Source organism: Microcaecilia unicolor, chromosome 3, assembly GCF_901765095.1.
Source record: "Microcaecilia unicolor chromosome 3, aMicUni1.1, whole genome shotgun sequence".
NCBI classification, from domain to species: Eukaryota; Metazoa; Chordata; class Amphibia; order Gymnophiona; family Siphonopidae; genus Microcaecilia; species Microcaecilia unicolor.
In genome coordinates this window covers 242,366,680-242,438,768 of record NC_044033.1, presented here as the reverse complement: position 1 = coordinate 242,438,768, position 72,089 = coordinate 242,366,680, and the positions used below count along the sequence as shown (strand labels likewise).

General features: G+C 43.3%; 1 protein-coding gene across 1 annotated transcript; it reads left to right on the top strand.

Moving 5' to 3' along the window:
• Nucleotides 1-29,857: 29,857 nt before the first annotated feature.
• LOC115464524 (vomeronasal type-2 receptor 26-like) lies at nucleotides 29,858-66,421 on the top strand. Its single transcript, XM_030194888.1, has 5 exons — nucleotides 29,858-30,118; nucleotides 44,934-45,722; nucleotides 50,896-51,123; nucleotides 55,860-55,986; nucleotides 65,520-66,421. The coding sequence occupies exons 1-5, from the start codon at nucleotides 29,960-29,962 to the stop codon at nucleotides 66,419-66,421; spliced, it is 2,205 nt and encodes a 734-aa protein (XP_030050748.1). The 5' UTR covers nucleotides 29,858-29,959.
• Nucleotides 66,422-72,089: the final 5,668 nt, after the last annotated feature.

Genomic DNA, 72,089 nt, shown 5'->3' with positions numbered 1-72,089 from the left:
CATTTAGTCACTCTTCTCTGTAAATTTTCTAATAATGCTATGTAGCCACAAGAATATGATACAATACTTGTTCTTGAAAGGGGTTTGGCTCATAAGATTTAATTTTCTATAAAATAACATAGACATTCATGCATATTCTGCAACAGATGTTATTTCTGAGATAATAAGACAATATTTTTCATTCTCAGACATGGATTCCTGTATAACATGCCCAGAGGACCAATGGCCTAATCAGAAGAAAGATGCCTGCATCCCAAAAGTAATAACCTTCCTATCTTATGAAGAGCCTTTAGGAATAACTTTGACTTTCATTATAATGTTCTTCTTTCTCATCACTGCTGTTATTCTGGGAATCTTTATTTACTACCGAGAAACCCCCATAGTGAAAGCTAATAACCGAGACCTCAGTTACATTCTCCTCATCTCACTCATGCTCTGTTTCCTCTGTACTTTGATTTTTATTGGCCATCCTAAAAAGATGACTTGTATTCTCCGACAGATTGTCTTTGGGATCACTTTTTCCATTTCACTCTCCTCTGTATTGGCAAAAACCATCACAGTGGTCATGGCTTTCCAAGTCATCAAACCTGGGAACAAGCTCCGGAAATGGATGGGTTCCAGGTTCTCAAACTGTATAGTCCTTTCCTGTTCCCTTCTTCAGATTCTTCTCTGTCTCATCTGGTTGTGTACTGCTCCCCCATTCCCATATCTTAATATGAGATCAGAAACTGGAACAATACTAATTGAATGTAAGGAAGGGTCATTATTTGCTTTTTACTTTGTTCTGGGATATCTAGGATTTTTGGCTGGTATCAGCTTCATCCTAGCATTCCTAGCAAGAAATCTGCCTGACAGTTTCAATGAGGCCAAGTACATCACCTTCAGCATGCTGGTGTTCTGCAGTGTCTGGGTCTCCTTCATCCCAACATATCTAAGCACCAAGGGTAAGTACATGGTGTCGGTGGAGATATTTGCTATCCTGGCTTCCAGTGCTGGACTTCTGGGCTGTATCTTTCTCCCTAAGAGCTACATTATTCTGCTGAGGCCTGAAAGGAACAGAAAAAAAATTCTAACTAAAACTTGAAATGATTAAAATGGAGTAATTTATTATTGTTATCATTTGTTGGGCAAGTCCAAAATCAATGATATGTGTTTTTGCTAGAGACTGCATGATTGATCAAGACTATCAACATTTTATTATAGCTAAAATACGATGTTATACATAATGTGAACATAAAATTTAAGTAAATATAATGGTCAATAACAATTTTGTTAGTGATGTATTATTATTGGATTAAACTTCATATATGTGTGAATAGCTTTTAAGGGTCTTTCTCTATCCATCAAATCATTGGGAAACAGTAGTAACACTTGGAGGCTACTTATGAAGCTGCGTTAGCAATTAACATAAAAATTAATATGTTCAACAGTTAGGGGTCTTTAATTAAGGCACAGTAGGCCTAATGTGCTTACAGTACACTAAAAGGGCTCTATCGAGCGACACATTGATGTGTCCCATGGTCGTTCTTCAATCAAATGTGATACAAAAAAACAGAAGAAACCAGTCTTCACAAAAAAAACAACAGAAAACAAAACAGTGATGACTCACAAAAACGCAAATAAAAGTAAAAATAAAAATAAAATGGCCCAAAAATGGAAATAATAAAATTATCAAAATATAAAAATAATCACAGAATATGTATTAAAAAATATAAATACATTAAATAGACGACACTTTGGTTATAAAAATTAAAAATCAACTTTATTAGCCAAAAAATAGCAGGAAGAAAGGGACTCGACACAGCTGTGTTTCGGCCATATAGGCCTGCGTCAGGAGTCTATACAAATAAAAACACATAGATTATATACAATTTATAAACAACATAAAACAATAACAAAATATAAAGAGACAATATAAACATCTAAAACATTGCACTAACAAAGGGTATGTTACAGACAGTGGTCATTATCAAATCAATACAACATCAAAATCAGAAAACACATATTGGCTTAAATAAACCTCTTGCATATCACAAAAGACAATATTTCTAGATGAGTACATAATATAGGAATACTAGATCAAAATCTAGACAAACAATGTTTGAATCTTATTCTATTGCCTATACACAGAATGGTATATATTTATCTCTAAAATGATCAAACACTATGGATAATCTTTAATGCGCAAATAAATCAATTCAAAACTAATAGATATGCAGTCATAATACGGGGATTTTCAAAGTAGTGGTTAGTGTTGGGCGGGACTGAGGGGGAGGGTGATGAAGTGTGAAGGTGATCAGGTGATGATCTGAGAGAGGAAAAGCAGATGCGCAGAAATTGGAGGGTGAGCAGGTAGAGTATGTATTTTTTCAGTAGTGCACGCTAACCCCATACAAAAAATATTTTTTATTTTTGGCATGGGAGGCCTGTCTAGGGGGTGGACAATCACGTGTGCCCATGCAAATCTATTAGCTGGCATGTGTAAGTGCTCCTGGTAGTATAGTCACGTGCTATTGGGGAAACTAATGGATTGCCATTAATAAACCCACACACTAATTTTGACAATATCATCTAGTAAGTGGATTGCCTCACCATGTTGTAAAGCATGGCCCCTTTTATGTAAATAGTGCACAGTTAGCTCTGGATTTTGATTGCTTAAGAATGGCATTAAAATTCAGTAAAGGACAGGAGTCAGGTGAAGTGACCATAAGATAGAATTTTCAAAGTTTTTTCCACAAATAAAACATGATTTTACATGCCGAAATTGGGCTTTCCACAATGCTCAACGGCGTTCATATATACTCCTAAATATATGTACATATTAGGCAAGAAGGGCGACAATTCATAAGGTAGAGTTGGGCAGACAGTTAATTTACAAATATGGCACTGGCTATGGTGTCTAATTGAAATGTGTTCCAAAAAGAATCATTGTTCATAGGTACTTAGGGACCCATGACCCTTATTGCCTGAGGACCTAGATCTCTGTAATTCCACTCCTGCTTCAGAAGATCTATACTCTCAAAGTTGTATAAAGGGCTTACGTTCGTTGAGTATTCTGGCAATTTTGTCTAAGGACCTTGAAAATCAAACTTGGTGTTTTTAAATTTGGCCCTATAGGGTACTGGAAACCAGTGTAGTTTTTGCAGGAAGGGTGTGCTATGATCACACCGCTTGCATCCCTCTGCCATACTGCTTCATTCAGAATTAGTTGTAGCTGGTGCAAACTCTTTTTGATTTGACATTATCATGGCATAGACCACAGTAGCTGACTCATCTTTTTGATATATGGAAATAGATGTTTTTAGCTGCCCCAGATGATGGAAGCAGCTTTTAAAGGTTGCTTGAATTTACAAGATCAAAGCAAGAGATGAATCTAGAATTAGCCCAAGATTCTTAACCTGTGATTATAGGGGAAGTTCGTACTTCCCAAATGGTGTTTTGAAGTCAGATACTTCTCTGCTTGTTTTAGGAACCAACTGAATCTCTATTTTACTTGGGTTCAGACAGAGTTTGTTGTTGTTTTTTGTTTGTTTGTTTTTTACAGTTACTGATGTGCTGTTAGATAGGCAGTCAGTTTACTCAAAGTAGGTCTGGTTCGATGGGTATGAGTGGCTGCACATCATCAGCATAGATGTAGAATTTTGTATCCATCAACTAAAGCAGGTCACCTAGAGCCATCAGGTAGGTATTAAATAAAATAGATGACAGTGTGGATCTCTCTGGTACCCTCATGGTTCAGTGCCCAAGGTCTTTCTCTATCCATCAAATCATTGGGAAACAGTAGTAACACTTGGAGGCTACTTATGAAGCTGCGTTAGCAATTAACATAAAAATTAATATGTTCAACAGTTAGGGGTCTTTAATTAAGGCACAGTAGGCCTAATGTGCTTACAGTACACTAAAAGGGCTCTATCGAGCGACACATTGATGTGTCCCATGGTCGTTCTTCAATCAAATGTGATACAAAAAAACAGAAGAAACCAGTCTTCACAAAAAAAACAACAGAAAACAAAACAGTGATGACTCACAAAAACACAAATAAAAGTAAAAATAAAAATAAAATGGCCCAAAAATGGAAATAATAAAATTATCAAAATATAAAAATAATCACAGAATATGTATTAAAAAATATAAATACATTAAATAGACGACACTTTGGTTATAAAAATTAAAAATCAACTTTATTAGCCAAAAAATAGCAGGAAGAAAGGGACTCGACACAGCTGTGTTTCGGCCATATAGGCCTGCGTCAGGAGTCTATACAAATAAAAACACATAGATTATATAAAATTTATAAACAACATAAAACAATAACAAAATATAAAGAGACAATATAAACATCTAAAACATTGCACTAACAAAGGGTATGTTACAGACAGTGGTCATTATCAAATCAATACAACATCAAAATCAGAAAACACATATTGGCTTAAATAAACCTCTTGCATATCACAAAAGACAATATTTCTAGATGAGTACATAATATAGGAATACTAGATCAAAATCTAGACAAACAATGTTTGAATCTTATTCTATTGCCTATACACAGAATGGTATATATTTATCTCTAAAATGATCAAACACTATGGATAATCTTTAATGCGCAAATAAATCAATTTATTGATTGTTGCAGAGCAGAACAAATTGTTGTCCATCTGATGGGTAAGATTCAAACCTATTTCCTTCTGCATCACTTCTCCCCTTATCCCTCTTCAAGCGACTTTGATTCTATGCAATTCAGATCCCCTATCTTATTGTATTTCTTAGTTCCATGTAAGCCACATTGAAACAGCACTGGTTGGGAAATGTGGAATAGAAATGCTGTAAATAGATAAGTAAATAAATGAAAATGCTGTGGCACTGATACCTATTTCTATCAACCATGTAAGTATGATATGATGGTCCACGTGTTGAAGGCTGCTGAGAAATCTCCAATTGTGATTTCTGTGGAAACTGTCAACACATATTAAAAGGGGTAACTGTGTCAGGTGGAACAAAATTAACAGAGACAGGTGGCACCAAATAGACTAACCAATTCATTGAGGCAAATCTCAATTCCAAACCCCTGTCTGAAGCCAGATTAAAATGGATCCAACCATTTAGCCAGTTGTTGAGTTGAAGGTAGACTGTTCTATAAGTGTTGCCAGGAAAGGGACGTTAAACACTGGTCAGTACTGTAGTTTTGCAGCTTGTCCTTGTCAGTTGGGGGCACACTATAGCCCTTTTAGTGCTGTTGGCAGCTGCCCTTACACAACAGTAGAGTTAACAATTGTTGCCCCTTCAAAGAGGTCTCTGTTTCCAGCTGTACTATCCTTGCTGGGCAAGGGTGAAGGGGTCAGAATGGGCTGTAAGCCACTTAAGATTGTTTTGAAATCCTCCTCTGTTATCTGGTTGAATGAATCCCAGATAACTTTACACAGTGGGGACAAGGATGTGTCCTCGTTTTTAGTTGTTGGGAAGCTTGGTGACATAGAGGGGCATAATCGACCAGAAACGCCTATCTCCATGGGCGTTAATCTCCGAGAACGGGTCCGTGAAGGGGCGGAGTGAACCGTATTTTTTTTAAAAAAATAGACGCCCATGCTTTATTCGCCAAGGTGTGAGCTGGGCGTTTTTGCTTTTCACCGATAATGGAAAATGAAATCGCCCAGCTCAAAAACGAATAAATGCAAGGCATTTGTTCGTGGGAGGGGCCAGGATTCATAGTGCACTGGTCCCCCTCACATGCCAGGACACCAACCGGGCACCCTAGGGGGCACTTTTACAAAAACAAAAAAAAAGGTAAACGAGCTCCCAGGTGCATAGCACCCTTCCCTTGGGTGTTGAGCCCCCCAAATCCCCCTCAAAACCCACTGCCCACAAGTCTACACCAGTACTATAGCCCTAAGCGGTGAAGGGGGGCACCTACATGTGGGTACAGGGGGTTTGGGGGGGTTGGACGACTAGTAGCATTAAGCAGCACAATTGTAACAGGTAGGGGGGGGATGGGCCTGGGTCCACCTGCCTGACGTCCACTGCACCCCCTAACAACTGTTCCAGGGACCTGCATACTGCTGCTTGGGAGGAGGGTATGACATTTGAGGGTGAAAGTAAAAAGTTGTGAAACATCATTTGTTGTGGTGGGAGGGGGTTAGTGACCACTGGGGGAGTCAGGGGAGGTCATCCCCGACTCCCTCTGGGGGTCATCTGGTCATTTAGGGCACTTTTTGGGGCCTTATTCGTCAAAAAAACAGGGTCCAGGAAAAGTGCCCTAAATTCTAGCTACAAACGCATCCATTATCGGCGAAGGGCGCCCATCTCTGTTCGGGTGATAACCACGCCCCAGTTCCGCCTTCACCACGCCTCCGACACTCCCCCGTCAACTTTGTCCGCATCCGCGACGGAGTGCAGTTGAAAGCGTCCAAAGTTCGGCTTTCGATTATGCCGCTTTATTTGTTTTTGTGAGAAGAACGCCCATCTCCCGATTTAGGTCGGAACTTGGGCGTTATTCTCGTTCGATTATAAGCTGGATAGTAACATAGTAGATGACGGCAGAAAAAGACCTGCACGGTCCATCCAGTCTGCCCAACAAGATAACATACATAGTAACATAGTAGATGATGGCAGAAAAAGACCTGCATGGTCCATCCAGTCTGCCCAACAAGATAAACTCATATGTGTATACCTTACCTTGATTTGTACCTGCCTTTTTCAGGGCACAGACCGTACAAGTCTGCCCAGCAGTATTTCCCGCCTCCCAACCACCAGTCTCGCCTCCCATCACCGGCTCTGGCACAGACCGTATAAGTCTGCCCTCCACTATCCTCGCCTCCCAACCACCAACCTCTCTTCCCCCACCTGGTGGAACTTTTAATTTTGCTGGCAAAATCATTGCTGGTCAGTTGTGATTAGGAAGGCCAGTTATGTTATGTGGGATTGCAGTAGATCATTTACTGTTTTGAATAGCACTTGGTTGAATTTGCAGCCTCTTTAATACATTAAGAAAAATAAGTATGCCCACCACTATCCTCGCCTCCCAACCACCAACCCCTCTTCCCCCCACCGGCTCCGCCACCCAATTTCAGGAGCTTAGCCAAAATTGGGTGGCGGAGCCGGTGGGGGGAAGAGGGGTTGGTGGTTGGGAGGCGAGGATAGTGGTGGGCAGACTTATACAGTCTGTGCCAGAGCCAGTGGTGGGAGGCGGGACTGGTGGTGGGGAGGCGGGGAATAGTGCTGGGCAGACTTATACGGTCTGTGCCAGAGCCGGTGGTGGGAGGCGGGGCTGGTGGTTGGGAGGAGGGGATAGTGCTGGGCAGACTTATACGGTCTGTGCCCTGAAAAAGACAGGTACAAATCAAGGTAAGGTATACACATATGAGTTTATCTTGTTGGGCAGACTGGATGGACCATGCAGGTCTTTTTCTGCCGTCATCATCTACTATGTATAAGGGGGGAGATTGATATGCAGAAGTATGATTTGGATAGTAGTGGCTCCTACCTGGATCACTTCTGCTCACAAGGTCTAACCTGGATTTTCAGTGATACTTACCTGGAGAGTGCTGCTGAAAATCCAGGGAGACCACTCCAGCACTCTCCAGGCTATGCCATTATGGCTCAGAAGTGGAGTTTGGGTGATTTCAAGAGTTATATCTGCACTGCCGAATTTGGTGGTGATACCTGGATAGTTACCCAGTGAACTTAGGACAGCAAAAGTGAACTGTCAGTGAATCAAGAATGAGATATTCAATGCTGGTAGCTGGATATAGTCTGGCACTGAATATCTGATTCTAAATCAGTCTATGGCAGCCATAATTATTTAAAAAAATGGCAGCCACTGCAGGCTGAATATTGACTGGATTGTTTCTTGGCTACTGTTAAGGCCTGGTGGTACATTGCAATGCACTTCCAACAGTAAAGTCTGTCTTCCTTCTGGCAAGATTTTTGCCATTGCCTTTAGAGATTACATTCTACCTGTAGTTCTGGGGTGGGGGGGGGGGGCAAGGGGGGTGTTTGTATGTATGGAATAGGACCATCCTATGTATGGCCATTTTTTCTAAGGTCATCTCCAAAAGTGCATTCCAGATTGTTTATTTTCTGCGTTTGCTGCTTGAGCCATTAACTTTGCCTGGGACTTTCTTTTCCACTCTCTTTTTGTTAGTCTTCCTTCCATTTTTGTCTTTTATCCCTCATAAGAATATAAGACTAGCCATACTGTGTCAGACCAATGGTCCATCCAGACCAGTATCCTGATTCCAACAGTGAGCAATCCAGGTCACAAGTACCTGGCAGAAAACCAATTAGTAGCAATATTCCATGCTAACAATCTCGGGGTAAGCAGTGGCTTCCCCCATGTCCATCTCAATAATAGTCTATGGACTTTTCCTCCAGGAACATGCCCCAAACTTTTTAAAACCCAGATATGCTGGGTTTAAAAGTATTTCAATGTAATTTTATTGAGTGTTCCCTGGTCTTTGTACTTTTTGAAAGATTGAAAAATCGATTCACTTTTACCCGTTCTACTTAATACATCAAGGATGGGAGTTAGTGAAAATCTTTTGCCATGTGGGATTTCCCTGGGAAGTTATTACCGATAGGGGAAGTAATTTTATATTGAGCACTATGAAACAAGTAAGGGATGAATTTGGGATTAGACATGTGAAAATCTCTGCCTATCACCCACAAACTAATGGGTTAGTGGAATGATTTAATAAAACCCTAAAGGATATGTTACACCGGGGATTGGGAGATCAAGGGAATGACTGGGTTCAGCTATTATCTTTCGTATTGTATGCTGCGAGGGAGCAGATACAAGCTTCTCTAGGGGTCTAAAGGAGAAAATAATGAGAAGAATTCCATCCCATGAATGTCATATACTATTTGGATGGACTTAAGGAGAAGTTATGCCAAATAACCAAGTAGCGAGTGACAACTTGAAGCAATATCATAAGAAAGAAAAAACATTTTATGATGCTGGGTCTCAAAGTAGCACATTAAAAGAGGGAGACTTATTATTGGTATTAATATCCTCCTCTCCCCACAAATTACTGGCCCAATGGAAGGGTCTCATGACAGTGAAGCACCAAATGGGCCCCTTTTCATATGAAGTTCAGAATAAGAAGGGGAAAAGGCAGACTTTACTCGTAAATCTATGAAAACCATTGAAGGAAAGGGAGGTATGGATTACCCTTTGTATGGAAGACCAGGAGGATGACTGGGGACTGCAAGTGAATGATCTCAGGAAAGTAGAGAGCGTAGACATGGGAAAGGAATTAACAGCACGGCAAAGACAGGAGGCTAGGGTATACCCATATATTAGAGCATGAAATTATTATTCCTCCAAAAAGAGTTATAAAACAACCCCCCTATCAGCTACCTGAGGCAAAAAGGAAGGAAATATAAGAGCAAATAAAAGAAATGTTAGAGTTAGGAGGTATAGAGCCCACCAAGAGCCCCTGGTCAAGCCCTATAGTACTTATCCCCAAGCCTGACGGAACACAGCACTTTTGCATAGATTTTCATCAGGTTAATGCCATCTCACAATTTGATGACTATCCTATGCCTCAAATTGATAAACTGTTAGAACAGCTAGTGTCACAGCTGTCAAGGAATGGTGAGCTCTTGGACCAAAGCTGGAGCTTTGGCAAACAAATCACCTGGGCTGGCACAGGCAGGAATCAGAACAGACTGGACGAGGATAAACAAACAGACTCAACAAGGCAGGACAGAGGTAACTAAACACAATGGACAGAAAAAGGACTGGATCCAGACGAGGCAAGGAAAACAAGGCAAAGGACCAGAAATGGAACCCAGACAGGACAAGGCAAGTCTCAGAACTGGATTAAAACTGGGACTGAGACCCAGGTAATACAAGGCTAGGCAAGACACGGAACTAGATTAAAACTGGGTCCAGAAAAGGGCAAGACAAGGACAAGGCAAGGACTGGATCTGGATAGGACTAGACTGAGTGATATAAGACAAAGCACCACTAGACAGGCAAGACAGGGTAGGAGCAAGGCAACAAGAATAAGAGAAGCAAGACAATAAACAAGGCAGGAACAGGATTCTTGAACAGATTTGGCTGGAACAGGATTCTTGACCAGGTTTGACTGGAACAGGATTCTGGAACGGGCTTGGCTTGGCTGGAACATGATTCTCCAACAGGCTTGGCTGGAACAAGATTCTGGAATGGACTTGGCTTGGCTGGAACAGGATTCTGGAACAAACTTGGCTTGGCTTGATTGGGACAGGATTCTGGAACAGACTTGGCTTAGCTTGACTGGGACAGGATTCCGGAACAGACTTGGCTTGGCTTAGCTGGAACAGGATTCTGGAACAGGCTTGGCTTGACTGGGACAAGATTCTGGAACAGACTTGGTTTGGCATAGCTGGGACAGGATTCTGGAACAGACTTGGCTTGGCATAGCTGGGACAGGATTCTGGATCAGGCTTGGCTTGGCTGGGACAGGATTCTGGATCAAACTTGGCTTGGCTGGGACAGGATTCTGGAACAGACTTGGCTTGGCATAGCTGGGACAGGATTCTGGAACAGAGTTGGATTGGCTTAGCTGTGACAGGATTCTGGATCAGGCTTGGCTGGGACAGGATTCTGGATCAGACTTGGCTTGGCTGGGATAGGATTCTGGAACAGACTTGGTTTGGCTGGAAGAGGGTTCTGGAACAGACTTGGCTTGGCTTGACTGGAACAGGATTCTGGAACAAACTTGGCTGGAATAGGATTCTGGAACATCCTTGGCTTGACTGGAACAGGATTCTGGAATGGACCTGGCTTGGCTGGAACAGGATTCTGAAAGGGACTTGGCTTGGCAGGGAACAAGAGCAGAACTAGCTCAAACACACAGCAGGAGCAGAACCTGGTTCAAACACACAGCAGGAACAGAACTTGGCAGAAACAGAGCTCACAAGAGCCAGGAAGCAAACATAGCAGACAAAGGATTAAGCAGACTAAGGGAAAAGATGCTTCTAATACACAAGTCAGCAAAGGGAAAGTGCTCAAAAGAGCCAGGTCACAAACACAGCACACCAAGGGTTAAAACAGGCTACAAGGAAGACAAACAAACAAACAAACAAACAAACAAAGAAGCAATGTGCTTACCAGCACCCACAGCTGGGAAGGGAAAGGCCAGGCAGACTGAGAGGCAGCAGACACAGCTGCATACCAGTGAAATAATCAGGGACGATGCTGGCTTCTACAGACTCTCAGAATAAACAGACAAGAACTACACAAGCCCAGAAACAGTACAAGCAGAGCTTGAAACCAAAGCTAACTAAAATGTAGTCCATACAGGTACAAAAAAAGAACCACACACAAAGGAAACAGAACAGGGCATACAGAAAGCAGGAACAGAGCTTGGCTTAAACATAGAGCTTAACTGTAGCAAGAGTCACAAGCAGGGCTAGACTAAAAGCAGGAGCCAAGAGTAGAGTCAAACTGATACAGACACCAAGAGCAGGGTGTGGCTCTAGAGCCAGGCTTTCAGGAAAAAGGTTCAAAAGCAAAACTCACAGAAACAAAGCAAAGCATTGAAATACAAGACTCATAGAAACACAGAACAGACCTTCAGGAGCAAGACTCTCAGGAACAAAGCTAAACAGGGATATGATCTAAACAGGTAACACAAAGACAAGATTAAGAGACCTCTTACAAAGGCAAAGCATGAGAGTTCCCAGGTGCTTAATAAAGGACTTGCTGCTGATGTCACCACAAGGCTTGAATAAACTATAGTGAGGCTTGGATTGCAGGCACATCAGAGTGAGGCTTGGATTGCAAGCACACCAAAGCGAAGCTTGGATTGCAGGCACACTAGGCAGCAGATGCATCAATGCAGGGACAAGGAAGTCTAGAAAAGTCACAGAGCCAGATCACTGGAAAAAGGTGAGTCTGGATGTAGGGGCACGGCCACAACCATGACAGCTAGGTACGGGCAGTTATCTGTCCACCTTAGATCTGACCAACAGATATTGGTAGATCCCTTTAACAGAGCAATCAAAGGCTAAAACTGCTTTTAGTACCCCTGGGGGTCTGTACCAATTCACTTGTACGCCTTTTGGACTCCATGGTTCTGCATCAATGTGCCAACAGTTAGTTAATGTAATTCTACGGAATCACCAAGTGTATCCAGCTACTTACATGGATAATATCGTAATCTTTAGTAAATCATGGAAGGATCATGTCCAACACCTTAGGTGGGTTTCAGAAGCTTTGGGAAAAGCCGGCCTAACTGTCAACCCAAAGAAATGCTCGATAGGACAGACCGAAGTTAAATACCTAGGGTACCTAATAGGGAAAGGTAGGATCAGACCATTGATTAATAAAGTAAAAAGTATCCAAAATTATTTTGAGACCATAAACTAAGAAACAATTACATAGGTCTAGTAGTATACTATCATAGATTTATCCCCAAATTTGCAGATAAATTAGCAGCCCTAACGGACGTGTTAAAGAGGAATCAGCCTAAGCAATTATCATGGGGCCTGTTGAAATAAAAGCATTTCAGCTCCTTCAGATCAGTCTTTGCCATGAGCCAATTCTCCAAGGGATAGATTTCTCTAGACAATTAATTTTGCAGACAGATGCCTCTGAATGTGGCCTAGGTACTGCCCTATCTGAGAACCTTAATGGGGAGGAGCACCCGGTATTATACTTAAGCAGGAAATTACTACCTCATGAGCATAATAAATATGCCACAATTGAAATGGAATCCCTGGCTATTCCATGGGTAGGGGAAGCTTTATGATATTATTTGACAGGAAGGTCTTTCCTGCTCATAACCGATCATGCCCCGTTAAGGTGGTAAGGGCAGATGAAGAATTCCAACCCCAGGCTAACTAGGTGGTATATAGCTCCCCAAGCTTACAATTATAAAACACAACATCGAGCAGGCAAGGAACACCATAATGCGGATACCCTCTCCTGAGCAGTGGAGGATGACCCTATCAGGGAGAAAATGGCTGATAACATAAGGGGTGGGTATGTAAGAGGGAAACTGGAGCAAAAGGAGAAACCTCCCTAGGCCCATCCCCTTTCCCTCTTATTTCAAGTGAAAAAGGTCAGCAAAGTGAAATGAAGGGTTCTTCCAGCAGAGGGCACTGGGACTCACCAGGAGGAGGGAGGGATGACAGAAGGGGGTGGAATAATCCAGAAAAACCCTGGTAGTACCACCCAGTGGGGGAGAGGCTTCCCAGGGAGGTGCAGGACTGTATAAAGACTCATATTGAAACAGAAGAGGAGAGAGGGATGAGCGAGCCCATGGAGGTCCAGGAGTATCCCAGTACAGAGGAAAAGTCCATAGACCATTATTAAAATGGACTTGGGGAAAATCCACTGCTTATTTCTAAGACAAGCAGCATAAAATGTAATGTACTTTTTTTGGGATTGTGCCAGGTACTTGTGACTTGGATTGGTCACTGTTGGAAACAGGATGCTGGGATTGATGGACCTTCGGTCTGTCCCAGTGTGGCTTACTAGGAAAGAGGGCTCAAACTCCTTTTCTTGTGAATAATGTTGTTTGTTAAAATTAAGAAAAGACTGAGAAGGCTGTAGAAGCACTTAGGTGGACAGAAAATTACTAAATAGCAATTATTGTGGACTCGTTGTAGGAATGACAGTACCTCTTATTTGGCCCTTAGGTTCCTGCCAGGCTGACTCTCAATGAAAAGAATAATGCCAAAACTGGAAATATATTATTTATTATAGATATATAAATAACAATATGGCAAAATACAAAGCAAGTTATAAAAATATACTTGTGCACTACAAAATAATGATTATTACACACATGCATTAGCAGTATCATATCCTTGGGCCTCAAATCCACTCCCTGAATCTTCACAAGGTGCCTTGCTGTAGTTGCAGTGTCACTACACAGACTGAGAGTGCATGTATTTTTCTACCTGGACAGCAGACTGGTCAAGAGCATATTGTAGAAGGATGCTCAAGAAACAATACAGACAATCACTTGGATGTTTATTTATTTATTTATTTATTACATTTGTATCCCGCGCTTTCCCATTCACAGCAGGTTCAGTGCGGCTTACATAGTAATAGGGAATACAGCAAATTGTTAGAGAAGGTATAAGTTAAGTATAACAGAATAATAAAAGGGATAAGTAGATAGAGATAGGCAGTGGAGAAGGGAGTTACTAGGGCTTTTTATAAACTACTCAATGTTTCATCTACTTCCACTTTAGCAGTGGAGTTCATTGGAGCCCTGATAGACCCAGTTCTTTGAGTTGAGCAGAGCCAGCAGGTCTCAGCTGAGCAGATGATGAGGTCACTAGGCTACATGAGCTCTACTGTGCATGTCACACTCACATCATACTTGCACTTGCATGGCCATGCAGTGGGGAGCACTTATCGCCACCAATTGAGGTGGGTGTAAGGTCTCTTATGCTATCTGGGTGGAAACCAGGCAGTGCATGGTACTGCCCGATTACTGCCGGGAAACTCCCTGAGGTATTAAAAAAATTCCAGCAGTGCCAGAAATGGCCCAGCTGCGTTGGGCTGTCAATAGTTCCGGGTTGCCACACGGCAACCCTTTAGTAAAAGGGCCCCTGAGTTTGGGTTGAAAACTAATTCTGTAAGAGTTCACCTCAGTGCAACTGGCGCTTACCATCATCATGTAGAAGGTAAACCTATCTCTGTACAGCCTCTAGAAGTTTGATTTATGAGAGGTTTGTTTTTGACAAAGACTCTACTCAAATCTCTGAAAGTGTCATGAGACCTCAATGTCTTTCTCACCCAGCTGATGAAAACTCTTTTGAGCCACTTGATACCTGCAGTTCTTGACCTGGAAGCTATTGTTTTTGGTGGCAGTCACGTCAGCATATTCAAGTGCAATCTGCAATTTAATCCAGAACATTGGAGTGGAGGAGTGGCCTAGTGATTAGGGTGGTGGACTTTGGTCCTGAGGAACTGAGTTCAATTCCCACTTCAGGCACAGTCAGCTCCTTGTGACTCTGGGCAAGTCACTTAACCCTCCATTGCCCCATGTAAGCCACATTGAGCCTGCCATGAGTGGGAAAGCATGATGTACAAATGTAATAAAAAAAATAAATATTGGTATGTTCTACAGATGTATGATGACTTTGAGAAGCAGCCAACCTTTGCATATTGTCAAAGGAGAAATTTGGCCAATATGTTGGTGAAGCCTATCTAAAATATAAAAAAATGGAATTTTCAAATGATCAGTGCTTCAGACATTATAAATGTGGTCAATGCATATATTGCAATTATATCATAGAAACCAGTAAGCAATCAAAAAGCAACAGAAAAAGTACCTAATTGATTTGGATTTACTGTTACACTTCATTCTGGATTTTAGAAACCACTATCACATTCTAGCACAGCTCTGGCAGCAGTTCTAACATTCCTCTCAAGGGTGCTGATTTATACAGGTCCAATGGAATTCAAAGGTAACTCTTATAAGTGTAAACTCCCCCTGTTTACAAAGTAGCACATCAAAGCCAGCACAACACATTCAAAGTAAATGAGCTGTGTTGGCAGTATTGTACCACCAGCTGCTAGTGTGGCTTTGTAAACAGTGTGCGTGGAGGTGGGGGGGGGGGGGGGGGGGGTAGTCCTCAAATACATTACCAGAGGTGGCATTGTGAACAATTCATTGTTTAAGACAGAACAAAGGCTTATTTCCAAATTTGGTACCCTGTCTTCTGATGATGAAAATAGTATCACGGGAATACTGACAGATTGGTAGCCATATTTAAACCTCCAGGAGACAGAGTTTGGGGGTCAGGTTCAAGGGCCAGGGCATCCTCCTGAACATGACAGCTTGTGTATACAGCAGGAGAACTTGGGTGGGATTGTACTTTGAATAGCTACAGGCATATCTCTGGCGCTTGGGGATGTTCACTGACACTAACTATAGAACAGGCTCTTACCAGGTACACAGTTATTGATGACCTGTTATAGAATTGACCCCTAAATGCCAGTTTGTGAATTTTGAAATGCTTGGCAAGCTGTCACACAATGTATGTGGTATTCAGCAGCCAAGGGGTTGACTTCTGCTGCTAAGTTAGGATATCTAAGAGAGGGAGCAGGGCAAAGTCCGAGGAATTACCCGAGGGCGATATATAGCATTGGCATCGCTCCAGCTGAAGTGTATGCCTTCTTATTTAGGATATCCTGGAAGTGGATGGGGTAGGGTCAAATGTGAACAAAAAATTAGGGGTCCTTTTTCAAAGCGTCGGTAAGCCCAATGCAGGCTTACCGCATGCTAACTAGGAACTACCACTGGCCCAACATGGCCGCAGTTGGTAGTTCCACCTCAAGCATGCGCCGTTTCCAGCAAGCCATACATTTTTTATAGTGCAGAGCTAACCCAGCGATAATCAGGCTTCACTGTGCGTTGCCCGGTTAAAGTTTGGTTATCGTGGGAGCCCTTAATGCCACCTCAATGAGTGGCAGTAAGTGCTCCCCACCTCATGGTAGCATAGTAAATGATGGCAGATAAAGACCTGAATGGTCCATCCAATCTGCCCAACAAGATAAACTCATTTTACATGGTATGTAATACTTTATATGTATATCCAAGTTTGATTTGTCCCTGCCTTTCTCAGGGCATAGACCGTAAAAGTCCACCCTGCACCGGTTTTATTCTCCAAATACCGGTGTCGCCACCCAATGTCCGCTAAGATTCCATAGATCCATTCCTTCTAAACAGGATTCCTTTGTGTTTATCCCACGCATGTTTGAATTCCTTTGACGGTACTATGTAAGCCACATTGAGCCTGCAAATAGGTGGGAAAATGTGGGGTACAAATGCAACAAATAAATAAATTACCATTTTCATCTCCACCACCTCCCGCGGGAGGGCATTTCACACATCTACCACCCTTTCTGTGAAAAATACTTCCTGACATTACTTCTGAGTCTGCCCCCCTTCAACCTCAATTCATGTCCTCTAGTTCTACCACCTTCCCGTCTCCAGAAAAGGTTTGTATGCGGATTAATACCTTTCAAATATTTGAACGTCTGTATCATGTCACCCCTGTTTCTCCTTTCCTCCAAGGTATACATGTTCAGGTCAGCAAGTCTCTCGTATGGTTTACAACGCAAATCCCATACCATTTTCGTAGCTTTTCGTTGCACCATTTCCAGTCTTTTTACATCTTTAGCCAGATACAGCCTCCAAAACTGAACACAATACTCCAAGTGGGGCCTCACCAATGACTTGTAGAGCGGCATCAACACCTCCTTTCTTCTGCTGGTTATACCCCTCTCTATGCAGCCTAGCATCCTTCTAGCCACAGCCATCGCCTTGTCACATTGTTTTCTTCACCTTCATATCCTCCGACACCAACACCCCAAGGTCTCTCTCCTGAGTCGAGCTTGCTAATCTCACCCCTCCTATTTGGTATCTCTCTTTTGGGTTTCTACATCCCAAAGGCATTACTCTGCACTTCTTGGCATTACATTTTAACTGCAATAATTCCACCAGTATATGTTCCTGTATCTTATATAATGTATTCTATCTATATATATTTATTTTTAATATACAGTGCTCAGAATTTGCTGTTGTGCCATATAACCATATGTTACGGAGTTAGCCAGCAGCATCCAACCATCACAGCACTGACCCTGCCTACCAACCTGTCATGTTAAACCACAATAGTGTTCTGCGGTCAGTTATAATGTTGGTAATAGGTAGATGGATTCACTTATCTTGGCTGGTTTGTTAACTTTCTGTGATGAGTCTTGTACCATTGCTGCTGGACTGAAAGGAGCAGCTCGCAGAGTAAAAAACTTGCATCAGGCGTGGATGCTGTTTAAAAACACCATCCTGGAGGTTCAGGACAAATATATTCCACGTATTAGAAAAAAGGGAAAAAAGACTAAACGTCAGCCGGCGTGGCTAAACAGTAAGATAAAGGAAATCATTAGAGCCAAAAAACAATCCTTCAGAAAGTGGAGAAGAGAACCAACTGAAAGTAACAGGATAGATCATAAGGAATGCCAAGCCAAATGCAAAGCGGAGATAAGGAGGGCAAAAAAGGACTTTGAGAAAAAATTAGCGTTGGAAGCAAAAATACATAGTAAAAATTTTTTTAGATACATTAAAAGCAGGAAACCGGCCAAAGAGTCGGTTGGGCCGCTGGACGAAAATGGTGTTAAAGGGGCGATCAAGGAGGACAAAGCCGTAGCGGAGAAATTAAATGAATTCTTTGCTTCGGTCTTCACCGAGGAGGATTTGGGGGGGACACCGGTGCCGGAAAGAATATTTGAAGCGGGGGAGTCGGAGAAACTAAACAAATTCTCTGTAACCTTGGAGGATGTAATGGGTCAGTTCAGCAAGCTGAAGAGTAGTAAATCACCGGGACCTGATGGTATTCATCCCAGAGTATTAATAGAACTAAAAAATGAACTTGCGGAGCTACTGTTAGAAATATGCAATCTGTCCCTAAAATCGAGTGTAATACCGGAAGACTGGAGGGTAGCCAATGTTACTCCGATTTTTAAGAAAGGTTCCAGAGGAGATCCGGGAAATTATAGACCGGTGAGTCTGACGTCGGTGCCGGGCAAGATGGTGGAGGCTATTATTAAGAATAAAATTGCAGAGCATATACAAAAACATGGACTGATGAGACAAAGTCAGCACGGATTTAGTGAAGGGAAGTCTTGCCTCACCAATCTAATGCATTTTTTTGAGGGGGTAAGCAAACATGTGGACAATGGGGAGCCGGTTGATATTGTATATCTGGATTTTCAGAAGGCGTTTGACAAAGTGCCGCACGAAAGACTCCTGAAGAAATTGCAGAGTCATGGAATCGGAGGTAGGGTATTATTATGGATTAAGAACTGGTTGAAAGATAGGAAGCAGAGAGTAGGATTGCGTGGCCAGTATTCTCAGTGGAGGAGGGTAGTTAGTGGGGTCCCGCAGGGGTCTGTGCTGGGTCCGTTGCTTTTTAATGTATTTATAAATGACCTAGAGATGGGAATAACTAGTGAGGTAATTAAATTCGCCGATGACACAAAATTATTCAGGGTCGTCAAGTCGCAGGAGGAATGTGAACGATTACAGGAGGACCTTGCGAGACTGGGAGAATGGGCGTGCAAGTGGCAGATGAAGTTCAATGTTGACAAGTGCAAAGTGATGCATGTGGGTAAGAGGAACCCGAATTATAGCTACGTCTTGCAAGGTTCCGCGTTAGGAGTTACGGATCAAGAAAGGGATCTGGGTGTCGTCGTCGATGATACGCTGAAACCTTCTGCTCAGTGTGCTGCTGCGGCTAGGAAAGCGAATAGAATGTTGGGTGTTATTAGGAAGGGTATGGAGTCCAGGTGTGCGGATGTTATAATGCCGTTGTATCGCTCCATGGTGCGACCGCACCTGGAGTATTGTGTTCAGTACTGGTCTCCGTATCTCAAAAAAGATATAGTAGAATTGGAAAAGGTACAGCGAAGGGCGACGAAAATGATAGTGGGGATGGGACGACTTTCCTATGAAGAGAGGCTAAGAAGGCTAGGGCTTTTCAGCTTGGAGAAGAGACGGCTGAGGGGAGATATGATAGAAGTGTATAAAATAATGAGTGGAATGGATCGGGTGGATGTGAAGCGACTGTTCACGCTATCCAAAAATACTAGGACTAGAGGGCATGAGTTGAAGCTACAGTGTGGTAAATTTAAAACGAATCGGAGAAAATTTTTCTTCACCCAACGTGTAATTAGACTCTGGAATTCATTGCCGGAGAACGTGGTACGGGCGGTTAGCTTGACGGAGTTTAAAAAGGGGTTAGATAGATTCCTAAAGGACAAGTCCATAGACCGCTATTAAATGGACTGGAAAAATTCCTCATTTTTAGGTATAACTTGTCTGGAATGTTTTTACGTTTGGGGAGCGTGCCAGGTGCCCTTGACCTGGATTGGCCACTGTCGGTGACAGGATGCTGGGCTAGATGGACCTTTGGTCTTTCCCAGTATGGCACTACTTATGTACTTATGTACTTATGTACTCCTTCACCCTCGTGCACTAATGATTCTGTGATTAAAATCAATGTTCCATTGTTATTCCCGACGTGGGGCCACGTTTCTCCATCATGGCGTTTTCAAGGGAATGTATTCATAAACTGTAAGCAAAGCTGAAAACACATGGTCTTTAGTCAACTAAACCTTCTAAATAAAATAATAACTCTACTATCAGTTTCAATCTCATCCCACTGAAATTTATCTTAAGGCTTACCGGGAGCAATCTCAATTCAAGCACATCCCTGCTATCACGATCTCGGCAAAAGCTAGTGGCACATATTATATACGTCAGTCCCCAGTTGTAATCCTCAATGCTAATTGAAATATCATGTGATCTCAAAACCAGGGCTAAAGCGCTAACCATTCAATTTCCTTGTTGAGACCCTTTGGTTGTACCGTATCCCATAAGTATATGAATCTTTGTTCTTGTTGTGTCAATAAAGCTGTTATGTCACCCTCCCACCGTAATTGAATCTGGGTAAGAACTACATATTTTAAATCTGATTCCTGATGTCCTTCGGTGACCAATGTGCTACTAATGGAGCATCTGTTTTATTCAGCCGTATATTGCTAAGATGTTCCCCTATGCGTTGTTTGACTTTACGCTTAGTTTGACCGATGTACCATTTAAGGCACGGGCAGCGGATGGCATAAATAACCTGTGTGCGGATTCCATTTCTTTTGTCACCCAGTCAAAGAAGTCAATGAGATTCGTTTGGCAAGATTTTCCTTTGGTAAAGCCATGTTGCCTCGGGTCCTGTAACCCGTTGTCTTCTAGAAAGTTAACTATCCTTTATTTCATCAGCGACTCCATTACTTTTCCTACCACCGACATGAGACTTACCGGTCTGTAGCTTCCTACTTCTTTCCTGTCTCCACTTTTGTGAAGAGGGACCACATCCACTCGTCTCCAATCTCGCAGAACGTCTCCCATCTATTAAATAAATCTTTAAGAGGTCCTGCCAGGACCTCCCTGAGCTCCCTCAGTATCCTGGGATGTATCCCATTTGGCCCCATAGCTTTGTCCACCTTCAGATTCTCCAGCTGTTTATAAACTATTTCTTCCATAAATGGCGCAGTATCCACTCCATTCCCAAATATTCCTTTAGCAGCCAACCGCGGTCCTTTACCAGGATTTTCCTCCATGAACACAGAAGAGAAGTAATTGTTTAGCACATTCGCTTTATCCTCCTCACTTTCCACATAACCATTCTCATTATCTTTGGTTATGGGAATAAAATTCAAATTAAAACTTACATTGAAAACGAGTGAAGGGAACTTTTACTATGGTGTTTAGATGATAGAAACAGTGGTTACACAAAGGGGCTAACTGGTGGATTGTTTGGATTTTTGGGAAGGCAGGAAGGAAATGGAATGTTCAGTCTGTGGAGTTATTTTGTGAGGAAGGGCTAGGGTGGTGAGTGGTGGGAGTGTGGATGAGGGAGATAATTAAAAAAATATATCCTCTCCCAGTCCCCCCCTTTTTGTGGGTTGTTCTAATTTTGCCTTTTAAAATGTTTTACGGGGATAATGTGTTCTGTGCTTTTATATTTAGATTTGGTGTTTGTGTTGTTAATCTGGGGTGGGGTTTGGGGGGTCTCAGTTGTGGAAAAAACAATGAATAATTGGTAAGCAACCTGCAATTACGATTGAATTATTATTTTCTTTGGCTATGAGATGCTGGTGTGTGAGACCACAACCAGCTGAGGTGAGGCCTTGTCAACACCGCCAGTCTCACTGAAATACATATAAGATGAATATTTAAATATATTTAAGTGAAATTGGTGCAGCTAGTCCATTGCCGACTAGCAACGTAGATGGGTAATTTAAACTGAAGGTTGCCTGATATTTAGTTGTATGTAATAATTTCATAGTGGTTGTTAACGAAAGAAAGCTGCAGTCAAGTTGTTCTTCCATTTTAAAAATTGTTGTTTGATTTCATTTGTGAGTGAGTACGAATGTGGATGTGAGTGCCAATGTTAATGTGGGTTCTGCAGGAGAGGGGTCAAGGGCTAAGATGTAGGGGGTAGATGTTGTAGAAAGGGGAAAAGGAAGGAGAAAGATACTGGGAAGAAGAGAAATGGAGAGTTGTGAAGACAAAGGGTAAGAATAGAAATGACACAGAGATGAGATTTGCCTGTTTGTGGATGGTACCAAAATCTGTTACAGGGAGGTACCTTGGAGGCAGGGGTGGACTGACCATTAGGACAATAGGACAGTGACCAAGGGCCTACAACAGGAAAGCGCCCACTGTATCCTAACTTCTATCTAATTTAATCACTTTTGAGAGATGTGGTTGGAGGCCTTTATGCCCGAGGGCCCAGATTACTGTCAGTCCACCCCTGCTTGGAAGGCACGAATAACATGAGAAGGAATCTAGCAAAGCTTGAAGAATTGTGTAGAATTTTGCAGCTAAATTTATGACTGCAGAAATCCAAGAGGGTTGTACAGTATAGAGGATGAAGTATTTCTGTGATTGTGTCTGACAATATTAAGGTCACTAAACAGTTAGAAAAGGTAACAGCAAAAGCCAAAATGATGCTTTGATAGACAGGGAGAAGGATGAAGAATGCAATATGGACATAATAATCATGCTGTGTATATATTTTGTTATGTTATTATATTATATTCCTGATCAAGCATTCCAATCAAATTAATATTTGTCTTTGTTTATGAAGGAACATGATCTATAAGGCTATATTTAAAAGAAACAACCTACATTTAATAGTAAATGAACATTTCAAGCACAGATATCCCTTAAGGCTGAACCTCTGAGCAGCAGGGCCCAGTAAAGACCACATGATGTCCTCACAGCTGTAGGACATCAGCTAAAAAAAGAGCAGTCGCCTCACTGTCAGCATTAGACTTTTGCTTGTGTGTATATGCAGAGGTCTACTTCTATGCATTTCAATACTTAATCATTTCTGCCCAGTCATTCAAATATTCAATTGGGTAGGACCATAGAAAACTGTACATCACCCATCATGGGACCTCGTCTGGTTCTAATTTTAGTGGAGCTTTGTTACGTCCTGTGGAAGACTGCTGAGTGTCAGTGCACACTTAGAAACTGGCAGCTACAACCACAACCACAACCACCATACCACAGGGACGGAGACATCATGATTGGAGGACTTGTAACTGTGAACGTCTTTTATCCATATGAGCCTCCCTCCTTCACAACTCTTTCCTCATTTCAAGGAAATACCTTGTAAGTAGCATCATAGCTTAGCTGCTATCTAAGATATTTGGATTTTATTGTGGTTGGTTACTGGCATCAACTGCAGATATAGCTAACACATTAGAAGGATTTTTCAATGCAGGAGTCTGTTTGAAAGTTTACATCATCCTGCCACTATTCCTTAGCAAACTATGGCGTTAATAACAATCTAAGAGCCCTTTGTAGATTGTGAGAATCTTTGAAGCAATTATTTGTCTATGAAACACATTCACAGACCAGGAAAAAAAAATTACAAAGTGCCTCAGATACAATATACATTTAACAAACACATACGCAGACATATAGAAAATGATAGCTAATAAAGACTATATGGCCTATCCAGTCTGCCGTTTCATACCAACTACTAACCAGTACAAACCCTTCCTCTCCTTTTGAGATTCTCTGTGCTTCTCCCAGGCTTCCCTGAATTCAGATATAGTCCTCATCTTCACCACCTCCGCTGGATATCCGTTCCATGCATCTATCACCCTTTCTATAAAGAAATGTTTCCTTAGATTACTCCTGAGTGTATCATCTTTCACCTTCATCCTATGTTACCTGCTTCTACAGTTTTCTTTCAATGAAAAGAGTCCTGTCTCCTGTATGTTTATGTCACAGAGGTATTTAAATGTCTCTATCTTATTTCCTTTTTCCCGTCTTTCTTCCATAATGAGACTTTAAGTCTATTCCCATACGCTTTATGAGAAAGACCACTGAACATTTTAGTATCCACTTTCTGGACTCATTTTATCCTGTTTATATCTTTTTGAAGGTGCAGTCCCAAGAACTGTATACAGTACTCTAAATGTGCTCACACTAAAGACTTATATTTAAAACTCATTTGTACTCAACAAAAGCATAGATGACAATGAATTGATAGGTAATATTCATTGTAAACAAATGAACCATGGTCTATCCCCTAATATCCATCCCACCTTCCCCCTCCCCTGTCCTTTTCGGTCTACTGAATTATGACTTATGCACTACAGACTTATACAGAGGCCCCATCACCTCCTTTGTCCTGCTGGCAGTTCCTCTCCCTATGCACTCAAGCATCCTTCTGGCTTTTACTGTTGCCTTTTCTGGCCACCTTAAGATCATCAGAGACAATTACCGTCAGGTGCACTCTTCTTTTGTGCACAGAAGTACTTCATCTGTTGTACTGTACCGTTCTCTTGGGGATTTACTGTCCAAATGCATGACCCTGTATTTTTTAGCAATAGCTGCCAAATTTTAGGCCATTTTTCAAGTTTCACTAGATCTCTCCTCATGTTATCCAGACTGTTCCCAGATACCCCATTACAGATTTTGGTATCATAGAAGGAGAGGCAAACCTTCCCCAACAGCCTTTCTGTAATTTTGCTTATAAAATGGTATATTTCAAGTTTATTGAAAATTTACTATCCCACCCAGCAGAACAACCATCCGGGTGGCTTACAATCTAGTAAAAGAAAAAAAAGTGAGGGGAAAGACAAAACAGAGACAAACAAGCAACAGTAGGATACATAAGAACTACAACGTAGATAGGAAAGAACAGAAGGGAGGGGATAAAGTTTACCAGATATCTATGGCCTCATCAGAAGCATTAGGTAAGGGAAAAGGCATCCTGAAAAAAAAACATTTTAAGTTCAAATTTGAAGAGTGGTAAAGAAGTAATTTGTATAAGATGAGGTGACAAAGAATTCCGCTTGGGACCTTGAAAGGAGAACATGGTGTAAAAAGAATGGGGTCAAGAACTGATCCCTGTGGCACCCCACTGGTGAGACCCTTTTCCTGAGAGTGAACTCCATTACTGCTACCCTTTATTGGTCTCCTTCATAATCATTTCTAACCTTAGTCAGTCACTTTAGGGCCCATACCAAGGATACTTAGTTAATTTATACGTTTTCTAAGCTGAACTGTATAAAGACTTTTCTTGAACTCTAAGTAGCACATCTAGCACTATCCCCTGATCCAACTGTCTTGTCACCTAGTCAAATAAATTAATCAGATAAAGCTGATAAGACCTTCCTTTAGTAAACTATGTTGCCTCAGATCATGCAATCCACTGGATTCCAAAAACTGCACCATCCTCTTTTTCAGCATCATTTCTATTAATGTATTCACCACAGAGATAAGACTAGCTGGCTCGTAATTCCTAACCTCTTACTTCCACTTATGGGGAGAGAGAGATCTCTTCTCTGATCCTATAGGGACCACTCCTAACTCTAAGAAAACATTGAAAAGGTCAGATATCAGAGCCACCATTTCTTTCCTAAGTTCCTTCAGTACCCTTGGATATAACCCTTTCTGGCCACCTGCACTGTGTCTACTTTAGTTAGATCCAAGCTGTACCTCACTTCCAGTCCTGTATGTTTTTGATAAAAATTTATAATTATCAAAACTATATCTTTGGGACTATAGAAGCATTGGACATTTTGGTAAATAAGGACAACTGAGCTGTCACTGGCTCTACTGGATCTCTGGTCTTCCATCTCTTTCTTGTGACAACAATGTCATTTGGGGAACATTTGAGCAAGTCACTTAACCCTCCATTACCCCAGGTACAAATAAGTACCTGTATATGTAAGCCGCATTGAGCCTGCCATGAGTGGGAAAGTGTGGGGTACAAATGTAACAAAAAAAATCATGGGTTCAGCTAAAATTGTCATAGGTACTTTTTCTTGTGAATTTTGTATAAATTCTCAAATATAAAGTATGAGTGACCTGGATTGACCACTGTTGGAAACAGGATGTTGGGCTTGATGGACCTTTGGTCTTTCCCAGTATGGCAATACTTATGTACTTATGAGTGTTTTCCCTTTGAAAATAGCACAGGGAAAAAATACTCACTATGGTTTGCATCTGCCTTTTCTGTAGATGCTTTTTCCCTTAAAATCATCATGCTCACTTTTTACAAATGGATATGTTGATGTGTTGTTGTGTCTCCCAACCTAACGCCTATTCTAAGACCACATATGTTTCAGTGGATAAAAATACACTTTTTCTTGATGTGCATGATTACCAATGTGTATGATGGGAAGTTTTCTGACAGCCTAAGACCCTGGGTAAATGGTTTGTGGAAAGTGCCCTCTTCATATCTATCCAAAGCATTATTGTATTCAACTACTTCAGATATCCATCAAACTCTCTATGGGAAAAAAAATCTTCTTTCTGAGTTTCTCTTCATTTTACTTTCTTGCACAACCACTTGACTATGTGCTTTTCCTTGCATTTCACCTCTCCTGTCCTTTCTTTTCTTCTTTAGAGCCCATCTTTAACTACTTTGGCACCTCAAGATATGATTTTTGTTACATACATTTAAATTTTCTTCATCATCATATTATTATTTATTGCATTTGTACCCCACATTATCCCACCTTTTTGCAGGCTCAATGTGGCTTACAGAGTGAGGTTATGTTAAAATCAATACATGTTTTAAATACAGTTGATCATAGGCTAATGTAAAAGGTTATGATCAAGTCCTTTTGTGCATGGGATCGCCAGACTAACCCATCTTACCACAAATCTGTACACACTATCCTAAGACTACTCTTGCAAACCTCATTCCCTGTTTCCGCATGCTGATTGATAACTGAATTTCTTTCAGCTCACACTTTGCCCCATTTTATATGGCTTCTATCAGTACCAAATCATCTGTTCTCCAACCTCTTATGAACTGGGTGGTAAGAAAATGGGTTTTCTGTTGTATCGCTAAACTACTTCTGAACCCAGTATTTTCCCAAGATCTTATTCAACAAGAAGTTGATATTCAAGTGGATTTATCTGGCTAAGAGTGGCTGTTACCCAGATAATTCCTTCTCACAGAGTCTAATCAGAATTTTCAGAGGTACTTAGTTGATAGTGCTATTCAAAATCCAGGCAGAACACATTGGCACTATCTGGTTAGAGTCAGGTTGGTCCAGAGTTGGAGATGGGTAGAGCTTGGAGTTATATGAGTACCAACAATAATCAGCCAGTTAACTTAGGACAGAAAAAAAGGCAGTTATCTGGATACAGCTGTTGACTATAAGCTGTGCATAGATAACTTCTGGTGGCCACTCTTGACCTGGATATCCATTGTTGGTAGCCAGATATGGCCTGATACTGAGTATCTGGATCTAAATTAGCCTGTTGCAGCCAGTGTTTCAACCAAAAAAACATGTTGACCGTCATAGGCTGAATATTGACTGGTGAGTTTTCATTTTTTGTATATAACTGTATTTTGACCTGAAAGTATTTTCATAGTTGCAGTCAAGTTTAGCTGTACAGCTTCTCATTAGCAGGACACATCCTAATATCTCGCTTCAATAAATAGAATTCACCTATTTTATGACATTGCATTTAGAGTGTCTGTTTCAGTAGTTTATGTATTTCCAGTCAGCTGATTTTAGTTCCATTCTTAGGTTCCAGTGTACTTCCAGTCACCTCTATGACAACCTTGATGAAAGAAATCAGAATACGGCCGCCAGACTCATATTTGGAAAAACTAAATATGAAAATGCAAAACCCTTAAGAGAGAAGCTCCACTGGCTCCCACTTAGGGAGCGCATTACGTTCAAAATCTGCACGACTGTACACAAAATCATCCACGCAGACGCCCCAATCTACATGCTAAACCTTGTAGACTTACCTCCAAGAAACGCCACAAGAGCATCCCGCAAATTCCTCGACCTGCACTTCCCCAGTTGTAAAGGACTAAAGTACAAGCAGATGCACGATACTACATTCTCGTACTTGGGCACGAAACTGTGGAATGCATTGCCTACAGACCTGAGAACAATTAACGAAACAACAATTTTTCGCAGATCTCTGAAGACATATCTCTTCAACAAGGCATACAATGAGAACTAACAGTCACACTAATCCACACGACAACCCACTCAGTCAAGATAGCTCACCGACTATAATTACCTTAATCACCCTTTTCCTTCTTACTTCTACCCTTACTTAACCTCGGCACAATATTAAATGTATCTGTCACCCTGCAATGACTTTTTTAACAAAACTATGTAAGCCACATGAACCTGCAATGACTATGTTAACAAAACTATGTAAGCCACATTGAGCCTGCAAATAGGTGGGATAATGTGGGATACAAATGCAATAAATAAATAAAATAAAATATATGGTTGCTCGGTGGGATTTCTTATCTTCTGGGCTATGGAATCTTTTTTTTATTTCCTGTTGGGACAACACTGAGCTGCACAGAACTAGTAAAGAATATGGCTGAATCGCCAGTTAAACCTCAAAGCACAAAATTTATTAACCCATGGGATTCCTGTAAGTTTTCTGCCATTTTGTACAAAAGTCAGCCATAGCTATCTATAAAACTGAGTTGAATAATTAACTTTTGCATGAAAATGTGCTACTGTCCCTACCAAAATATAGCTAACTATATCACATTAGCTCTTGCTTGCAAAAACTGACCAATGGACACATTTTCACTGGACACACACAAAACCAGAAAAATATGTTGCTGCAATTTGTTTGCAAAACTGTACAAATTGCAGCAACATATTTTTCTGGTTTTGTGTGTGTGTATTTTTTTCTTTCTTTTTATCTATTTTATTTATTTATTTATTTATTTATTTATTTATTTATTTATTGCATTTGTATCCCACATTTTCCCATCTATTTGCAGGCTCAATGTGGCTTACAGAGTTTGGTTATGACGTAATCATTCCATGATATCAGGTACAATTAGTAATGTACAAAGATTAGGTGAGGGAAGAGAGAAGGAAGGTGTTAGGCAAGATATAAGATTGAAGTTTAGTACACCAGACTCTAAAAATAAAATATCTTGCAGAGGTGGTGTGGGTATGGGGTTAGTATAATTGCAAAGTTGGGGAGAGGGGTTCAATAGGAGTGGGGGGAGGAGTGTGTATGAGTCTGTTCCAACCATTTTCTTCTTTTTTTTCTCACCCTTTCTCTCTTCGGTTCCCTCTTCTATTCATTCTTTCCTCTTCACTCAGCTCCAATTTTGTTACTATTCATTCCTTCCCCTTCTTCATCCTCTTCCCTTCACTCTCTCTTCCTTTCCCCCCTCCTCCTCCTTTCTTGTTTCTCCACGTAGACTTATTCATATTACTCCTGTGGTGGATGTGATCTTCCTCCAGCACTACCAGCTGCTTGGCAATGGATCTGACCTCAGCAGTGAAGGTAGGAAGTGAGAACCTCCACTGGTACTTCCAGCCACACTACTGAAGGTCTGGCCACATCAATAGAGGCAGGTACTGGGAATGTCCACTGGCACTCCCAGCCATGCCACCTCCATCCTATACCACGTCTTCATTCAGCTGACACTGGCTCCTGCATAATCTATGGTGGTACATTATTAATTGCATTGACCTGGGTAGAGGAACAGGTGCTAGAGTCCAGGGCTTGTGGCTCTCTGCATGTGGGCAAGATATCCATTTAGTTCTTCTAGGGTACTGCTGAGGAATAGAAGGGACAGAAGGACAGAAAGAAGAGATGCACTTAGTTTGTACTAACCCAGGAGAATTCTCTTTTCTATTTTGTTATTAGACCAATCTGTAAAGTTTGTAATGGGTTGTGTTCATATCATTCAAGTTTATTACCAATGTATATATTTCTATATTTTTTAGTTTGGTTCTAATTTGATATTATCTGATATTTATTGTCCTTAAAGTGCTGTAGCATTGAACTATTACAACTTCCTGGCCTTTGTTTCTGCAGTGGATGAGATTAACAACAGCTTGGAGCTTTTACCCAACATCACATTGGGTTTTCACATTTATAACCCTTACAACAATTTATTCTTAATGTATAAAGCTACCATGAAAATATTTTCAGGAACAGACACCGGGATCCCAAACTACAGCTGTAAAACATCTGGACCACTGGCTGCTATCATTGAAGGTCTTCCAACTGAGTTATCAAGTCAGTTTTCCAGCTTGTCCAGGATGTACCACTACCCACAGGTCAGAGGGCATCTTGATTATCTTCACAACCTCTTAGAGAACCCATCTTTAAAGTTGGGCTCAACAAATTTCATAGTAACTAGAAATTTGCTTCTGATGGTTGGGATTTTCAACCCCTTAAAAAAAGGTGCTTTTTTGCAGCCACTGTTGTAATTGGAGAAAGAACATCTTCATCCCTGCAGTGTATGGCTCTGTGTGAGTCTGTGTTGAATGCCCAGGAATTCATGTATTTGTATTTGAGACCAATGCCAGAGTTTCTGCACCCAAAGCCTGAATAAGGTATAACCAAAATAGGCTTGTGTCTAGGGACCAAAGATTTAGGGGGGAGGCTAGCAATGGACTAAGGAGGTCTCTGAAAGCTAGGATTGCAAATTGTTTGGATGTTTCATAATTCTACAGATGTCTCTTGATAAAGATGAATGCTTGAAGGATCAAGATAAGTGAGATTGAATGGTGGACACTGAACATGCTCTATTAAAATTTTAGGAAAAATTACTTAAGAAAATAAAGTTCATTAGGTAAGGTTTTTTGACCAATGATTATCTTTGTCTGTTGAGAATATAATCTCTTACAATAGATAAAAGTCCTCAGACAGTCTCTGAGGCCTTTTCCTCCATCTTTGAAATTTAAATGCATTGTTTTGTTGAGCACTTTTCATTATGTACGGCTTGTGTAGTTAATAACTGGTTAGGTTTCTGAATGAATATTCCTTTTTGATATCTGTATTACAATTAATTTAAAACATGGCAGTAATTTGATAGCATCTCCCCATTGTTAAAAACAGAATACTGAGAATACTGGCTACCTATTCGATTATCCTTCAAGATCTTGGTCCTGCTTTTCCAAATTTTCCATTTGGGTTTACCACTATTTCTCTATAGATCATTCATCCCGTATCATAGTAACATAGTAGATGACGACAGATAAAAACCTGTACGGTCCATCCAGTCTGCCCAACAAGATAAACTCATATGTGCCACTTTATATGTATACCTGACCTTGATTTATCCTTGGTTTTCAGGGCATAGACCATAGAAGTCTGCCCAGTATTTGCCCTGCCTCCCAACCACCAGTGCTGCCACCCAATCTTGGCTAAGCTTCTGAGGATCCATTCCTTCTGAACAAGATTTCATTATGTTTATCTCACACATTTTTGAATTCCATTGCCATTTTCATCTCCACCACCTCCCGCGGGAGGGCATTCTAAGTATCCCCCACTCTGTGAAAAAATACTTCCTGACACTTTTCTTGAGTCTGCCCCCTTCAACCTCATTTTATGTCCTCTAGTTTTACCGCCTTCCCATCTCCGGAAAAGATTTGTTTGCGAATTAATACCTTTAAAATATTTGAATGTCTATATCATATCACCCCTGTTTCTCCTTTCTTCCAGGGTATACATGTTCAGGTCAGCAAGTCTCTCCTTATATGTCTTGTAACGCAAATCCCATACCATTTTTGTAGCTTTTCTTTGCACCGCCTCAATTCTTTTTACATCCTTAGCAAGATACGGCCTCCAAAACAACACAATACTCTAAGTGGGGCTTCACCAATGACTTGCACAGCGGCATCAACACCTCCTTTTTTCTGCTGGCTACACCTCTCTCTATACAGCCTAGCATCCTTCTGTCTATGGCCACTGCCTTGTCACACTGTTTCATCGCCTTCAGATCCTCAGATACTATCACCCCAAGATCCCTCGCCCTGCCTGTACATATCAGAATCTCACTGTCTAATACATATGTGTCCCGTGGATTTCTACTACCTAAGTGCATCACTTTGCATTTCTTTGCATTGAATTTTAATTAGTATTCACCACTGGGGTATGATTGTCCCTTCAGGGTTTTTATTTATTACCCAAATACAAGCCACTAAACCCTTATACTATATTTATACTGTGCATCACGTATAGTGCACTATTCTAATGGTACTACCTCTCCAAACAATACTATACTTTTTTTATATTTTTCTTTTGCATTCAAATAGTGCTCAGTGGCTGGAAAAACATCCCTAGACTGGTCTTACATTGTGTTTTTCTCATTTAGTACATCATTGCACTCCACCTCCTACCTATCCTGTGTGGTGTTGTAATTCTAATAAGATGGTAATTATTTCTTTTATATATCATTCACAAATTCACAGGTTCGTGGGAAACCACTTATCTTAATACTTGACAAGTTGTTCCAACTTTCTAGAGACGATCCCAGTCACTTTAAAATTGTGCAGTGAAGAAAATCAAAATGGAGTTTGTTAGACCCGTTCCCAGTTGTATTGTATAGTATTGTTTGGAGAGGTAGTACCATTAGAATAGTGCACTATACGTGATGCACAGTATAAATATAGTATAAGGGTTTAGTGGCTTGTAATTGAATTTTAATTGCCAAACATTAGACCATTCTTCTAGCTTCTGCAGATCCTTTTTCATGTTTTCTACTCACTCTGGGGTGTCCACTCTGTTACAAATCTTGGTATCATCAGCAAAAAGGCAAACTTTACCTTCTAACCTTTCGGCAATGTCGCTCACAAATATATTGAACAGAATCGGCCCCAGCACCGATCCCTGAGGCACTCCACTACTGATCTTTCCCTCATCCGAGTGAATTCCATTAAACACCACCCTCTGGCATCTGTACGTCAACCAGTTCCTAATCCATTTCACCACTTTGGGTCCTATCTTCAGCTTGTCAAGTTTATTCAAGAGCCTCCTGTGAGGAACCACGTCAAAGGCTTTACTGAAATCTAAGTAGATTACATCTATCGCACGTTCTTGATTCAGTTCTCTGGTCACCCAGTCAAAGAATTCAATGAGATTCATTTAGCACGATTTTCCTTTGGTAAAACCATGTTGTCTCGCATCTTGCAACTTATTGGATTCCTGGACATTCACTATCCTTTCCTTCAGCATCGCTTCCATTACTTTTCCAATAACCGAAGTGAGGCTTACTGGCCTGTAGTTTCCAGCTTCTTCCCTATCAACCCTTTTGTGAAGAGGGACCACATCCGCCGTTCTCCAATCCCATGGAACCTCCCCCGTCTCCAAGGATTTATTAAACAAATCTTTAAGAGGACCTGCCAGAACCTGTCTTAGCTCCCTCAATATTCTGGGATGGATCCTGTCCGGTCCCATGGCTTTGTCCACCTTTAGATTTTCAAGTTGTTCATAAACACTCTCTTGCGTCAACGGTGCTATATCCGCTCAGTTGTCATTTGTACTTTTGCCAGTCAATCGTGGTCCTTCTCTAGGATTTTCTTCCATGAAAACAGCACATTTGCTTTTTCTTCATCATTATCCACATAGCGGTTCGCATCGTCTTTCAGTCTCACAATTCCATTTTTAGTCTTCCTCCTTTTTGTCGCCCCTCCTTAGACTTCTAGCCATTTGTTCTTCTGCTTGCGCTTTTCCCAGACGTATCTCTCTCTTGGCTTCTTTCAGTTTCATACGGTATTCCTCTTTGTGTTCTTGCGTTTTTCTGTATTTCATGAATGCCAACTCTTTTAGCCTTTATTTTCTCAGCCATTTGCTTGGAGAACCATATCGGTTTCCTTTTTCTCTTGCTTTTATTTACTCTCCTTACATAAAGATTTGTAGCCATATTTATAGCTTCTTTCAGCCTGGACAACTGCCCTTCCACTTCTCGTATGTACTCCCAACCCATCAGCTCCTTCCTCAGGTATTCCCCCATTTTACTAAAGTCAGCATTAGCAGGCTAGCAGTAATCTAGGACTTTGAGTTTTGAATGGCTGCCCTCCACTTCAGCTGTTATATTAAATCAAACTGTTTGATGGTCACTGTTGCCCAGGTGAGCACCCACTCAGACATTTGACACACTTTCCCCATTTGTGAGCACCAGATCCAGCGTCACTCCCTCCCTCGTGTGTTCCATCATCATTTGTATGAGTAGAGCACTTTGAAAAGCATCTATGATCTCCAGTGGTGTGCTGGTAAATTTTTAACAACAGGCTCTCTCCCCAGTCCACCTGGGCACCCCCCCCCCCGTCCACCACTGCGCCCCCCCCCCCCCGTCCACCTCGGCGCCCCCCCAAAATTGCAGAGCTGGCTATAGCTGGGGGGGGGGGGGGGGGACAATGCATTACTCTTTCCAGGAAAAAAATGTAAATGATCCCAGGTTCCAATCTAATTCACGTTTAATGTGGGATAAAATGCCATAAATAAGTAAATAAATATAAACTTTTAATGTTGAGCACCTGATTCTCAAAGTGAACATATTCCAAACACTATAATGAAAATAAAATGATTTTTTTTCTACCTTTGTTGTCTGGTGACTGTTTTTCTGATCATGCTGGCCCAGTATCCGATTCTGCTGCTATCTGTCCTCTTAACTCCATTTCCAGGGCTTCCTTTCCATTTATTTCTTTCCTCCTTTCTTCATTTCTGGTCCTCAGCTTCTGCCTATTTTCTTCATCCATGTGCAGTTTTTCTCCTCTCTTCCTTTTCCCTCATCTCATCTCCTTCCTCACTCTTCTCTCCCCTCCATCCATGTCCAGCATTTCTTCTCTCTCCCCTCCTCTCCCCTGCCCTGCATGCACCCATACCCAGCGATCCTCCTCTGCCCTGCCCTGCATGCACCCAGATGTCCAGCAGTAACCCTTCTCTCCCCTGCATGCACCCATGTCCAGCAGTGACCCTCCTTTCCCCTGCCCTGCATGCACCTATATCCAGCAGTGTACCCTCCTCTCCCCTGCCCTGCCCTGCATGCACCCATGTCCAGCAGTGACCCTCCACTCCCCTGCCCTGCATGCACCCATACCCAGCGACCCTCCTCTGCCCTGCATGCACCCAGATGTCCAGCAGTGACCCTCCTTTCCCCTGCCCTACATGCACCCATGTCCAGCAGTGTACCCTCCTCTCTCCTGCCCTGCATGCACCCATACCCAGGGACCCCCTCCATCCACCCATGCCCAGCAGCGACTCCCTTTTCCCCCCTGCCACCCCCTCCTGAGTTGTTTCGTGAATTCTTCTCCTCCCACCCTCCCTCCCGATCCGGTCCCTCACCGCCCGCTTGTTTTTTGAATTCTTCGGGGCAGGCAGTCTTGCCTGCCCGCTTCCAGCGCCGACTGTCCTCCCTTGCCGACTCGCGCTTCAAAATGGCTGCTGAGACTTCAGCCGAAGTCTCGCGAGGCCGCCTCTGGAAGTCTCGGCGGCCATTTTTAAAGGGCGAATCGGCAAGGGAGGACAGTCAGCGCTGGAAGCGGGCAGGCAAGACTGCCTGCCCCGAAGAATTCACGAAACAAGCGGGCGGTGAGGCGGATCCGGAGGGAGGAGGGAGGGAGGAGAGCCAGAGCTGGCTCGCTATTTTCAACAACCGGCTCGCAAGCCGGAAGAAAATTTAACAACCGGCTCTTGCGAGCAGGTGCGAGCCGGCTCCAGCACACCACTGATGATCTCTCTACTTTTTTTCTGATTCCACAAATGGAACTTTCCAATCCACATCCGCATAGGCGTAGTTTGACTGTTTCATTTGGGGGGGGGGGGGGGCAAAGGAAGGGGCGGGGCATATTAGCATATTCATTTGCATATATGTATATGCTAATTATGCTAATATGGAGGAAGGAAGGGAGCAAGAGCTGGCTTTTTTGGGAATAACCAGTGTTCGTTTGCCAATGGATAGCCACTGAATCGGAGAGGCAGCGGGTTTGGCGGCAGGCAGTGGTATGCTGGTAAATGTTTAACAACAGGCTCTCCCCCCGGTCCCACTCTGCGCCCCCCCCCCCCAAATTGCAGAGCTGGCTATAGCCGGGGAGAGAGCCTGGGGGGGGGGGGGGGTAAAAATAAGTAAATATAAACTTTTAATGTTGAGCACCTGATTCTCAAAGTGAACATATTCCAAACACTATAATGAAAATAAAATGATTTTTTTTCTACCTTTGTTGTCTGGTGACTGTTTTTCTGATCATGCTGGTCCACTATCTGATTCATTCTGCTGCTATCTGTCCTCTTAACTCCGTTTCCAGGGCTTCCTTTCCATTTATTTCTTTCCTTTCCTCCTTTCTTCTTCATTTCTGTTCCTCAGCTTCTGCCTATTTTCTTCATCCATGTGCAGTTTTTCTCCTCTCTTCCTTTTCCCTCATCTCATCTCCTTCCTCACTCTTTCCTCCCCTCCATCCATGTCCAGCATTTCTTTTCTCTCCCCTGCCCTCCATCCACCCATGTCCAGCGACCCTTCTCTCCCTTTGCCCTGCAAGCACCCATACCCAGCGACCCTCCTTTCCCCTGTCCCCATACCCAGTGGCCCTCCTTTCTCCTGCCCTCCATCCACCCAGTCCAGCAGTGACCCTCCTCTCCCCTGTCCCCATGCCCAGTGGCCCTCCTTTCCCCTGCCCTCCATCCACCCAGTCCAGCAGTGACCCTCCTCTCCCCTGTCCCCATACCCAGTGGCCCTCCTTTCCCCTGCCCTCCATCCACCCAGTCCAGCAGTGACCCTCCTCTCCCCTGTCCCCATGCCCAGTGGCCCTCCTTTCCCCTGCCCTCCATCCACCCAGTCCAGCAGTGACCCTCCTCTCCCCTGACCCCATGCCCAGTGGCCCTCCTTTCCCCTGCCCTCCATCCACCCAGTCCAGCAGTGACCTTCCTCTCCCCTGCCCTCCCTTCATCCCGCCCTCTCCTTGTTCCTTCTCCTCCACCCCCGTAGCGAGCCAGTTCTCCTCCCTCCGGATCCGTTCCTCACCAACTTCATCTTCAAATTCTTCGCCTGCCCGCTAGCGCTGACTCTCCCCTGCCGGTTCGCGCTTCAAAATGGCCACCGAGACTTCAGCAGAAGTCTCGCGAGGCTGCCTCTGGAAGTCTCAGCGGCCATTTTTAAAGCGCGAACCAGCAGGGGAGAGCGCACTAGCGGGCAGGCAAAGGATTCGAAGATCAGGTCGGTGAGGGACGGATCGGGAGGGAGGAGAGCCGGCTCATGGGGGGGCGGGGGGGAGGAGAAGGAACGGGGAGAGGGCGGGGCGAAGGGAGAGCTGCCTGGTGCCGGCCCTGCGTTTGGGGGGCATTGCCCCCCCTCGCCCCCCCCCCCAGTCTACGCCCATGCACATCCGGCAGATTGAAATCTCCCAGCAACAGCACCTCTCTTTTCTTTCCCAACTTTTGGATATCTGTGACCAGATCTTTATCTAGTTCCTCCGATTGTGTCGGAGGTCTGTAGACAACACCCATGTGGACAAAGGTTCCATCATCTCTTTTTAAGGTGATCCATATCGCTTCTTCCTTTCCCCAGGCCCCTGTCATTTCAGTCGCTGCGATATCATTTCTCACATACAGAGCTACTCATCCACCTTTACAACCATCTCTATCCTTCCTAAATAGATTATAGCCTGGTATGTTTGCATCCCATTCATGGAAATCATTGAGCCATGTCTCCGTGATTGCAACAATGTCTAAGTCTGCCTCTAACATCAGGGCTAGCAGGTCATGAACTTTGTTGCTTAGACTGGGCACATTTGTGGTCATCGCTTTCCATCTATATTTCAATGGAATTTTTGTCTTCTGTTTAGTTTTTTTAGTATCACTTCCTGCTGTGTTGGTAAGAAGTGAATTGCTAAGATTGCTGTTTTCATTGCTTTCTTTTCTACTGTCACATCTTGTCTTTAGCTTTAGCTGGGGGTGATCACTTGAAGTGACCTTCCATATGCCACCCCCACCATCGAGTTTAAATGCCTACAAACATATGTATCCGCTTGTGTTAGGGACCTAGAGAAGCTCGGTTTTGCTTGGGTTCAAGCAAAGTTTGTTGTGTTTAGCCCATTCTTGAATTGATGTTAGACAGGTAATCAGTTTGTTCAAGGTTGTAGGTAAATCGGGTTCAATGGGTATGAGTAGCTGCACATCATTTGCATAGAAGTAGAACTGAGTGTCCATTCATCAAATCAACTCAGCTAGTGGCTTGAGGTACATATTGAACAGAACAGGTGACAGTATCGATCCTTGTAGTACCCCGTAGGTCAGTGTCCATGGTGGTAATGAGTTGCTGCCAAACATTATGGATTGTTGCCTGTCTGATAGGATCTGAACCAAGCAAGTACTGTTCCATCATGATCCACAGTGTCAAAAGCTGCTGAGAAGTCAAGAATTACTAACATTGAGGTGAATCCCTTGTCTCGGTTTCTGTGAAGATCATCTAGTAGGGTACGAGGACCGTTTCTGTACCATAACCAGGTCTGAATCCAGATTGACATGGAGCTAGCCAGTTTCTCTTTTCTAGCCAGTCATTAAGTTGAACACAGACTGTTTGTTCTATGAGTTTCCCTAGAAATGGGATATTGTAACTTTCAAATTTGTCCTGGTCAAGGTTGTTTTTCTTCAGCAGAGGGCGGATCACTGCCCTTTTTAACGCTGTTGGTAGCTGCCCATTAGAAAGAGAGGTGTTCACAATTTTTGTGGCACTTTCTATAAGGCCCATACTTGCCTGCTGCACTATCTTTGATGGACAGGGATTGAGGGAGCAGGTAGTTGGTCGAAGATCTCTTAGGATTTTGTCAAGGCTCTCCTCTGTAATTGGGTTAAAAGTGTCCCATCTGTCTCTGTCGGGGGGGGGGGGGGGGGGTGAGTTTGTGCACTCCTGGTTGACTGGTTGGGGACTGGGTGGGATTGCCTATAAATCCTGGCGGAGGCTTTTAATTTTGTTGGCAAAGTATGCAACAAAATCATTGCAGTTCAGTTTAGACTAGATAGGCTGGTTCTGGTGTGGGGGCTGCAGTAGGCTGTTTATTATACTGAACAACTGCTTGGTTGAATTGGCAGCCTGTGCAATGCATTGAGAGAAATACTGTTTTTTGGTTGCTGTTAAGGCTTGGCAGTACTTTGCCATGCGCTTCCTACAGTTTAGTCTGTCTTCATCCAGTTGAGATTTGTGCCATCTCCTTTCCAGTTTTCATCCTTCACGTTTAAGGATCCGAAGTTCTGGAGAAAACCAAGGTGAGCGTTTGTGAGTGGGGCATAAGACCTTTTCTAGTGGTGCTGTTTTCTCTAAGATCTTGGCTAAGTGTGTATTCCAGATGCCAACTTGTTCTGCCACTGTTGTTGTCTTTTCATCCACATGTGAATAGTCCAAGGCCTCTAGGAAATTCTCAGCGGTCAGATTTTTTTTTGTCTCTGATCTCCTTCCAAAATCTGGGAGGTGCCATTTGTTTCAGGTGGTCACTTAAGGAGAATTTAATTAGAAAATGGTCTGAGCACGATAGGGGTGTTATTTCAATACTGTTATCACAGAATTCTTTGATATCCACCCCTTTGTAGAATACTAGGTCTATTATGTGACCCTTTTCATGGGTTGCAGAATTGATCACCTGTGTAAATCCTAGTGCTGTCATCGTGTCCAAGAAGGCAGCTGTGATGGTTTCTGGGGTTTCGATGTGTAGATTGAAATCTCCCATAATCACCAGCCTAGGGTAATTCAGGGTCACTTGAGTAATCAGGTCTAGGAGTTCTTGCACAGATAATGTGTTGATACGAGGTGCTCTGTATACCATGAGCAGCCAGATTGGTTTCTCCTCTTCAAGTTGTATTAAAAGAGATTCAAATTCATGTAGCTGGGGGATGGATATTCTGTGCAGTTTGATTGTATCCCAAACCAAGACTGCTACCCATCCACCCCGCCTTCCTGGTCTTGGTTGATGTTGGATATTGAAACCTGTTGGGCATAGTTCAGCCAGTGGTAAACCCCCACTTTCATCTAGCCAGGTTTCACTTATTCCTAGGATGCCAAGATGCTGTGGGTTGTGGTGCAGTATTCCTTTGCTTGTTAGTAGTCAGTCAATGTTGCTCTTCATGCTTCTTATCCCTCTCCCTCCTCTTACCCACCCTTTCTACTACTACTACAAATAATTACTATAGCGCTACTCTTCTGCTTTCTGATCAGCTTTATTTCCTGTGTATTAGTCTGTCTGCTTGCATTTACCTGTGTATCTTCAGGTCTAGCTGCAGGGCAGCTGAGAGACAAAGCCAGGCCCGGGGCATACAATGTGCCCCTCCCCTGCCTGCTCACTGCCACTGCCACCACACCACTGGTGCTGCCCCTAACTAGGTTCAATATCTCTCTTATCTTTCCCTCCTCCCCTCGGCAGTGTTTCTGAGGGCTGCTGACAGCATAAAAAAGAAGCAACTTACCTCTGGCTGGCCTCTGAAGTGTTTCCTCTGCTGTGTGTCCCACCTGTGCGGACATAGGAAGTTGTATCAGAGGAGGCAGGACAAAGCAGAGGGAACACTTCTAAGGCCAGGCAGAGGCAGGTTGTTTTCTTTTTTGATCCTGCCAGTAGCCTGCAGGAACACTGTCAAAGGGAGGAGGGAAAGAGAGAGATACTGAACCAAGCGAGGGCAGGGGGGAGTTTAATGCTGGTTGGCGTTTGTGCCACCACATAGCAATGCTTATGACTGTGCCCCCTTTGGAGGCCGGGTATGGGAGAATCTTGACTCCCTTGCCCCTCTGTCTCGGCGGCCCTATCTAGCTATTATTTCTGTTTCCTTGTCTGTGTACTTTTCATGAGTGTATTTTGGTCCTCTGTGTGCATCTCTGTATGTCTGGTGCCCCTAACTTAAACTATACATACCTTAACTGGTGTGTAACCCTAAGCCCCACTAACTGAAGACCTCCTATAAAGACAGTCAAACTCCCTTTTACTAAGCTAGGCAGTAAACAGCAGCATTCCTGAGTCATGGATGCCAGCACCCCGAATGTGCTTAGGTTTTACATATTGTGATAAACACAGGACTGCCCTACCCTGAGGAGGCTGCTAGAGGGCGCTCTCCTACCAGCAATAGGAAAATGGACATCAGGGTAATGACCTGAAGGGGCCAGCAGGGGGAGCTCCAGCTGAGGCCTGAACATGGGGACCAGGGAGGATCTATAGCAGAGAGTCCCTGTTAAGAGAAGGACACCCAGAGGGTGCTGGCCTCTTCCAGAACTAGGAGGAGGGGCCCAGAAAGGGTGTGCTGGGCTAGTAGCAGCCCTATATAAACCGTACCTCCTGAGGAGCTAGAGAGAGAAGATGGGGGGGACCTGCAACGCCTGGAGCCTGAGGATTACAAGCCGGGAGGAAGTGAAGGAAGAAACCTGCTGAAGGAGAGCTCAACAGAAGGGTTAATTGAAGGTTCCCTCCAAACCCCAAGAGGTACTTTACCTGGCGGTGGACAGGATTTGGGACATTATGTATTGTGTGAAGTTAAAGTAACTAACAGCCGTGGGGGTGGAGGATGGACGATAAAGTTGTGGAGAGTGAAGAGTGTCCTATCCAGGGGTGGAGGCTGTTAGACACTGAGACCCAGGTTCCACACAGTAAATGGGCTCAGTGAGTGAATTTGTAGTAAATGAATAAGAGCTGGAAAGAAGTGTTCCCACCAGACTGAATCCAGGTTCTAACACTAAAGTGAATTTGCATATGATGACTGACTAATCTGCATATTTGTGAAGGCTGAAAAAGCAGAGTTATAGTCCCAGGGTGCAGTGGGTCACTGTCCGTGAGCAAGAGGAATGACCGGGACATGTTGGACATAGCTGGAAAGGAGTTCCAGGGGAAGGAAGGCAGGTCCGAGCAGTCACCCTGAGTGAAGCAGGAGCCCAGGATATTGAAGAGGGTGCCTGCACATTAGTAACAGAAGACCAGCTGGAGTCTTGCTCAAGAGTATAGGGCCAGTGAGACAGGGTGGAGAGCAAGAAGTGCATGCGTCTTTCAAGCTGTTCAGAAGCTCAGTGCAGGTGAACCTGGACGGGACCCACTAGAGAGCCTTTGCGCACACAAAAGCACTACTGGGGGTTTACAATATCCCCTTCTATCCTGCTGATACAAACTTTTCATTGGGTGGTTCAGCCAAATTCACTGTACAGACATGCCTAAATCTGCAAATGAAAGGGGAAATGTAATCTTTTAAATTTGTTTTATTTATAAGAGTTTGCTTAATTTATTCCATTTTAAAAACAAAACAAGAAAACAGCCAGAACATGACATGAAGATCAATGAGAAAAACAACCATAAAAGTGGAGAAACTGGATCCGCTACAAGGGGAAACACAGAAACAGAGGAGTAGCGTGATCAACAGGATGCTTCTGAAGAAACCAAGGAGATGAAAAATAAGGAATAAAAATGTTCTTTAATAGTAGAAGATAAAACTCGGCACGGCACTGTTTCGGCGAGAAGCATCTGCCTCAGGAGTCTGTATATGGTAAATGCCAGTAGGTGGAGATGAACCGAATCAAGCCTTTTAAAAGATTAATGATTGGTGGATATATAGGGTACCTTGGTAAAAAGCACAAGCAAAACTAAAAGGAGATTCGTGTCCACAAAAATATCGCTGTGTCATTTTTATTCCTTATTTTTCGTCTTCTCGGTTTCTTTGGAAGCGTCCTGTTGATCACGCTACTCCTCTGTTTCTATGAAGATCAATGAAAAATATATATTTTTAAAATGAACAAAACATGTTCTTTGCACAGCCGTGTGATTCTCTGCTGTCTCTCACTATGAGCTCAGCACAGTTGTATTGCTACTACATGCCAATTGACAATCAGGCTTATTATCAAAAGAGAAGGACGCCCATCTTTCGACACAAATCGGAAGATGGGCGTCCTTCTCACAGGGTCGCCCAAATCGGTATAATGGAAAGCCGATTTTGGGCACCCACAACTACTTTCCGTCGTAGGGATGGCCAAAGTTTACGGGGGCATGTCAGAGGTATAGCGAAGGCGGGACTTGGGCATGCCTAACACTTGGACGTCCTCGACCTATAATGGAAAAAAAAGGGCGTCCCTGACAAGCACTTGGATGACTTTACCTGGTCCTGTTTTTCTTACGACCAAGCCACAAAAAGGTGCCCAAAATGACCAGATGACCACCGGAGGGAATCGGGGATGGCCTCCCCTTACTCCCCCAGTGGTCACTAACCCCCTCCCACCCTCAAAAAACAACTTCCAAAATATTTTGTGCCAGCCTCTATGCCAGCCTCAGATGTCATACTCAGGTCCATGACAGCAGTATGCAGGTCCCTGGAGCAGTTTTAGTGGGTGCAGACCCAGGACCATCCCCCCCCCCACCTGTTACACTTGTGGTGGTAAATGTGAGCCCTCCAAACCCCACCAAAAACCCACTGTACCCTACTACTACTATTTAGCATTTCTATAGCGCTACAAGGCGTACGCAGCGCTGCACAAACATAGAAGAAAGACAGTCCCTGCTCAAAGAGCTTACAATCTAATAGACAAAAAATAAATAAAGTAAGCAAATCAATTAATGTAAACGGGAAGGAAGAGAGGAGGGTAGGTGGAGGCAAGTGGTTACGAGTCAAAAGCAATGTTAAAGAGGTGGGCTTTCAGTCTAGATTTAAAGGTGGCCAAGGATGGGGCAAGACGTAGGGGCTCAGGAAGTTTATTCCAGGCGTAGGGTGCAGCGAGACAGAAGGCGCGAAGTCTGGAGTTGGCAGTAGTGGAGAAGGGAACAGATAAGAAGGATTTATCCATGGAGCGGAGTGCACGGGAAGGGGTGTAGGGAAGGACGAGTGTGGAGAGATACTAGGTTAGTAGAAGAAGTTTGAACAGGATGCGAAAACGGATAGGGAGCCAGTGAAGGGTCTTGAGGAGAGGGGTAGTATGAGTAAAGCGACCCTGGCGGAAGACGAGACGGGCAGCAGAGTTTTGAACCGACTGGAGAGGGGAGAGGTTACTAAGTGGGAGGCCAGCAAGAAGCAGATTGCAGTAGTCTAAACGAGAGGTGACAAGGGTGTGGATGAGGGTTTTGGTAGTGCTCGGAAAGAACGGGGCGTATTTTACGGATGTTGTAAAGAAGGAAACGACAGGTCTTGGCAATCTGCTGGATATGAGCAGAGAAGGAGAGAGAAGAGTCAAAGATGACCCCAAGGTTTCGAGCTGAGGAGACAGGGAGAATGAGAGAGCCATCAACAGAAATAGAAAACGGGGGGAGTGGGGAGGTGGGTTTAGGGGGGAAAATGAGAAGCTCGGTTTTGGTCATATTTAATTTCAGGTGGCGTTGAGACATCCAGACAGCAATGTCAGACAAGCACGCTGAAACTTTGGTTTGGATGCAAGGTGAAATATCAGGGGTAGAAAGGTAGATTTGGGAGTCATCAGCATAGAGATGGTAGGAAAAGCCATGGGATGAGATTAATGAACCAAGGGAAGAAGTGTAGATAGAAAAGAGGAGGGGACCAAGAACAGAACCCCCCCACCTGTTACACTTGTGGTGGTAAATGTGAGCCCTCCAAACCCCACCAAAAACCCACTGTACCCACATCTAGGTGCCCCCTTCACCCGTAAGGGCTATGGTAGTGGTGTACAGTTGTGAGTGGTGGGTTTTTTTTGGGGGGTGGGGTGGGGTGGGGGGGGGGGGGGGCTCAGCACACAAGGTAAGGGAGCTATGTACCTGGGAGCATTTTCTGAAGTCCACTGCAGTGCCCCATAGGGGGCCCCGTTGGTGTCCTGGCATGTCAGGGAGACCAGTGCACTACTAATGCTGGCTCCTCCCAACACCAAAGGGCTTGGATTTGGTCATTTCTGAGATGGGCATCCTTGGTTTCCATTATCGCCGAAAATCAGAAACGACCAAGTCTAGGGACGACCATCTCAAAGGATGACCTAAATTTCAAGATTTGGGCATCCCCGACCATATTATTGAAACAGAAGATGGATGTCCATATTGTTTCGATAATACAGGTTTCCCCGCCCCTGAATCGAAAACTTGGACGTCCCTTTCGATTATGCCCCTCCACTCATCTTCCACTTTTTCTCTGCTCTTCAAGGTACAATTATTCTTTTAGATATTTGATATGATGAAGATGGTGATGAAATTGATGTTTTATATTTAACAGATCAGTTATATGTCTGGGAATCTTTTTATGAGTGACACTGTTAAGTTTCCTTATTTTTACCGGACTGTCCCCAGTGAGCTGCACCTTTGTACTGGGATAATCAAGTTACTGAAGTTTTTCAGTTGGACCTGGGTTAGTATTATTGCAGCAGATGATGACAGCAGCATGAGGGCTGTCCAGATTCTGAAAGACGGGATTGAGCAGAATGGTGGTTGTATCCAGTTCATAAAAACCTTCAGTCACTCCAGAACTATCCCACTTGAAGATATGGTTAATCTTTACATCAAGACATCTTCAGCCAATGTAATTATTTTATATGCTGATAAAAGATATACAGGAGCTATAAAATACATGAATGTTTTGCAAATACCTCAAAAAGTCTGGATCATCACAGCTGAATGGGATTTTCTCTCACACTATTCCTTGGGATTTGATGATAAAAACAACACCTTGACATTTTTAAAAACAAAGAAGAATATTCCAAGCTTTTACAAATTTGTCCGTGAGGTCAATCCTGCCCTTTTTCCAAATGATTCGCTCACAGACCTGTGGTGGAAGGATCTGTGTACCAACCAATGCCCCGAGAGCATCCGAAGATCCTGCGGCAGTAATGAAATATCACCCTACTTTATGCACTGTGACACCATACACCTTGGGAACATTTATAGTGTATACAATTCTGTGTATGCCCTGGCACATGCATTGCATAACGTGGTCATATCTGATTCTGCAAACACCACCATGTGGAGTGGAGAAAGTCAGAAATTTCTGGATTTCTTGCCATGGAAGGTAAGTTTCATTTCTTACAGCAATGTTATTTTCAGAAAGAAGGGATGCTATGTAATTGTACCGTGTGAAAAGAATGCAAGATGCAGTTTAAGTCTGTATACTCGCATATAAGAATAAGAATTGCCATACTGGGTCAGACCAATGGTCCATCTAGCCCAGTATCCTGCTTCCAGTAGTGGCCAATCCGGGTCACAAATACCTGGAAGAAACCTAAATAGTAGCAACATTTCATGTAGAACCCCAAAGAATAGCAAGATTCCATTCAGAATCACAAAGAATAGGAACATTCCATGCTACCAACCCCAGGACAAGCAGTGGCTTCCTCAAGTCCATTTCTGAGGTCACAAACATACAGCTAATTTTGAGATAGGAATGGAATATAAAGCACAACTAAATCCCACCAACTTTATAAATATGGGCTCTATGAACAAGACAACTTAGAAAATTCATTTGCCATTGTATGTAAAATAGGATCATATTTTCCCTTTATAAAATGGAGTACAAAGCTTATGGTTTTCATTTTCAAAGCAGAAAAATGTCTCAAAAGGGGCAGATAAATGTCCAAATTGCCATAATCAAACACACTAAAAAAATGTCCGAGTGAGCAACAGCAAAAGCCAGGAGAATTCTTAGGTACAAAGGGAGATGGCAATGCCTCTGTATAAGTCTCTGGTGAGACCTCATTTAGTATACTGTGTACATTTCTGGGGACAACAGTAAAAATATATAAACAGGATGTAGTTGGTCCAGAGGGTGGCAACTAAAATGGTCAGTGTTTGTTGTTATAACGTGTAGGAGGGCAGACTTAAAGATCTCAGTATGTATATTTTGGAAGGCAGGAGAGAGGAGATATGATAGAAGACATTTAAATACCTACGCAGCATAATTGCATAGGAGGCAAGTTTCTTTCAATTGAAAGGAAGTTCTGGAATGAGGGGGTATAAGATGAAGATGAAAGATGATAGACTCAGGAGTAATTTAAGGAAATATTTTTTTTATAGAAAAGGTGGTAAATATGTGGAACAACTTCCTGGTGAAGGTGGTGGAGATAAGGACTATCTGAACTCATGAAAGTGTATGACAATCACACAGGACGTCTAAGGCAAAGGAAGGGATAGTAGATGGTATGGATGGGCAGACTGGATAAGCACACATTATTTATCTGCCATAATTTTCTTTATTTCTGTGTTATGATCACAGAACAACTTATCTTTATTTTTAAAGTGTGATTTAAAAACTAAACCTCTATCATAATTGGTTACCAATGAAATACTGAGGGTAGCATGTTGATCAATCATTTCTTCAGAACTTTCCAAAAAAAAGCTGAGGTCAAAATCTGGTAGTCTGTGTAATTACGTATATCAAGAGCACTCTTCTTTATTTGATTAAGAAATGTTACCTGCCAAATAAAAGCAATTTAGAAATGGCCAGATGCTCCGAATTGGAGATTGTGAAAATTCTGAAAGATATTTCTGAAAAGATATCAGGGGTCTATAACAAATCTTTGGAAAATTGAGAAATCTCAACTATTTTGATCTAACTATGCTTAAATGATTTTTATTGACGTTTTCATAACTGAGGTACATACTCGCTGGTGCAAACAATCTCAATTCTTATACAATCTCCTCTGTTAACAGCAAACTTCTAAATACTGAACCCTCCTCACCCTCCATCCCCCCTCCCAATGGCAATGGCAATTCCAATTCCATAATTGTCTTGTGGGCCGTACTGCCCTGTCTTTTTACATATTCAGTAAGTACCCTCGTGCCTTAGGCGTCAATGTGTCCATGAACGGGCCCCACCTGTGGTAGAAGCTCCTCTCTCTGGTGGGGGGCTGTTGCTTTGCTTCCAGTCTTTCAAATCTCATAAGCTGTATCATCTCCCCTCTCCAGGACTGGTATAGAGGGGGCTTTGGAGACAACCATGCTGTTAATATGCTATGTTTGTCTACAATAATGGCTCTAGACGCAAATTCTTTCATACCCAGCTGATTTGGACCACAGATTTGTAGCTTTCCAAATAGTAGCTCTGGATTTAATTGCCAGTCCCTGTGCCATATACGTGATATCCACTTCAGTAGCCTGCCCCAGAAAGTGTGAATTTTTGGGCAAACCCAAAACATATGTCCAAGGGTGGCTCCCTCTGCCCCACATTTTGGGCACGCCCCATCCAGGGACAGCCCCATATAAAATGCCCTCCTTGGTGGTATGTGGGCTCTGAGTGCCATTTTGTATTGGATTTCCCAATGTTTTGATAAATGGGTTATCCGCCGTAGCCCCAATACATGATCTTTCAGCGTTTCAGCAGCTATAGTCACGCCCAGCTCCTCACTCCATACCTCTGCCAGCTTCCTAGTGTCGAGCTCTGCCTTTGTGTCTTTTATGTGCCTATGGTGGAGCGTCAGTGGAACCTTCTGTTGGGATCTGAAAGTAAACGCTTCCGCCAGCTCCTCCTGCACATCTTCAGTTAGGGAATCCCATGGTAAGCTAGCTATATTTTGATCTAACTATAATTTTCATCATCTCAGGCTTCTGATGTTACAACAATTTATCCTTGTTACCCAAAAAACTAGAAATATACAAATTCCAAATTTGAAATTTCTTCTCAATATTAAATTTTTAAAGTTGCACCACACGTTTCTCAACTCACCCATTTTAGCTGCAGTTCAATTACAGAAAAATACAGTTGGGAGACTGTCTCTCTTAGTAGCTTTCCTGGTCTTGAAAGCACAGTCCAAATATCTGTCAAAGATACTTGTGCATGCAAGCTGCTAGCAGGAAGAATACCAGAAGGTTGAGAAGAAAAGAAACCATAGATGGCAAAGGCAAAAAGATCATTCCTGTAGGAGAGACGGGCTCTCCCTGGTTGGCCATCAAAGCTAAATCCTGGCCCTCCAAAATAAAATCTTCTCCTGGAGAAGCAAGAGGTGGTAGGAGAAAGGTTCTCCCATCAGGTTCAAGTAAGGGACTTGACTCCATAGAAGAAGAATTTAACATGTTGGATCCACCTGGACCTCCATACAATTGGGATATGTTTGTCCGTGAGGCCAGTTATTTAGGGTTTGAAACATCAATGTTCTTAATTTCACACTTTACCACAATTAAACAAGACACCTGCACAGATCTTTCTCACTTTAAAAGATGAAACAATTGCTTCTTGATTCCTCAGGGCTCCTCATGGCTCCACCCTTCAGGCACATGCCTGAAGCCACATTTCTTCCTTTTCAGTAATCCTTATAGTTTTGGAAAAAGTAAACAAGCGATTCACGTCTACCTGATCCACTCCACTCATTATTTTATAGACCCCTGTCATATCTGCCATTGATGATCTCTTCTTCAAGCTTAAGAGCTCAAACGTATTTTGCTTTTCCTCATAGGGGAGCCATTTCATACCCTTTATCATTTTATTTGCCCTTCTCTGTAACTTTTCTAATTTAGCTATATGTTTTTTGAGAAGTGGTGAGTAAAATTGAAATGTGGTCATACCGTGGAGGGACACAAAGGCACTGCATTGTTCTCTTATTTTACTGTCCATTCCTTTCCTAATGATTCCTAAAATTCTATTTGCTTTATTGGCCACCTGCACACTGAGCAGAGGATATCAAAGTATCATCAAGGTAACTGAATAACATCCAGAGCCTTTTCCCAGTGATGACTCCTAACATAGAACCTTGCATCATTTAGCTATAGCCACCTATCCCCCCTTCAGTCCATCCAGAAATCGGCCGCACGTCTTATCTTCCGCCTCAACCGATATACTCATATCACCCCTCTCCTCAAGTCACTTCACTGGCTTCCGATCAGATACCGCATACAGTTCAAGCTTCTCCTACTCACCTACAAATGCACTCGATCTGCAGCCCCTCCTTATCTCTCTACTCTCATCTCCCCTTATGTCCCCACCCGTAACCTCCGCTCTCTTGACAAATCCCTCCTTTCAGTACCCTTCTCCACCACCGCCAACTCTAGGCTTCGCCCTTTCTGCCTCGCTTCACCCCAGGCTTGGAACAAACTCCCTGAGCCCATACGCCGGGCCCCCTCCCTACCCATCTTCAAATCATTGCTCAAAGCCCACCTCTTCAATGTCGCCTTCGGCACCTAATCACTACACCTTTTCTCAGGAAATCTAAACTACCCCAACTTGACATTTCGTCCTTTAGATTGTAAGCTCTTCTGAGCAGGGACTGTCCTTATTTGTTAATTTGTACAGCGCTGTGTAACCCTAGTAGTGCTCTAGAAATGTTAAGTAGTAGTATAGTATGGGTTGTTCTTTCCTAAGAGCATCACTCTGCACTTGCCCACATTAAATTTCATCTGCCAACTGGATGCCCAGTCTCCCAGCCTTTTAAAGTCCTTTTACAATTTTTTTTTACAATTCTCTTGTGATTTAACAACCTTGATCAGAGATGCCAACTCCATGTTTTCCACTAAGTTTGGTAGGTTTTTAAAGTCAGTCATGGAAAATTCCTGGTGGTTTGAGTCATGGGCTTTTGGGCTACCTTTAGTGTGTGTGTGCGTATGTGTTTGGATGACCAGTCTCCCAGTCTTTTAAGGTCCTCTTACAATTTTTTTGCACTTCTCTTGTGATTTAACAGCCTTGATCAGAGATGCCAACTCCATGTTTTTCCACCCATTTGGGTGGGTTTTTAAAGTCAGTCACGAAAAATTCCTGGTGGTCATATGTCATGGGTTTTGGGGCTACCTTTAGTTAGTTGTGTCTGTTTGTGTGTTTGGGTGGCTGTTTCTGGTTCCAACTACTGAGCTTTTTGCATTTCAGGCCTCTTTCTGGGGCTCCAATAGCTTCTTTCATTCATGCCTACATCATCAGGTTTGTCATCATGTGCCGAGTCAGGAGGAGGGAGGAGGAGGCAGGGCTCATTAACAGCAGCACCCGTGGTAGCCAGGATGGAGAAGGAGGCAAAGTGAGCATAGCACGGGTGAGGCAGTGACTACAGGCTGGTGGGGGGGGGGGGGGGATGGATAGATAGACAGAGATGGGACAGACAAGGACACCCCCTCCCCCCGCTCCTCACACAGCTATTTTTGGTGTCGTTATTTTTGGCCTAATTTCTAGCTTGAGTCAGGCTGGAAAAATTTTCACTATCTGGCAATTCTGCCTTGAATAACTTTGTATCATCAGTAAATAAAAATAAATTAATCTGCTTTTTCTTTAGCTTCATCATTATTTGAAAAACCTCCACTTTACGAATGCTCTGGGAGAGGAAATGCGTTTTGATGAGAATGGTGACCTGTCCATTGGATATGATATAATAAATACAGTCTTTCTACCTGATGGGACACAGAGGAATGAAATTGTTGGAAGTTTTAATCCTTATGCTCCCTTGGGGCAGGACTTCACCATTAATGAGAAGGCAATTGTGTGGGACAGCGAATTCACCCAGGTCAGATTTAAGTAACAACACAACATTGAATGTATGGAACTATATTTACTGGCATCATAACATTACCAAGTCTGATATTCAATAAAAGACTGAGCACCTTCTAAGTTAGAACTCTAGTTTCAACCACACTTAGGGCCCTGTTTACAAAGGCACGCTAGTGTTTTTAGCGTGCGCTATAAATTAGTGTGTTCTAACCTTACAGACGCTCATAGTAATAGTATGGGTATCTACATGGTTAGCGTGTGCTAAAAATGCTAGCACCCCTTTGTAAACAAGACCCTAAGAAACCTGGGGCACAATATTTGGCCAGTGGCAATCAGTGTTTTGCTGACTGCCACCAGCATTAAACTAGACATTCAGTGCCGAGCCATGTCCGAGATTCAGAACTGAATTTCTGGGTTTCTGAAGCTGACTAATGCATAGCCGGTTAAGTGCGATATTCAGAACTTAACTGGTTATGCGTTTATTTATTTATTAGGATTTATTTACCGCCTTTTTGAAGGAATTCACTCAAGCGGTGTACAGTAAGAATAGATCAAACATGAGCAATAGGCAATTACAGCAGTAAAAATATTCAAGTAACAATACAAAGTATGGCATGGTATACTACTTGCAATGACTACAAAATAAGTAATAGAACATTACAATTGGTAGTGAAGGGTAAGGCAAAGTTGTAACATATAGATGAGTAAAAAAGTAGAAAGAATTAGAAAGTAAGGTGACTGATTTGAAGAAAGTTGCACATGAGGTCAGAGAGATGGTTAAATATAATCTCAGCTAGGGTAGGAGTGGATAAACATGTCCCACTGCAGTATGTGCAGCCCGAGTCAATCCTTGTGTGTGTGAGTGAGACTAACAAGTTAGTTACTTCTTCCATTAAAGGCTTGGTTGAAGAGCCAAGCTTTCACCTGCTTCCTGAAGTAAAGGTAGTCTTGTGTTAAGTGAAGCCTTTCTGGCAATGCCTTCCAGAGTGTGGGGGCTACTCCGGAGGAGACTCGCTTGCGGGTATCACATTGTGTAATGTCTTTTGGAGAGGGTGTAGTTAGTGAAAGTCCTTGGGAGGACCTTAGTGTCCTTGGCGATGTGTGGAGGATCATCCTATTCTTCAGATACTCGGGGCCATTTCCTTTCAGGGTCTTGAATATCAGACATAGAGTTTAAAATTTAGCTCTGTATTGTACTGGTAGCCAATAAAGTTTTTGCACAAATGGTGTGATGTAGTCACGTCGCTTGCAACCTTCTATGAGTTGCCACATAAATATATGACTGACTTTTATGTGGTCCTATTTATGTAGTTAACTTGCTCAGTTAAGTTTTCAATATCAGCACTTAAGCAGCCAACTGCCAACTCCACCTCCAGAATGCTCCTAAAAGAGCCAGTTTTCAGTTTAATGCTAACTGGTTATTTTCAGTGACACTAACCAGTTAAGTGCCACTGAAAATTAACAGCTAGCCCAGAACAGGCAATTTGATTGGCCAGGAGCTGTTTCTGGCTGGTTAAATCGCTTTGAATGTCAACCCCCAATTTTTCAGATTAAAAGTCAGCTAAATTCAAGCCCCTACAACTTAGAAGGCAGTATTAAGTGGCATCTTCTTTGGTTAGTGGTAACTGGAAATGTTATCTGACTGATGATTATAGCTAGATATTTAAAGAGATATCCTTTTAAGTCTGTGCTGCTGAATATGTAGTACTTGGATAAAGCATGAAGTATGTATAAATTACGAGTATATTTTTTTGTAGTCATTGAACAATTGAAAGCTTCCTTGTTTACAATATCGCTGGACACCCTTTCTCCCCCCCTCCCCCAACCACCACCAGAGGAATAATGCCTGTGCTCTGGCTGTTGTCCAGGTGGAAGTGAGGCTGTTCCCCTTGCTACAGGGATTCAACATCCTGATCCAGGAGGCACTCAGAATATCCAAAAAGAGCCATCATGAGAGATCTGTGTATGCACCACAGCCAATACCTGGAGATCTCTCTGTGCAACATTCTTTTGTATCTCCTGAACACCTAAGTGGCTGGGGTGACCCCAGAAGCAGGTATGGAGTAGTAAAGGCCTGACGTCAAGTGTGAGGAAAGGTCTCAACTCCCAGCTGCCCTACAGCCATCATCTGGGAGAGGGAACTGGGAGGGAAAACTGCAATGATGTCTATCCACCCACACGGTGAAGCCTGATAGCAGCTCCCATATACCTCATACCTTTGCCAGGTGCTGTGATGGTGACACAGAGTCCTGATGCTAGAGTTGGCCACTGTGTTGCAGCAGCCGCTCCCCGCAGCCTGGCTTTATAACTGGAGGTCTGGCCTGAACAGTAGCCTGGGGATCTAGGGCTGGCAGCTTCAAGTCTCCAGGTAACTTCGCCCACATACCCTAGCCCTCCATTTGCCTGACTTTTGAAGAGGCACCTGTCAGTGCTACATAGCTGCAATGAATGAGAACCAGTTGTACAATTCACACACCTTCTCTCCCACTCCATTATTTGCAGTCTCCTTTCTCCAGCTATGTGCTATCACTGTGGTGACCACAGTGATAGTCAGCATCCCATGTCATTACATAAATACATATATCAAAATAACGGAGCTGTACTGATGTGTATGAAACAACAACAAACATATTTGAGTGGAAGAAAATAAACTTTTGCCTATATATATATAGAGAAGTGATGGATCTTCTTTAAGTCCTGCAGTCCCTACTAATGCTGCTGCCTTGTGATGGCCTCTAGGAGGCTATGAAGGATGGCCTGGAGTACAGCAAATCCTGGCTGCATATCTCTGCACTGAGTAGTGATGTGCAGTAGGATCTGGCCCAGCAAAAACACCAGAGAATTGTCACCTGCAGGAGTGGCTGCAGTGTCATTGGGGACTGCAGCTGGTAACATCAGCAGACGTTCTGCCTGAAGAGGTACTTCCTCTGTCTCCTCATCCCCATCCAGTAGTGGCATGTCTTCATATCTATTCACCTTCTCTTCCTCCTCCTCTGCCTCCTGCGGCCTAGGCCCCTAGGGTGCGGAAGTACATAAACATTGCCATACTGGGACAGACCAAAGTCCATCAAGCCCAGCATTCTGTTTCCAATAGTGGCCAATCCAGGTCACAAATGCCTGGCAAGATCTCAAAAAAGTGCAAAACATTTTATGCTGCTTATCCAAGAAATCAGCAGTGGATTTTCCCCAAGTCCATTTTAATAATGGTCTATGGATTTTTTTTCCTTTAGGAAGCCGTCCAAACCTTTTTTAAACCCCACTAAGCTAAGTGCCTTTACCACATTCTCTGGCAACGAATTCCAGAGTTTAGTTACACATTGAATGAAGAAACTTTTTCTCCAATTTGTTTTAAATTTACTACTTTGTAACTTCAATGAATGCCCCCTAGTCCTAGTATTTTTGGAAATGGTGAGGTGTGTGGAACCTCCCACAGGCCAGGGTCCTTGACCATCAGATTTCCTCCTCTGTGAGTAGTTAGGGGGTGGCTGGCTTGTCAGCTGCAGGCTGAGCAATGACTGTTGGGGGGGAGGGGTTCTGGGCTGCCTTAGAAGGACAGCCTCCTAATTCTCCTTTTCTTCTCTCTCTCTCTGTCCTCCTCTTGCTGCTAGTGGGCTGGTGCTGGAGGGTGACCTGTGTGTGAACATAGTGCACAGATGAATCAGACTCATCCTACATGACTTGTGTAGCAGTTTAGTTGTGCAGTGCTAGGCAGGTGCAGGGGGCATTGTGGCCTGTATGTGGGTTGCTGGAGGACATCATTGCTTTGCATGACCTATGAGATGACATGGCATGGAAGTGATGGTTTTACATTGTATTTTCAAACACTGAAATACTGAAATATGTCTATCCTGACAATCTATTATGTCTGTGTTTTTCTGGGTATTTTGAGGTTTTTAAAAAAAAAACTTGAGTGTCATATGAAAATGCCCCTCCACGTATCTTTATAAAACAGCACTTAAATAGGTGCCTACTTTTCCTCTAAACCAGGTGCTCTGTTATAATATTTTTCTCATAAAGTTAGAACTGCTGTTTCTGAAGTCTAATTTACTGAATTTGGATAGTGGATCAATACTGCCATTATCTATATAATTTTTTAGCCATGGAACTATAACATCCTTACTCCCTCCTTTAGATGTACAACTAAAGTTTGACTATATGTGGGTTTATATGGCCAAAATGTATCCATTTAGAGAGGAGACAAGTTCAACCAAAGGAAACATATGCAACTTCCTTAGTAAAATCATCCCAAAAGATTGTGTAGCGCAATGCTCAGGCTGTGTCCCTTCTACCCTTAATATATTTAAATGGATCATCATTTCTGATCCTTTAGATAAATGTTAAGACTTTGAAGTAAAAGAGAAAGCTGCAATGCCATCAACTAAAGATCCTATTCTGAAGTTCTGACTCTTATGATCAGAGGGAAATTTCAAAATTAATTGAGAGAGCAGAGGTATTTTCTCATATTGTTTAATCAAGTTTTAAATTTGTAGGGTGACTTGCAAAAAACCATTGCTCAAGACATTTCTAGATTAACTTGAACATTTGATTCCAGGTCAAACTTGTTTCATATTTTATCTATATTTCTAATGAAAACAGGACTTGTATATCGTCCCCATATTCCACTGGTAATGAGCTTGTGAAGCTAAATGGACAGCACTGGCTCCTATTTAACAGAAATGTAACACTTCATTTGAAAACTCATAGCCCAGAGTTATCTCAAGTTATTCAGATTTTGTTTTCTCAAATGTTTAGATCCCTCCAAAATCCAAATGCAGCCCAAGCTGTCTTCCTGGCTTCAGGAAATTAACCAGGGAAAGAGAACCCCTCTGCTGCTATGACTGTATTCCCTGTCCAGAGGGAGAGGTCTCCAACCAAACTGGTGAGTGATATTGTTATGATGTGACATATTCTTGGGGTAGGGTCTCCGCTAAATCCCACGGGGTAAAGATGCAAAAAAAACAAAGTGGGAAGTGGACCAATGACTTCAGGACATAGAGACTGAGATGGTATATAAAGGAGTAAACTTTATTGTAGACAATACTGTGTCGAGTCTACAATAAAGTTTACTCCTTTATATACCATCTCAGTCTCTATGTCCTGAAGTCACTGGTCCACTTCCCACTTTGTTTTTGTAACATATTCTTGGCCACTGGTTATTTCGCCAGAGCCGTTTTTCTTTCCATGTCATTGAAGACACCCAGAAGCTTCAAACGTTGTACTCGGTGCAACCGGACCATCTCAGATACCGATACCCATTGCTGGCGTATCCAGTGCCTTGGGCCTAACCACAGCCCAGCTTATTGTGCTCTGTATCTTCATATGAAGAAATGGACCCAAGTAGCTCGAGAAGCCCTTCGTGAGAAACGTTTTGGGGCTCAGTCTGGTCCTTCGATGTCGGCATCTGCATCGATCCTAAGGTTGCCGGTGTCAATGTCAACATTGAGGGAGGCATCGACATCAGAAGCAGAGGTAATGGCTGCTGAGAGGCCAAGTCGCGCTGGAAATAGTGAGGTGTCGAGTGGGTTTCCACCTGTCTCAAGGCCTCCTGCTATGCAGGCCCCCCGGGACTGACCATTGTTGGACCCGACCCTGAGGAGATGTGAGGATTCCATATCGTCCTTGTCAGCACAGAGGAGTCTCGGTGATGGACATTGAGCGAAGGCAAACAAGGACCGTCACCATTCTCCTTCGACACACGGTGCCGGGAGCCCCGGGGCATCGAAGGATTTGGCACCCGAGAAGCGTTGGCACCAGGAGGCCGCTCCCCCTCCATACAGGAGGTGCCAATGCATCGGCCTCTTAGAAGCCCGGCACCTGCTCCTGAACCTCAGCAGATTCTGCCACCGGTACCTCCACTGGCCCCGTAGCCTTTTCTGATGGCGGCTCTAGACGAGCGCATCTGGGCCCTACTTCCAGAACTTCTGGAAGGACTGCTGCATCAGTCTGCTTTGGCGTCAGGGGTGCTTGCGCCTTCCATGCCGCCGGCTGCAGTGGTGTCTGGCCCTTCACCTGCAGTGAGGTCCCCGTCTTTGGTGCCGCTTGAGGCCATGGTGTTGGCTGCCACCTAGGTCGGCTCCCCATCGACGTAGATGGAGGAAGCTTCACCGGAGTCTATGCGGGTGTAGGCTCCTTGGCATCGCCATCGAGACCGTGGGTCTTCGGTGTCAAGGCAGGTGCAGTCTCAGAGGTCAATGAGGGAAGTGCTTTCTGATACTGTAGAGGAGTGCTCGTGGGAGTCACCCAGGTACTTCCCCTCCCATGAGTCCTTTGGGATACCCTCTGAACCATCCCCTCCACCTGAAAGGAGACTGTCTCCCCCGGAGAGCCTCTCCTTTGCCCCCTTTGTTTGGGAAATGGCGGAAGCCATTCCATTCCCTGTAGATGTGGATGATTAGCCCAGAGCTGAGATGCTCAAGGTTTTAGACTACACCTCTCCATCTAAAGAGGCAGCGACAGCTCCTCTGCACAAGTTACTCAGGGAAGTCCTTATGCGGAACATGGCGTCCCCTCTGTCTGGTACCATGATCTCCAAAAACACTGATTCCCAGTATCGGATCCACGGTGAGCCTGGGTTAATGAGGTCTCAGTTACCCCATAACTCCATGGTGGTGGACTTTGCCCTCAAAAGAGCCAAGAGTTCTAGGGACTATGCTTCAGCGCCCCCAGGCAGAGAAGCTAGAATCTTGGACTCTTGGGAGGAAGGTGTATCAGGCCGTTATGCTTGCTGCCCAAATTCAGTCCTACCAGCTCTTCACGAGCATCCACTTGCGGAACTTGCTGAGGCAGCTGTCCAGTTTAGTCGATGCCCTCCCACCGGAGAAGGCCGAACATTTTTGCCAGGTGGTCAGGCAGCAGAAGGCTTGTTGTAAATTCCTGGCCAGGGATGCTTATGAAACTTTTGATGTAGCATCCAGGATCTCTGCTCAGAGTATAGCGATGCACAGACTCTCATGGCTGCAGGTCTCTGACCTAGATCATTCGGTCCAGCAGAGAATTGCAGATGCTCCTTGCCGGGGGGGGGGGGGGGGATAACCTTTTTGGAGAGAAGGTGGAAGATCTCGTTGAGCAGATCAAGAAGCACACAGATGCTATGGCTTCTCTCTCCCGTCAGGCGCCTTCTGCTACAACCTCCTCCACTAGGAAGTTTTTTGGTAGGTACACTCCAGTATCTCGCCAGCCTGCTCAGGCTCAGCCCAGCGCGCTAGTTCTCGTCAACAGCATGTGCCTAAGGCCCCTGCTGCTCCCTAGCAAAAGCAAGGAACGGGCTTCTGACTGGCTCCAGTGAAGCATAGCCAAAGTAAAAGTGTCCGTACCAGACGACTTGCCAGTTGGGGGGAGGTTAATGTTTTTTCACCAAAGCTGGCCTCTCATAACCGCCGACTGGTGGGTTCTTCAAATAGTCCAGTTAGGATACACCCTCAATCTGGAATCCAAACCTCCAAATTGCCCACCGGGAGCTCATTCATACATCTCCCAGCACAGGCAGGTACTTGCAGAGTAACTCTCCGCTCTTCTAAAGGCCCATGCAGTTGAACCAGTTCCACCAGGGGAAGAAGGGCTGGGATTCTCTTCCAGGTACTTCCTTGTGCAAAAGAAAACAGGGGGAATGCGTCCCATCCTAGACCTAAGGGCTGCTCCCCCAGCAAAAGCAAGGAACGGGCTTCTGACTGGCTCCAGTGAAGCATAGCCACAGTAAAAGTGTCCGTACCAGACGACTTGCCAGTTGGGGGGAGGTTAATGTTTTTTCACCAAAGGTGGCCTCTCATAACCGCCGACTGGTGGGTTCTTCAAATAGTCCAGTTAGGATACACCCTCAATCTGGAATCCAAACCTCCAAATTGCCCACTGGGAGCTCATTCATACAGCTCCCAGCACAGGCAGGTACTTGTAGAGTAACTCTCCGCTCTTCTAAAGGCCCATGCAGTTTAACCAGTTCCACCAGGGGAAGAAGGGCTGGGATTCTCTTCCAGGTACTTCCTTGTGCAAAAGAAAACAGGGGGAATGCGTCCCATCCTAGACCTAAGGGCCCCTCAACAAATTCCTAGTCCGAGAAAAGTTCAGGATGGTTTCCCTTGGCACCTTTATTCCAATGATTCAGGAGAATGATTGGCTATGCTCTCTGGACTTAAAGGACGCTTACACACATATCTCGATACTTCTAACTCACAGGAAGTATCTTTGATTTTGGCTGGGAACACAGAACTTTCAGTACTGTGTACTGCCCTTTGGCCTGGCGTCTGAATCTGGAGTTTTCACAAAATGCCTAGCAGTAGTCGCAGCGTCGCTACACAGACTGGGAGTACATGTGTTCCCTTATCTCAAAGATTGGCTGGTAAAGAGCACCTCGGAGGACGGTGCTCTGGAGTCCATGCAGATGCCTATTCAAGTGCTAGAGCTACTGGGGTTCGTAATAAATTACTCCAAGTCCCATCTCACTCCTGTTCAGAAATTGGAGTTCATTGGAGCACTACTGGACACGAAGACGGCTCAGGCTTATCTCCCCGAGACAAGGGCGGACAACCTACTGGACCTGGTGTCCATAGTTTGAGTGTCTCAGCAGATCACAGCTCGTCGAATGTTGACTTCTGGGGCACATGGTCTCCACTGTTCATGTAACACCCATGGCACATCTACATATAAGATCAGCTTAATGGACCCTAGCTTCCCAGTGGTATCAAGCTGCAGGGGATCTAGAGGATGTAATCCAACTGTCCACCATGAGATGATCATTCCAAATTCCTCAGCCACAAAATGTGCTGACAAAGGATGCATCCCTTCTGTGGTGGGGAGCTCATGTAGATGGGCTTCACAATCAGGGAGACTGGTCCTTCCAGGAAAAAGGTCTACAGATCACCCTCCTGGAACTATGAGCGATCTGGAACGCTCTGAAGGCTTTCAGAGATCGAATATCCAACCAAATTATCTTGATTCAAATGGGCAATGAGGTTGCGATGTACTACACCAACAAGCAGGGAGGCACTGAATCTTGCCCTCTATGTCAGGAAGCCGTCCAGATGTGGCTTCGGGTATGCCATCATGGCATGTTTCTCCAAGCCAGTTATCTGGCAGGCATAAACAACAGTCTGGCCAACAGACTGAGCAGGGTAATGCAACCTCACAAGTGGTCACTCAACATGGGCGTCACCCGCAAGATCTTCCAATGGATCTTTTTGCCACTCAAATCAATCACAATGTCCCACAGTTCTGTTCCAGGCTTCAGGCTCACGACAGACTAGCGTCGGATGCCTTTCTCCTACACTGGGGAACAGGCGTTCTGTATGCATATCCTCCCATACCTCTAGTAGGGAAGACTTTGCTGAAACTCAAGCAAGACCGTGGAACCATGATGCTGATTGTACCCTCCTGGCCGCGTCAGATTTGGTTCCCTCTTCTTCTGCAGTTGTCCTCCGAAGAACCGTGGAGATTGGAGGAAGAGGAGGGGTCGTTTCTACATCCCAACCTCCAATCTCTGGCTCTCATGGCCTGGATTTTGAGAGTTTAGAATTTGCCTCCTTGGGTCATTCAGAGGGTGTCTCCCGGGTCTTGCTTGCTTCTAGGAAAGATTCCACGAAGAAGTGTTACTCTTTCAAATGGAGGAGGTTTGCTGCCTGGTGTGACAGCAAGGCCCAAGATCCTCTCTCTTGTTGTACACAGACCCTGCTTGAATACCTTCTACACTTGTCAGAGTCCGATCTCAAGACCAACTCCGTAAGGGTTCACCTCAGCACAATTAGTGCTTATCATCGGTGTGTAGAGGGTAAGCCTATCTCTGGAAAGCCTTTAGTTGTTCGCTTTCTGAGAGGTTTGCTTTTGTCAAAAATCCCTGTCAAACCTCCGCTAATGTCATGGGATCTCAATGTCGTTCTCACCCAGCTGATGAAAGCTCCTTTTGAGCCATTGAATTCCTGCCATCTGAAGTACTTGACCTGAAAGGTCATTTTCTTGGTGGGTGTTACTTCAGCTCGTAGGGTCAGTGAGCTTCAGGCCCTAGTAGTGGATGCACCTTCTACTAAGTTTCATCACAACAGAGTAGTCCTCCACACACACCCTAAGTTCCTGCCGAAGGTGGTGTCGGAATTTCATCTGAACCAGTCGATTGTCTTGCCAACATTTTTCCCCCATCCTCATGCCTACCCTGGTGAAAGCAGCTTGCGTATCTTGGACTGCAAGAGAGCATTGGCCTTTTATGTGGAACAGACGAAGCCCTTCAGACAGTCCACCCAGTTGTTTGTTGCTTTTGATCCCAACAGGAGGGGAGTCGCCATCGGAAAACACACAATCTCCAATTGGCTAGCAGATTGAATTTCTTTCACTTATGTCCAAGCTGGGCTGACTCTGGAGAGTCATGTCACGGCTCATAATGTCAGAGCCATGCCTGCGTCGGTGGCTCACTTAAAGTCAGCCTTCATTGAAGAGATTTGCAAGGCTGCAACATGGTCTTCAGTCCACACATTTACCTCACATTACTGTCTTGAATAGGATACCTGACACGACAATCGGTTTGGGCAGTTGGTGCTGCAGAATCTGTTTGGGGTTTAGAATCCAACGCCACCCCCTTAGGCCCAGTTTTATTCTGTTCCAGGCTGCACTGTCACCTAGCTGTATATAGTTTAAGGTTAATCTACATTATGTCCTCACCGTTGTGAGGCCCAATTGACTGATGTTTATTGTTTTGGGTGAGCCTGGATGCTAGGGATACCCCACGTGTGAGAATAATGCAACCCGCTTGTCCTCGGAGAAAGCAAAGATACTACCTGTAGCAGGTATTCTCCGAGGACAGCAGGCTGATTAGTCTCACAATCCCTCCCACCTCATTAAATGAATTGGGAAATCATTTAATAGAATAGGAGAGAATAGAGTAGAATGTTCTGTTGCAGGAAATAGGTAAGTTTTGGATTCTTCAGGATTAAGAAACAATTTATTGTTGGAAAACCATATTGTAATAATTTTGAGTCGGGAATTCAGTGAAGCTAAGTCAGAAGAGTCTGTGGAATTGATAAGACAAAGAATTTGGATATTGTCTGTATATACAAATGTGATTAAATCTATGGATTGTGTCAGGGTGAGGAGAGGTGCAAGGAAAATGTTGAAAAGTATGTTGCTTCTGGGTGGAATTGGTGCTGGTATCAGCAAATAGAGACACAACAGAGATTCTCCATAAACAAGGTGACAAGTGACACAATGCTGCAGTAAAATGGCCTTAGCATGCAGGAAAGACCAGCTAAGGGCATGATAAGGCCACTCTTTGCTGCAGCTACGTAAAAGGACCACTAAGTTATGTGGGTCAATTTTAAAACTGCCAAAATAACAACAAAGCCCCCAGATTTTCAAAATGAAACTAGGTGCACACGTTCTGTTTGAAGAGTTGTTTGCACCTGCTCTTTCTGTGGTCCTTTTTCACGAACATAACAGAGCAATCTGAAAATGCATTATTATTCTCCATTTATTTTATTTATTTAAAAGAGCTTATATTCTGCCAATCTAAGTTGCAATTGCAATTCTACATGGATTACAATATTAAATACATATCATAATTTATTTTTTAAAACATTTGAAAGCATCACACACGGCAATTTAAAACATAAAATATTTCATCATATTAAAATGTAAAAGCTTGAAAGATGCCTGTGTTTTTAATGCCTCTGAATTTGAATAGTTATTAGCTTGAGAACATAATGACCAAGCTGACTGGTGAGGAGAAATCAGTGATTTTAAGTACCCACCCACCATCCCATGTAACATTTTAAATACTAAAACAACAAGATTAAAAGTAATTCTACTTTCAATAGGTAACCAGTATAACTTTTCCAAACACAGAGTAATGTGAGTTTTGATAATGACAAACATGACTAATGCTACTGAGTTCATAACCATTTGCAAAGCTCTGATCAAAGATTTAGGTGATCTGATGTACAGTGCAACAATCTATACTAGACAGAAACAAACAATAGCTTTAGTGCAGTCCAGAAATCTGAGGGCAATAGATAAAGTCACCTTCTACAGAGTGGTTGTTTAAAATAAAACATTCAACCCATTAGATACAATATTGTCAATAAAAGCTTAAATCATCAAGTTAAACACATCCCTAGCAATATGTGTGCCTACTGTAGCTTAAGGTATGTCTGCTGTGGGGAGTGGCCAAGATGGTGCTTAGATTCTGAGAGCTGCAAGATCGCACTGTTTGGACTGCAGAAAGTTTCTAGTTTTTCCTACTATACCAAGAGAAAGGGGACTGTCAAGTCTTTACCATCGTCAGCCTTGACGTCTTCTCCGATACAGCAAACTTTGGACGACTTCGCACTCCGGCGTCCACAGAATCAAGCCAGAGCGGGCTCCGCTTTGGGTGCTGAGGAAGGAGCCTCAGCGCTCCAGGAGCATGATACAATGCTTTCACCTCCGGATGCTTAAGCACCATCATGTCCTGCTGTGATTCGGGAAGAGAAGATGGGTCCCACGCTTGCGGAAGTCAGTCTGGGGCCTGTGGTGATGGCAGTTCTCTTGACCGAGTTGCGATGGAGTTTGTAACTTCTGAAAGGAAGGGAATACTGAACTCTCCCATGATGGTTACACTAGACACCCTCTGGCAAGCAATTGAGAGGTTGAACTCTTCCGTTGCAAGATCAACATAGGAAACTGTGAATTTGGTCTCTACAGTGGAGCAGCTTTCTAAGTCGGTGGATAAATTAAAGCAAGATTTCATGGAACAGGTACAAACATTTCAAATTGATATTTCTAAGCTTAAAGATAATGTAGCAGCTATTATGAAAGATAATTTGGTTATTCATCAGAAAATTGAATAAATTGAAAATTTCAAAGACATTTGAATTTGAAGATCTTAAATTTCCCAAGGCCTGTTGGAGTCCTTCCATTGGAACTGTTTAAAAAATACTTTATTGAAAATTTAAAGATTTCTCCTCAGCTTATTCCTTTCATTAACAAGATATATTTTTTGCCTACAAAGAAGAAATTAGGAAGGTCTCCTGAAGATCTCGAGCAGGTTCAGGAAGAAGAGAAGTTTAATGATTGAAGAGATATTTCCTTCATTTTGGAAGAGTCATTATCAAATGTTACCAATAGAGCCACATTAATGGTATCACTTGTATACGAGCAGGACTTTAATGCAATTTTGAAATTGTACTTTAAGAATGCTCAGCAAAAGTTTTGTAGTCAGAAATTGTGGATATTCCCAGATGTTACTAAATTCAATTGGTTAGAAAGTAGTTAATCGAGGAACTAAGGGACTTTATGATCTCGATGCATTGAGTAACTACTTTCTAACCAATCGGATTATCCCCCTATCTAGTAGGGAAGAAGCTTGGTCTTTGAACACACTCGACCCCTGAAGCAGGCACTCCACGCCAAAACACGGCCCATGACAGGTCCACATTGGATGATTAACTTTTACCATTAAAGAACTGTGTCCCATCTCTGAAGGCTCTTGGTGGTTTGTGCTATATTTTGGACTTTGCTTTGCACTTTGGACCCTCTCTGTATTGTTACACTAAATCTACTCAAGACAGACGAAAGTGCTTCCTGGATATGAGAGAAGAAGTAAAGACTTTGGGTGCAACGTTTTTACTGGTGTACCCTTGTAAATGTATTTGAGGGGTGAAATATGTTTGTTTGGTTTTTTTAAAACATCGGAACAGCTTAGAACCTTTCTAGACCTGAAGAAGGTGACTAGTAATGTAATATCTGCTTAATTGGTTGTTTAAGATTACATAGCTGTGGTTAAAATTTAGGCATGGGCCTTACTTTCTAATCTTAATGAATACCTAATTTGATCTCCTTATCTTATTAGCCACTCTCCCGATATTGGTGGTCTAAGGAAGGGATAAATACGTTGTTATATATATTTTTTCAGATGTATTTTCCCTGTTTCATGTAACAAGTGGATACTTATGTATTATGATTGAAATAATAATAATAATAATTAAAGAAGGTATGTATGCTGTGGAATCCTGTGCATATTTTTTGCTGGGTGAAGGAACACAGTTTTAAGACACCTCTTTTACAGGTGTAAATTAATACTAACATGAAAAAATGACTTTCAAAATTGTCTAGATCAAGGATTTCCAAACTTGGCCATCAACAAGTTGAGTTTTCAGTATTTCCACAATGAATTTTTGCATGAGATCTGTTTGCATATAATTGAGGCAGTGCATGCAAATAGAAGTCATGCATATTCATTGAGGAAATCCTGAAAGCCCAACTGGTTTGGGCTCCTCAAGGACCAAGGTTAGACCCCCCTGACCTAGATGATTATTGGCCACAAATTACTATAGCACTACATATTTTGTAATATTATAAACTACAATTTAAAAAATATCCCTTAATGCAGTGGAAAATGTTAATTTCAATCCTATAAATGATGCATTTGTGAGATAAGAAGACAATATTTTTAATTCTCAGATATGGATACCTGTATGAAATGCCCTGAGGACCAATGGCCCAATCAGAAGAGAGATGCCTGCATTCCAAAAGTGGTAATCTTCCTATCTTATGAGGAGCCTTTGGGGATAGCTTTGACTCTCATCTATATTTTATTGTTTCTCATTAATGCTGTCATTTTGGGAATCTTCATTATCTATCAGCACACTCCCATAGTGAAAGCCAACAACAGGAGCCTGAGCTACATTCTTCTCATCTCTCTCATGCTCTGTTTCCTCTGCTCTTTGATATTCATTGGACGTCCTGGGAAGGTGACCTGCCTTTTCCGACAGACTGTTTTTGGGATCACATTTTCTATCTCTCTCGCCTCTGTACTGGCAAAAACTGTCACTGTGGTCATAGCCTTCCATGCCACCAAGCCTGGAAACAAGCTCCGGAAATGGATGGATTCCAGGTTTTCATACTTTATAGTCCTGTCCTGTTCCTTTCTTCAAGCTGTTTTCTGTCTTTTCTGGCTGTTCACTGCTCCCCCATTCCCATTTCATAATATGCAATCAGAAACTGGAACAATACTAATTGAATGTAATGAAGGATCATTAATTGCATTTTACTGTGTTCTGGGATATCTAGGATTTTTGGCTGGTATCAGCTTCATTGTAGCTTTCTTGGCAAGAAATCTACCTGACAGTTTCAATGAGGCCAAGTATATCACCTTCAGCATGCTGGTGTTCTGCAGCGTCTGGGTCTCCTTCATTCCAACATACCTGAGCACCAGGGGCAAATATACAGTAGCAGTGGAGACATTTGCTATCCTGGCTTCCAGTGCTGGACTTCTGGGCTGTATGTTTTTCCCTAAATGTTATATTATTCTGCTGAGGCCTGACAGAAACATCAAAAAGTTCCTAACAAAAAACTCGAAATGATTAGTATTGTATATGTGATGGATACATAATATTTGAGTACAAAGACAGTGGAAAGTGGGCCAATGACTCAAGAGACCAGGGCAACAGACAAATATCTGAAGACATTTATTGAAGACTCGACACAGATCTGTGTTTTGGCCACGAAATGTTGTAATGTAATTGGTCTTGAAAAAGACGTAATGTAATTGGTCTTGAAAAAGACCTGTAAAACAGTGGCGTAGCCAGACTGCCAATTTTGGGTGGGCCTGAACCCAAAGTGGGTGGGCACAAAATTTTCTCTCTACCCCCCACCCACCCCAGCAAAATTTAGTCACACTCAGATGCATTTGTCACAAAGGGTAAAGTACTGCTTTTCAGAGCATCCGATTTCAGACAATTTATTTAATAGCCTAATCCTTTTCAGTGAGCTTTGAGAGGTCAAAACCTCCTGCCTCAGGTCAGTATAATGCTGTTACGGTATCCTCTCCTGACCTAAGGAAGGAAGTATTGATCTCTGAAACTTTATTAACACCATATTACTTTATCCTAAATTAAAAATAAAATTATTTTCTTTACCTTTGTTGTATGGCCATTTACTTTTTCTCATTGTGTTGCTCCCAGTCTCTAGATTCTGCTTTCCTTCGTTTTCGCTTAACTCTTCTGCCAGGGTTTCCTGGCCATTTGTCATTTTTCTTTTCTTTTTCTTTGCTTTCTTCAATATTTTTCTGCCTCTCTCTGTGTCCAGATTTAATTCATTCTTACTATCCATTCTTTAATTTTCTTCATCTACTTATGGCTTTTTATCTTTTTCTCACCCTTGTTCTCCCCATGCCCCTTCCTCTTATTCTCCAATCTTTCACTACTCCCCCTTTCCATGCAGCAGCTCTCCTCTTTCTCTCCCCATCCTTCCAGTGTCTCCCCTCTCTCTCCCCATCCTTCCATCGGTTTCCCTCTTTCTCTGCCATCCTCCCATCTGTTTTCCCTCTTTCTCTCCCTATCCTTCCGTTTTCCCTCTTTCTCCCCATCCTGCCATCCATTTTCCCTCTCCCGATTCAGGCCCACCAGCCCCAGCTCCCAATGCCGGCCACTGCTGCATTTCCTATTAAGCAGAAGGGCCGACGCTACAAAAAGAAGAAGCGCTCAGCTGATTGAGCTGAGCACTAACGACAAAAAAAGTTGAAAAAAAAAAGCGCGGCACCTCCGCAGGCAGCCTTGAGGCATTGGCTGCTGGCTCTGCAGGCTCCTCCCGTCTCTTACATCACTGCCCCTGCGTCGCTCCAGGGGCAGTGACGTAAGAGACGGGAGGAGCCTGCAGAGCCAGCAGCCAATGCTTCGAGGCTGCCTGCGGTGCCGCGCTTTTTTTTTTTAAACATTTTTTTCTCGTCGTTAGTGTTGGCGCTCAGCTCAGTCAGCTGAGCGCTTCTTCTTTTTGTAGCGCCGGCCCTGCTGCTCAACAGGAAAAGCAGCAGTGGCTGGCAATGGGAGCTGGGGCTGGCGTGGGCCTGGAGGAAAAGTGGGTGGGCGGGCCTGGGCCCAACCAGGCCCACCCGTAGCTACGCCCCTGCTGTAAAAGAAAATTGGCACTTGAGCTAAACAATGTGTCCGCATTAAAGCTACGTATTACAACATTTCAAGGTAACCATCTTTCAGAGATTTATCTATTCACACAGCTACCAAGACTCCTGAGGCAGGCCTGTGGCCGAAACACAGATCTGTTTTGAGTCTTCAATAAATATCTTCAGATATTTGTCTGTTGCCCTGGTCTCTTGAGTCACTGGCCCACTTCCCACTGTCTTCGTACTGTTGATTCTTCGTGGTATTTTGGTGTTCGTCTACCTCTGGTAGACTTTTACCTTATCTTCTACATAATATTTGAGTCAATATTCAGCCAAGGCAATTACGTTATTTTTAAAACACTGGTTGCCACAGCTAAAAAAAATCCAGATATTCAACAATGGTATCTGGATAGTGGCTGGCCCTGAATATTTGAATTCAGTGGTGACTGCTGGCACTATCTCAGTGGTGATATTGAAAGCTCTGTTTACTAAGCTGTGCTAGAGGTGTATTAGCATTTTTAGCACACACTAACCGTTTAAAATGCCTATAATATTTCTAGGGGCATCTACACAGTTAGTGTGTGCTAATTTTTAGTACGTGCTAAAAACACTAGTGCACCTTATTAAACAGGGCCTTGAGCCTGCTATCCAGATAGCTAAGCAGATAAAGGGGCTCTTTCACCAAAGGGCGATAGTAACATAGTAACATAGTAAATGACGGCAGAAAAAGACCTGCATGGTCCATCCAGTCTGCCCTACAAGATAAACTCATATGTGCTACTTTTTGTGTATACCTTACCTTGATTTGTACCTGTCCTTTTCAGGGCACAGACCGTGTAAGTCTGCCCAGCACTATCCCCACCTCCCAACCACCAGCCCCGCCTCCCACCACCGGCTCTGGCACAGACCGTATAAGTCTGCCCAGCACTATCCCCACCTCCCGCCACCAGCTCTGCCACCCAATCTCGGGTTACATATCCCCTAATCTTTTACTGTATTTAAATATATTTCCTTTCTTCTATTATCTATTTTTGCTTTACAATTGTAAACTGCCTAACAATAACCAGTGTATCAAGAAACTGCAAATAAAATAAAAACTCCTGGGATCTTTTTACTTTGCCCACAGATCACCCAAGAGTTATACAAATTAAGCCAGGGTAGTTTGCATTGATTTTCAACAATCTCATCTGGAGAATGTCACTGAAAATGAAGGTATGGCCGTGGTGAGCGGCACTTACCTGAGTAGCAGGTTCTTTCACCTGCATAACCCCCGTTTACTAAGCTGTGCTAGTGGCTGCCGTGCGCTAATGCCGACACAGCCTGTTCACTTTGAACGGGCCGTGTCAGCATTGCCATGCGGCAGCCGCTAGCGGGCTTAGTAAACAGGAGGATAAGTGGCTTGGAATATCCGGCTGATAAACGTTGAGTCTGTCTAAGTTGAATAATTTGAAATTTTCCCAAGATACTGCATCACTGATTGAACCTTAAATCTACATAAATACATCAATTCTGTATAAAAATACATTAAAAAGTTAGTATGGTCCCAACAGAATATTGATGATGATGCATTTGTATTGGAATAACTATACATGTGACTAGCTGTTCATTATCCTCTGTGCAAAGCCATTCAGGAAACAGCACAGTAACATTTATTTATTAAGATGTATTAAGCACCTTTATGAAGAGATTCACTCAATGCAGTTTACAGCAGGTGTAGCTGGTAAAAAGAGGTAAGCAATAGGACTCTGATATCAGGAGCAGAAGTATATAAAATGATAGGGCTAATCAAATTGGTGGTGAGCGATGTTATGTGTTAAGAATGGCATAGAGTCAAAAGATAAAAATCCTGTACAAAAATAAAATGCATTGCAGAATATTTACAGTACATAAGTAATGCCATACTGGGAAAAGACCAAGGGTCCATCGAGCCCAGCATCTTGTCCACGACAGTGGCCAATCCAGGCCAAGGGCACCTGGCAAGCTTCCCAAACATACAAACATTCTATACATGTTATTCCTGGGATTTTGGAGTTTTCCAAGTCCGTTTAGTAGCGGTTTATGGACTTGTCCTTTAGGAAACCGTCCAACCCCTTTTTAAACTCTGCTAAACTAACCGCCTTCACCACATTTTCCGGCAATGAATTCCAGAGTTTAATTACACGTTGGGTGAAGAAAGATTTTCTCCGATTTGTTTTAAATTTACTACACTGTAGTTTAATCGCATGCCCCCTAGTCCTAGTATTTTTGGAAAGCGTGAACAGACGCTTCACATCCACCTGTTCCACTCCACTCATTATTTTATATACCTCTATCATGTCTCCCCTCAGCCGTCTCTTCTCCAAGCTGAATAGCCCTAGCCTCCTTAGTCTTTTTTCATAGGGAAGTCGTCCCATCCCCGCTATCATTTTAGTCGCCCTTCGCTGCACCTTTTCCAATTCTACTATATCTTTCTTGAGATGCGGCGACCAGAATTGAACACAATACTCAAGGTGCGGTCGCACCATGGAGCGATACAACGGCATTATAACATCCTCACACCTGTTTTCCATACCTTTCCTAATAATACCTAACATTTTATTTGCTTTCTTAGCCGCCGCAGCACACTGAGCAGATGTTTTCAACGTATCATCAACGATGAAACCTAGATCCCTTTCTGGGTCGGTGACTCCTAACATGGAACCTTGCATGATGTAGCTATAATTCGGGTTCTTTTTTCCCACATGCATCACCTTGCACTTGCTCACATTAAACGTCATCTGCCATTTTGCCGCCCAGTCTCCCAGTCTCGTAAGGTCCTCTTGTAATTTTTCACAATCCTGTCGCAAGTTAACGACTTTGAATAACTTTGTGTCATCAGCAAATTTAATTACCTCGCTAGTTACTCCCATCTCTAAATCATTTATAAATTCTATGCGTGACAGAGATTATAGTAATGGGGGTAACACAGCTGCTAAGACTGATTTAGAAGCACTGTCGGTCCCCACTGCTCCGCCTCCTTATGAGGACGAGGTGTGTATTTTGGTAGCGGGAATCTCTGTTTATCCATCAGCCCAGCTTGTGCCACCTCCTCCTCTATGCTCAGGGAGGACCATGGGTTCTTGTTATTTAAAGCACATAATGTTTAGTAACTGTTACAGGATAATAGTGACAGCCACAGGTGAAGGTGCCTGTCCGATCAGTGTAATGATGAAGAGTCTTGGCAAGGGGGGAGGGGACACTTGCAAGCATCAATAAGAAGGCAGCATAGGAATGCAGCTCCAGTGATAACACTACAAGAATCAATATTATCCTGCTGCATTCCTTTGATCGCCTCACTGTTAGTGTCACAACTACTTCATAATGGCGACAAAGGAAATAAGAGACCTAAAACTGATCTGAACTCTACGTCAGGGGCGTATCTGCGTGGGGCCTCAGGGGCCTGGGCCCCCGCAGATTTCGCCCTGGACCCCCCTACCGCTGCCAACCCTCCCCCTCCGTTGCTCGCCTACCTTACCTGGCGGGGGACCCCAACCCCCGCCAGCCGAGGTCCGCGTCCTCCTGCCGCTGCCGGCTGCCTTTAAAGAATTCCGTCAGCTGGCGGGGGACCCCCAACCCCCGCCAGCCAAGCTGAGGTCCTTTCATTTTTCCACTGAAGCTGGCGCCGACGAAAGTTTCTTTTGAGTCTGACGTCGCTGCATGTTTTACGTGCAGGACGTCAGACTCAGAAACAGCTTCACTCTGGCCCTGGCCCCCCCTACCGCCGCAGTTCAGATACGCCCCTGCGTCTACGTTGAAGCAAAGCGGAGGTAAGTTTGAGAATGCTTCTTCACTCACCATACTTGAAGAGATTAGATCACTTCGTGACCTCATGACGGATGTCAAAGAAAATATTATAGAACTTAAAGAGGATAATTCCTCTTCAAGGGAGGGTCTTACTCAGTACCATGCAGGCATTGAGAGGCTAGAAAATAAGCAATTAGTCACAAAAGAAAATATTCAAATGCAGCAGCATCATGTTAATAATGTGGCTGTTCTCAAATGTGAGCCTGATGAAGCTAACAACAGATCCTGAAAACATAACTTACGCATTCTTGGTTTAAGTGACGGCAGAGAAGATTACGATTTAAACATATTTCTTCTCACTTTTTTGCTGT

Bases quoted from the DNA above. Each gene is read 5' to 3' on its own strand.
- LOC115464524 (XM_030194888.1), top strand. From the start codon at position 29,960: ATGTATAAAGCTACCATGAAAATATTTTCAGGAACAGACACCGGGATC. The intron at 30,119-44,933 runs GTCAGAGGGCAT...TATATTTAACAG, and splicing joins GGATGTACCACTACCCACAG to ATCAGTTATATGTCTGGGAA. The intron at 51,124-55,859 runs GTCAGATTTAAG...TCAAATGTTTAG, and splicing joins GGGACAGCGAATTCACCCAG to ATCCCTCCAAAATCCAAATG.